General features: G+C 35.0%; 1 protein-coding gene and 3 long non-coding RNA genes across 4 annotated transcripts; all 4 read left to right on the top strand.

Annotated features, from left to right (window-relative positions):
- Positions 1-2,679: 2,679 nt before the first annotated feature.
- Positions 2,680-7,019, top strand: LOC126815263 (uncharacterized). The gene is made up of 6 exons (XR_008787693.1): positions 2,680-2,784; positions 3,273-3,338; positions 3,519-3,664; positions 5,316-5,465; positions 6,430-6,467; positions 6,933-7,019. It is a non-coding gene; the product is annotated as an uncharacterized LOC126815263 (long non-coding RNA).
- Positions 7,020-10,457: 3,438 nt separating this feature from the next.
- LOC126815271 (uncharacterized) lies at positions 10,458-16,184 on the top strand. Its single transcript, XR_007677852.2, has 6 exons — positions 10,458-10,602; positions 11,372-11,438; positions 13,086-13,231; positions 15,003-15,152; positions 15,570-15,607; positions 16,030-16,184. It is a non-coding gene; the product is annotated as an uncharacterized LOC126815271 (long non-coding RNA).
- A 4,542-nt stretch (positions 16,185-20,726) lies between these two features.
- Positions 20,727-26,004, top strand: LOC126815502 (uncharacterized). The gene is made up of 6 exons (XR_007677943.2): positions 20,727-20,817; positions 22,082-22,164; positions 23,269-23,393; positions 23,942-24,094; positions 25,277-25,362; positions 25,913-26,004. It is a non-coding gene; the product is annotated as an uncharacterized LOC126815502 (long non-coding RNA).
- A 12,177-nt stretch (positions 26,005-38,181) lies between these two features.
- LOC126815268 (myeloperoxidase) lies at positions 38,182-57,813 on the top strand. Its single transcript, XM_050540833.2, has 13 exons — positions 38,182-38,292; positions 41,799-41,853; positions 45,291-45,427; positions 47,089-47,268; positions 47,370-47,448; positions 47,961-48,076; positions 48,691-48,783; positions 52,036-52,267; positions 52,982-53,175; positions 53,387-53,645; positions 54,576-54,766; positions 56,654-56,756; positions 57,073-57,813. The coding sequence occupies exons 1-13, from the start codon at positions 38,196-38,198 to the stop codon at positions 57,164-57,166; spliced, it is 1,830 nt and encodes a 609-aa protein (XP_050396790.2). The 5' UTR covers positions 38,182-38,195; the 3' UTR covers positions 57,167-57,813.
- The last annotated feature ends 4,553 nt before the right edge of the window (positions 57,814-62,366 follow it).

The following is a 62,366-nucleotide window of genomic DNA, read 5'->3' on the forward strand; positions in this document are numbered from 1 at the left end:
CATTTCATGTCCTTGGTCTTAATTTTAAAATTGTTATTCAACATAAGGCAATAAGATCAAGAGAAAAAAATCATAGCAAGACAGGTCGGAGGAGTATTTAACGTTATGGTTCAGAACTTTGCTACTGGGGTTCGTAATATGACCATGGACCGTATATAGATGGACAGGCAACGAGTCCCGTTGGTTGGTTTCTCTGCCGCTCGCGCGAGACACGACGAGATCTCAAAATCAACGGCAAATCAAGCGATGTGATTTTGACACTACGGGATTTTATACAGATTAATTTCTCGAACTCCTCCTTAGAATTTACGGTATTCTTACAATTACATGGTAATTTTTCAACCCGATAAGTATTCCTATCCGGTAGTGACGCATTTCTTCAGTTTAGAACATTGAAATTTCTAAATGCAGCAGTTGAAAATTATGAAATGATCGATTTCAATATTTTCGTAGTTTTTGTAAGCAATTTGATTTTGCTTAATAATCCAAATTCGTCCTTGTATGAAGGCTTTTAAAATTATGAAAATAAAGTAGTTTAGGTATAATACTGTCCGGAATGATGATTAATTGTGCAGAAGTAAAAATTAAAAGAGTGTTTCAGTAGGTTTGTTTTTAACGAAAAAATCGACATGGCATGTTTTTTGTCGGATTCCTAGGTAAACAAAGACGATGTGTTGATACATTTACACCCCAATCATCAGTTAGTCGTCTATCTATGTATGGGTTGCAAAAAATAGAGTAGCAAAATTAATAAAAATATTATGAATTGATTTCTGTTTCTTTGCTTTTAAACTTAATACTGGTAATTGCGCGAGTGGGGGTAATTTTATTTTAGTCACGATTGTACGGTCTATTTTTTGCCGCGGCACAGAATTCTAAAGGCTTCATGGACGTTGCCTGTCCATCAATACACAGTCCATGATATGACGATGGGTTGTCATATTCGCCTGACAACTAACAGGAAGGTTAATATACTGACCAATCCGAGTGTTGAAACGTTTGGTGGACGTTTAAAGGGGATGACTAATTCTGAATTAGGACAGCAAACTAGACAATCGTAGCCTATTATCTACATGGGTGTGGTTTTATCGCGCAAGTCATTTTCTAAAAATAAAGACCATGGATATCAAAGAGATAATGGCCCCATGGTTTGTACATCTGATAAGGCTTCTGGTAGATATGAAATGGGGTTTAACGTCCTACTGTTCTGCTCCTACTGGGCTAATGAAGACGGCCATACAGTTTGCTATGAGGGACATTTTGCCCGGGAAGACGCACTATGGCCTAGACTCTTATATCGAATTCCATCTGCCAAGGTATATTTTACGTGCACGCCAATGTATACACGGACCCTCGGGTTTTCGTTTCATCCGAACGACTAGACAGCTGGCCTTGTCAGGCCCTCCGTTCTGCACCACTGATAAGGGGAAACCACGCCGAAAAATCCCGATGATCTTTCTCGGCCTATGCAGGGATCGAACACGCGACCTCCAGGCTAGCTACCGTGACCCCTCCTTGACAATACATTCTTAGTTAAAGAACACGCCCTCTCCCATTCATCACATTCTTGGCTCTACATATTTTCGAAGCAGCTTGTGTAGTGGGCCGACTTGATTCAGGATAATTACCTTACCGTCAATTTTAACACGTGATCTTTAATGTGATCCTGAATGCAATTAAATGGACAGGCTGATAGGAGTCTCAATTGCAAACTTGTGATAGGAATTAGACCGGAGGTTTCTGCAGCTTGTTGACTATCGTAAACTATCCATTTTGATTAATGACATCTGATAACGATGTAGTCGTTCCTTTAGAGGTCTTAATTTTTATCCAAACCGTTTAAATATATCACCGTTACACCTTAATGATGGCTGAGTTCGAATTTCGTGATAATCCGACCGAAACTGTCAGACAAAATGGACGCTCCGGTACGCAAATAGTGTAAAAGTATGTAATACCAAGGTTGTGGACCCTCTAGAAGTCACAATTTCTTTTTCTGATTTTAATGAAACTTGAAATGTGTGTTTATCACTCAGCGATCTCGGCTCCTTGGTTATACATAGGCAAACCTTTCAAATTGGAAAGTCTCCAATTTTAAAAATGTATTCTTTAATAGTCATTAAATTATCAATCTTAGAAAATTAATCTTCACCATTTTCTAAAAAAAAAATTTTTTTGTTGGGGTGTGTGTGTGTGTGTGTGTGGGTGTGTGTGTGTGGGGGGGGGGGGTCCTACCATTAGATGCCGTTACAAACCGGGGATCACGTGGCTAAGTGGGTTAGACGCTGGCTCGCTAGCCTGGAGGTCAGGTGATCGATCGCTGCATTGGCCGAGAAAGTTCATCCAGATTTTCCGGCGTGGTTTCCCCTCGTGTACAAATTGGTGTGCACGTAAAAGATCCCTTGGCAGTTGGAATTCGATATAAGAGTAGGCCGTAGCGCCGCTGCCCGGGTAAATTTTCCTCATAGCACACTGTATGGCGTATTCCCGTCTTCATTAGCCCAGTTTAGGAGCAAAACAGTAGGACGTTAAACCCCATTTCATTTCATTTCCGTTACAACACAATAATGATGTCAGCAAAATTTCAAGTGAGAACTCCTTAAGACCCGTGTTAGTATGACATGTAAATATTTAAATTGTAACCTAAATCAACTTTATTTATATAAAACCAGACCGTCTCGTGCAATAGTAAAAAAAAAGTCCTATGTATATAAATGATTTGGGCGATGGCTAGAAAATAACACATATTCAATGACACTCACTGGCCTAGGACACATTGAACAGGTAAGAATTCTTATTATAAACTATCACATCGACAGTAATTTATTTTAGGAACGACTTATTGATACGTCTAAAGCTGCTAATCTAATTATTTACAGGCAGTGTTGTATATTTTGTTTAGGTTTTTTTTGTTTGTTTGTTTGTGGTTTTTTTTTTGTTTTTTTTTGGGTTTTTTATTTATAAAATACCATATACGGCGTTTAATTTGATCACGAGTGCATCGCAATTTGGGAGCCCCAGTGTTAAAAACATTCGACTAACAGTGTGATAATTAATTATTATCGACAGTTTTAGTTCATTACATTAGGTAAATATTCCAAGTGTAAGACAGGCACAGAGAAACTGTTACACAAACGTAAAAAATTGTTGTCGCTACACACGCTTCGTTTACATTGACATGGTAACACAAACTCGTCCTGGCGTCAAGTTATTCATGTCACATGTCAGAGGTCAATGTATTAATTTCTTACATAATAATTTGCATTTTTCAGTAAAATCAAGATGTTTCGATTCGTCGTTTTGTTGGTTGTCATTACTGGGGCGTCAGCTTTGAAGAAGTAAGATTATCGTGTTATTAGTATTTAGCCAACCAAGAAAGTAACAAAATAATATATGCCTTAATTGTGGTTTAAATATAATTATTACATGGAAATGTATCTTGTTTTACAGTTATTGGTATGCTCTATATGTACTTGTTTTACAGTTATTGGTATGCTCTATATGTACTTGTTTTACAGTTATTGGTATGCTCTATATGGATGTCATCCACCCAGTTCACTAAGAGCTCGAGCTGAGTTAACAGGATTTGACAATGACAGAGATTTTAATGGTGTAGTGACAAATGAAGACATCGACATAGATGTTATTGCCTATGATTATAACGGTGCGTAGATTAAAATAATTGGTAATACGGCGTCGTAAAAGTAATAACTACCATGGTATAGCAAAGGACAAACCCCCGTAAAAGATAGGCAGGATGGAGATAATAACAAGTGAAAAACCATCAGCATAAAACTAATGACTTATAAAAATGAATAAGTATCAGGTGTTCATGGTACGCACATCCATAATATGCCTCATACGTAACATACCCTTGACAGGGACAACTGTTTAGTCATTCGGATGTATACATTGGCGTGCACGTAAGAGATCCCTTTGCAGTTGGAATTCGATATAAGAGTAGGTTGTAGGACGTTAAACCCCATTTCATTTCATTTCGTAACATACCCCACAGCTATAGGGTTGTTGCCGTAGAAAATCAAAACAACCTTATAATAGCCTTCAACGCAGTGCGATATCTTTACACATGTCTTGTCTTTATTGTGATATTTAAAATATATCCCACAGGTGCATAATATGTGATCTTTTTGTTAGATTGCATGTAACGTTTAGTTTATTAGTCGTAAACCCGATCATGCAAAATACATTTCTGTAGGACAGTGCTTGATAATTAAATGAGGTAAAGGGTACGCAATCAAGTATTATTTAAATGGGTTGATGTGCTCTCTTGTTTCAATAAGTGATCGGACAAGGTGTATACGATTAATTGTCTTCCATAAAACAAATCAATCTACAAATAAATCCAATATATATATCGATTAATTTTATGTCTAAAGGTGATACGATTCGGTAACATGAATAAGTGCTTATTATTGGATCAAATCAAAAACAAAAAGAATTGTCCATTTATAAAATTCAAGTTAGTAGTTGTGATGTGTCTCCTGCTAAGAATGTTAGAAATTTAGGTATTTATTTTGACAGTAAATTTAACATGCGTAACCATATATCTTCTATCTGTAAATCAACAAATTTACAACTGTATAAAATTGGCCGGATAAGAAACTTCATTGACAATGAAATCTGTAAAATACTTGTGAACACCTTTTTTACATCTTGTTTGGACTACTGTAATTTCCTGCTATGTAATCTTCCTCCAAAGAAATTTTTTCTCCTCCAGAAAATTCAGAATAAAGCAGCACCAAGCATTTACCAGAACTAAACCTACCGATCACATTACCCCTGTTTACATGATCTACACTGGCTTCCTATATCACGCCGTATCACTTTCAAATTACTTACACTACATTACATTCAGATAATTGGCCAGATTACCTTAAATCCCGTATCTCCCTATATACTTTGTCCCGTACACTCCGATCTCAAAATAGGAACTTGCTTACACCTTTTTATCCTTCCACATCTTATGGTAAACGCTCCTTTTCCTGCGCTTCTCCTTTTCTATGGAATACCTTACCTCTCAATATTAAACTATCTGATAGCATTGACAGTTTTAAACGCAATTTAAAAACACACCTTTTTGTTGACTACTATGGCTATTAATACATGTATCCAAGTTCATTTTATTGTTTTAAGCGCTGTTTTATTTTAACCTTTATTACTTTTAGCTATTTTAATTTCTTACATGTCATATTTTATTATAATCTTTACTACCATATTTTGTTTGTTATCGTATGCCATTTTAATTCCTTTCCATTTTAATGTTTGTTAACTTTGCATTTATGCTATCTTTAAAGGGGATGCGACTCGTACATATGAATGGGAAACTGTTTTTCACTGGAGATGTCGATATGGGTGGAATGAAGATTTTGGTCAATATTTCCACAATCTCCTCGATGGGAACAAAGATGGTGTCTGGACAGCAGTGGATTTTGGAGGCTCATTTTGTACGCTATTGTATTATTTTGTTTTTTATGTACAAACAAAACCTGGACGTACCTGGTGAAGTCTCTGCGTGTAAAACCAATTATACACTTCACTGTCGTTGTTCTATTGTTGACCTTATAATTAGTTATGTGTATCGAAAACATAATATTATTACATACAGTATCATCTGAAGTACACTTAATGTTTATCCAACCTTATAAATGCCACGTGATCACGAGTCAAGCTCTACACGGTAGCATCTTCACTATATTCCGTTTATATTGGTAATCAATTTTAATAACTTGTAGATATTCATATACATTAGGATCTATTTATGCATATTTCTTTTGATACTTGTATTACTGTGACCAACACATGAATTATAACCATGATAATATTATAATGCAGACTCGACACAACAATACATCTTCTATACATATATAAACGGCCATCGAAATTTAGTCCTCGCTTTCTTCGTATACGAAGGACACATTATGCTTAAAATACCCTGTGATGTCCATGTGGTCAACTGTCCACTGAAAAGCGATTTTCTTCTTAAAACAATTCAGGTTTTTAGGATCCCAAAATTTGGTTTATTCATTGGGGAATTTGATGCAAAATGAGTTAAATGTTACAGTAATTCATTTTGATTAATTATATGTTTTATAATACCGTTTTATTTATATTTTGATGGTATATGTTGATTATTATTATTATTATTTTGTCAAGAAGCTAGAGGTTGTATACCTATACATGTACAACAGCATAAACCATTATTCAAGTAAATCATCTCGACAATCAACTAAGATGGCAGCGTTAAAATATGAGATATTTTTTGGGACTACCTATGCATTTCTAAGATTCGCAATAAGAGATTAAAAAAGAGAAAGGGGCTTTACAAGCCTGTTCCCCAATCCCATTCAGATATCCGGAATAAAATTACTGTTTAAAAAGGAGATACTTGTGTTTATTCTATTATTTCAGATATGACTGGTGAGGCTTTCAGGAAAAGACAAATTGATGTAAGTATTTATCTGTTGTTAATTAGCTAATATTGTTGCATCCTCCAAAGACATGGTTATATTGTGTGACTCTCAGTGTGGCGCCCTATGATGAAATCTGAACAAAGGACAATAAACTATCAGAAAACCAGGCTATGGTGCCATAGACACAGACATTGTGAGGACTGTGAGGAGGAATTATTTTAAAGCACTGTTTTATAAAATACAACAAATCTAAGAAGAATATAAATTTTTAGTGCATAAATTATTTTGGGGCTCGTCATTCATATATTGATCTCTTTCATTCCCGACCCGACATATTGGACTGGTGACCAGAATATTTTAACCAATGAGTGTCTACACTTCATGTTATCGCGGGGAATATAGATCGGGCTTCATTTCCATTGACTACCGACGTGATCTGGTAAACTTTACATTAACTTTTATAAAGCATTTCGATCCTATGTGGTTTTTGTTTTATTACAGCGATTCAGAAAATATTGTGAAGATAGGAACAACAAACCCCAAGATTGTTGGAAATTAAAATCCGAACCAAACCTAGACAATTTCGGAAACTTTTCACTTCCTATGATTTATAATTTGTAAAGTGAATATTTGCTTTTGAAATACCAATAAAAATGTTTTATAATTAAAGAAGTTATTTTGATTTATCAGAATTTGAGATGCGAGGGGTTAAGAAACTCTACAACTTTGAGATAAGATTCTGCTTAGCCTTTGAAAAAATTCGTCATTTAAATCAAGGCGTCTTTTCTTAAGATGAGGGGTATTTTATTTATTGAGTACACGGCGAAAATTCTTTTAATTTGGTGTTTATGTAATTGCAGTAAGTTTCAAACTCAGAACTTTTCCTTTGCTTCTGAAATAGATTTATTGTGATGACTGAATGATGAAATGATTTTGGGTTTTCATTATTTCAAAAGGGACTTAAAGATGCATCCCCACGAAAGTAATTATAAAGCAGTTATTTCCAATTTATATATGGCATATTTATGACATATTTTGATATATATGAAAAGTAGAGACACACTATCTTACTAGTTTCCCTGAAAAACACCCAAGTTGAGCCCACGTGTATCACTAACTGACAATATGTCAGTTACTCGGGTGACGTAGAGCGCACTTCGTCTGTGTTGATCGACTGGTTTGCGGTTGTGGGACTTAAATGTACCGCAGACTCTTCGATTAATCGTCGAAAAAGGGAAAGTGGCAAAGGATAATCCAATAATTTACATTAGCTTCAATATCTATGGTAAATGGCGACCAGCAAGGGCAAATACAAGCTGAAAATGGATTCTCCCTCAAGTAACGTGACAAACGTGGATTCTTAAACTAGTCTTTTACGGCTTGGGGTAACATGCTTGAGATTAAATTATCAATTAGTTTGAATATGTTTTAGTCCAAAAACATCAAACCACATAGTTTGTACGCGGTGAGAAGGTATCTTTAAAGGTAACGGGCAATACTTCCGTCCACATAATTTAGAAAAATATAAGACATTGTGAAATTTTCCCCCACCCCACGCCCGCCCCCGTTTCCTGTTCCCGATTGGATAACTTATACTTTTAATTTAAAACTTGAACGAATCTAACACTCATGCAGTAACCTCACACCCTGACTTTGAAAGTTGTTGAAAAAAGTCCGAACTTTTTGTTACTTGTACATTTTCAAACCCATATCTGGATTCAAAAACAATATTTTTATATGTTCCCTATAGATGTATTCACACCAGAATACAAATTTCATAGATTGTTAACATTACAGTGAAAAGGCTACAAATATTAGGAAATCAGCTTAGGAAGACAGCCATTGATTTTAAACTATTTCCCAAAATTACTTATAGAGTTATTAATCCTTATTTATGAAACCGTGTTAACACATTTATCATGACATGTTTCTGAAAATTTAGTAGTTTCTTAAACTTCAATTTAAGAAAAAGGAATATGCTTCTTGATTTTGAACAATTTATGACCATCCATTCAAATCTACACCCCTCCGTGAACATTACAAAACCATTTTAATACTGTAGAAGTCGCACTAATATACGCCGTAATTGCTAGTGGGTGCGTGTTTCTTACGATTGTGTATTGGTAACAGTATTGATATTATGAATAGTCATTCAATATTTCGGGTACCTTAGCAATATTCAAGGAAGGGTTAGTAATGTAATGACTATAGCTAAGTAAACATAAAAAACCTTTCATTAATTGATATTTTGCAATCCCATCATACGTTTATGTCAAATCATTAAGTAAACACTGTTTTTTTCTGGATTTCTGAGGCATTGAGTCATCTAAACTTTTTGGGGGTCAATCGAAGTAATAACCTCATTATGGCTAAATTTAGGCAAACAAGATTACATCATCCAGATAGTACCTGGATACCCAATAATGGTTATGAATGGGATAGTATCACTTTAAAGGGCGTATGGAACCTTGAAATAGACAAAAATGGTTCTAAAAGCACATATTAATGTAATATGTAAATATATGTAAAGTGATTTATATTCAATTATGTTCGGTGAAATACGTGAACAGTTCAAATTGAACGGCAGTCGTTCACGCCCTGCTTATTGCATCCTACACGTTTTTTAAATTAGTTATTTTGTCGTTTGTGAATCAGCCTTCACTAATTACTTCCACATTGTGTTGTAGGATATGTTTTATTTTTTCATTACAAAATGGCAATTTCAATCAATATTGAATTCTAATTCGGATTTTTAATTACGAATATTATGGAAAATATTGAGTTAGAGATTTAGCTCCTTTAAACTGCATATTTGACAGGAAAAATGAAAATGCAAATATGCTCTTCAAAAAAAGTAGGGGAAATTCAGAAACATTACAAAACTGCGGAAATGCACTGTTGTTTTTATTAGAGGTAACCAATGTATGTTAATAACAGGCCAGTTGCCTACACGTGAACATAAACAGTTCATATGGGCGGTTTATCTGACGGCCCCATTTCACTCGCAAAGAGATACACTGTTAACAGTGAAAATGGACGTTTTTGTTTTTTTGTCTTAATAATGAGTAATTACTCCACCAATCCTCAGACATTCAGCAATTCGTCGTGGCATGCTCCTAATCAACCGTCCAATCACGATTTGGGGCAATCTGGCCCACTTCTTTTGCAGTGACACGAACAATTCTTGCAGTGTTGTCGGTTGACGTTGACGTCGACGAACATGTCTCCCGATCAAATTAAACGTAACACACTAAAGCAAAGATACGCTGAACAGTAAATCTTATGCAAGAACCGATAGGAAAGCAAACATGGATAGGATAAACCAGCAAGCGGCAGTTTTCATCAACCCTTCCTTGAAGTGTCAAATTTGACAATGAACCCCTCCCACGTGTATAGCGCTATTACGTGTCGCATGGGCAGCTCAGTGGTTATGTTGGGGCGATAAGTTCTTCATCTGTGAACATACTCTCAAAGTATGTCAAGTGTCCATGACTATTTATCATATGGCAACCTGCATAGGTATTTGTATTTCAGTATTCCCTACTGTTTTGAAGAGTATAGTACACCCATCTACAATGTTTAGTTTATTGCAATTTAAATAAAAAAAAATATTTTCTGCTTAATGAAGATCTAATTATTTCATCGTGAATCTTCTGTTCCCTTTGAAGTCTGATTTGAGCAATCAAAATTAGCTAAAACCATTTTACTGGGGCAAAGAAATCAATAGCTCCGAGTGTAGGTCAAGTCAGTTGAAGAGAATACTCTAAATGACGTTGTTAGATTCTACTGGGGTTTAGCAGAAGAATCCCTTTAATACAATATGCCTGAGTAATTAATACAATAATTGTGACTGTTTCCAAAACTTACAATCAAATAATTGAACCATTTGGTTAGTTATTTAAAGAAATTAATTCGACCTCGGATAATGGATGACGTGCAATGATTCAGCAGATTTCTTTACAACTGGTTCAAGCGGGAATTTGTTTTACTTGAGTCAATGTTTATATTATAATGCAGTGACCTAACTGTATCTTGGGGGTTTATAAAAGCTATTCATGTATTGTAATATTTATACCAATGATTCAGGCAATCGCTAGAAGATATAATATAATCAAGGTTATATATCATTTATATACACAGAACTTCAACTGGTATAGATCTCCGGAAAAAGGTACAACTATTGCTTTAAAATATTGAAACATTATAGAAAACTATATCTGAGAAATAAATATTATTATGTCGTATGAATTGTGACATTTAATATAAGGATATACTTGAGTCATACATAATGATGTAAATTGTTTGGGAACAACATCTTACATGGATTATGTTATTTTATATTGTGTACTTAAAAGTAAATAATATCTAATGTTACAAAGGTATTATTTAAATAAAAATTTTGTTGTTTGTCTGCGATATCAGTGTCATTGGAAGCGGGCGTTAAACACCACGACTAACAACAACAAACATTTATTAAAGGCTCGTTAGTGCTACAATTTCGATTTTACTGAAGTTACTTTGCAGTTTACATCGGGAGATGTTGATTTTACAGATAGCCCACAAAGAGATCATATTTAAATACAGACATTTTAAGACGACTTATATTCATAAATATTACAGCCTATATTAGTCTCAAGCAATTGGTTGAATCTAGGGTTATTTTCAGTTTGGTGTTATGCAAAAGTAATTACATGGATTGCCAGATAACTACACAGCCTCCACTCGAGACTGATGCATTTACTGCCTGTTATCCACTGACCTGATGCCACAAACAAGTACAAACTGTCCCCCAAATTAGTCAACGAGAATGGCGGTTGTCGGACGTGAAGCAGGTTATGAGTACTCTCTTTTACTCTTTATGAAACTCACGACATCATTTCATATTTAGTGATCGTTTGTATATTTTATGATGTACCAGATATTTATTGTTTCTTTTTTAGTATAATAAAGTATGTTCCGTTTGGGGTTTTTGTTAGCCGTCATCACTGGAGCTGTTGCCCTCAATGAGTAAGGGTTTTTTGTTTTGTTTTTTTTTAAAAACAACAACTTTAGTTCATAAAAGAAACCAAAAAGTTAGTAGAATAATATTGTTTTTTAACGTTTTGGTTCAAACATCACAAAGTATCCCTTGATGAAGCGTAACTAGTCTTAACACACCTTGTTTATTACATGGACAGTTTTATTCAGCTATAACGCAAAGTACCCCACGAAATTTTAGCTAAAGATAAAATCCAAGTTTTAGTAGATACATGTACTTCAATTTTGATTGGCTAAGCACTAAAATCAATCTAATATTATCCAATCAAATTACTAAAATTTGGATTTTATCTTAGTTAAAATTACGGGAAACAGGCCCCAGGATTCTGTTTACCTTAAAACCAGAGTATAAATCAAAATGATTTACATTAATGTTGCTAAAATATTAAATTCGACTTCCGTAATCAGTGACTTTTAAGTGTCAGTAATGTCATAATGTAAACTTAAATAGGAGATTGTTGGCATAAATATTGGGATTAGTTATTTAATGAATAATATATATTTGCAGTAGTTTTGGCTTAGGGTGGGCTGTACGCGCTATGTATACGTGTTTGACCGTTATTTGAATGCTCTATGTATATGTATTTGTTTTACAGTTATTTTATGCTATATTGTGTATAATATTGTCTCCGTGGAAACAAATTTCACTTAGTTTTTGGTGTACAGTTTTGATTCCGGAGCATATCTCATAAACCATTCAAGATATCTCCATGAAACTTTGTACCAACATCAATCTGTGATAGTAGTTGTGCCTTTTGCTAATTAGAAATTTCTTGGATTTGATCATTTTTGTGTTTCCATAGAAACAATTTTAATTTAGTTTTTGGTGTATAATTTTGTTTCCGGAGCATATCTCATAAACCGTTCATAAAACTTTGCAAACACATCATTTAATTACAGTAGTTGTGCCTTTTGCTATTTAGGGATGTCTGGGATTTATATTTTTTGTGTTTCCATGGAAACAAATTTGAGTTAGTTTGTGGTGTACAATTTTGTTTCCGGAACATATCTCATAAACCATTCAAGATATCTTCATGAAACTTTGTACAAACATCAACCTGTGATAGTAGTTTGTGCCTTTTCATAATTAGAGATTTCTCGGATTTGATCATTTTTGTGTTTCCATGGAAACAAATTTCTGTGAATGATGTTTGAATTTTTTTACACAATCATTTGATTTAGTTTTTGGTATATAATTATTATTCTCGAGGATATCCCAGAAACTGTTCAAGATACCTTTATAACACTTTCACATTCATCTACCTATTATTTTAATTTCTGATGACCGTCCTTCCGTCCCCATTTCATTTCCGGGGCATATTTCATTGTCCATTCAAGACATCGTTCTGAAACTTTGTACAAACATCAAACTATTATAGTATTTTATTTTCTGATTTATAAGCTTAATGTTTAACACAGAGTAGCAGATTGAGGTAGGCAAAGGTTGTTGTGAAAACCTTACAGGGAGTAGCGACCGTGCCTTGCCCAGCTACTGAGTATGAATCTTTTGAATAGTCCCATTGATATTCCAAGAAGTCGTTTTTCATCATGCCTTCCAAACAAGTGCAAGGGCGCGGGATGGTGATTACTAGTCATCGTGTTGTACTTGTTTTACAGTTATTGGTATGCTCTATATGGATGCCATCCACCCAGTTCACTCAGAGCTCGAGCAGAATTAATAGCTTTTGACAACGACAAAAACTTTGATGGAAAAGTAACAAGTAAAGATTTGGATATAAATCTCGTTAACTATGATAAAGACGGTAAGTAGATTGAAAGAAAAAAAAGGTTTACCATATATGCGTAAGAAGTTACCTAATTGAAATAAGTTAACATTATTCGCATTACTAGGGTTATGTCGTGAATTCTGACCCACGTGTTATGAATGGTGTCACATGTATCATTATATACATGTCCAGTTGAGTGTAACAGAAGAATTAGCTAACCCTTTTATTGAGCAATGACTTGCACTCTTCAATAAAGGTTTAAACTAGACGATGACGCATAAATTTGAATGACGTGTATCTCTGAATATAGCTGGTGTAAAATGTGTACCTGAGAGAGCCAAGAAGGGCTGAACCCCTTACATCAAGGTACAACAAATATCCTGATCTTAAAGAGACAAGTTAGCTGTCAATGTCAACCTTATCCTCTCCCCACCCCTAGGCACAAAAAACATTATTAAAGTGAAATATACCACGGCACGTAAAAGGACCATTGACATTTGGTATTTGAAATTAGAGAAAGTCGCCTGACGTAGCGAACTTTTCCTTGTACCACATTGTATAGCATATGCATGTATTCATTTTAGTGGTGGGTGCAGAAAAGTGTGCGTTAATTTCACAATAATTTAAAATTCAGGTTATTAGTATGTTATATGTCGATATAATATGGCGACCATGATCAAGAATGGGTCCACGAAAGCGAACATGGCATAGGGTAACCCATATTTAACCGTCCATGCACTCGAATTGGAATGATCCAGTATCCATAGAAATACGGATAATAATCGTCTCATAACCGTGGACGTATCGTTGTGTTTCACACGTTTAAAGATGCATTGGCGTTTTGGTGATCTTTAACAGTTGGGAAAACGAATTCGATCATCGTGAGATTAGATAAACACCATTTAGCGTTTATTTTATTAGTCGAGCATGTATTGCGTGGTTATTCGATAATTAGAAGAGTTTAAAGGTGCTAAGGTTTTGAATTGATCTAACTTATCACGCCAATGGGTTATGGTTGCAAAAATAAGTAAATCCCGCTGTTAATGTTTTTTGTATAGGTAATATAACTCATAACATGAATGAGTTATGGTTACAGTTAGTATGAGTTAACCTTGTAGTAATGCTATATTTAAAGGCGATACGACTTGATTAAGTAGAATGGGTTATGGTTAGAGTTGTTGATGCTGGTTAATCTTGTAATAATGTTATCGTTAAAGGTGATACGATTGGTTAAACATACATTATGCAAGAGCAAAATCTGATTATTGCAAGTCTTAATTTAGGCTTCAGATGTTATAGAAATTATAAATTAGATCTTTATTTAAACAACAAGCCCAAAATCAACTCTGTAGACCCACGGATGGCTCGGCTACAGCTCGGATTTAAATAGGATTTCACTTATCAATTAATTCAAATATGGCGCATCCTGATGAGAATACGTCAGTTAGATCGAGGCTAAATGATAGAGTGTACTTAGCGAGGCCGATGTAGAGCGTTTCCGCATGCCATTGAAAACTTTACTTGATAATCGAGATATGTAGGTGGAGTGAACGTCTGTCAATCAAACGATCAGCCACGGTGAAGGCACATTTCACGACCATTTCTAGTCAAATATTACAACGATGATAACTATGTTCTGAATAAAGTAATTTGACTGAAATTTTCAAAATATTCTTCTTTCATCATCTACCTTTGAACTGTTATAGCAAGAATGGCCAATTCTCTGTAAGAATCTCCCACAATGTATCTTTAAGGTTAGATATAGTAATTAATGTTGGCTAACCGTATAATGATGTTATCTTTAAAGGAGATACGACTCGAACATATATGTGGGAAACTGTTTTTCACTGGAGATGTCGATACGGCTTTCATGAAGATTTTGTTCGATATTTCTACCAACTTCTGGATGTCAACAAAGATGGCGTCTGGACAGACGTGGATTATGCAAGTCCATTTTGTAAGTTATTGTAAACGCAAAGTTACATTACAAAAACCTGTAACTGTATGAAACACTTTTCGCCGTCTTGCTGATTCTCCTGCATATTAAACAGTTGAAGATGGGTAGGTGTTATGTGAGACAGTGAGAGGATACCTGACAATTCAAAAAAAAGAAATAATTGAATGTCACTAGATAAGAGAAAACGAGAAAAAAAAGAAAAGGCCCGTACATTCCCTTATTTTTTCATTCTCAATTAAACCGGTTGTTAACCATAATATCCGTTCCTTTCCACAGTTGTATGTGAAAACCTCACAGTGTTGAGGTTCTCTGTTAATATTATTTAAAATCAAACCAGAAAATAGTATTTGTTGGGAACATTTCAAAATAAGATTCACAATGAGAGATACGTGTACATCATTTCTTTTGTAATTTCAGTTATGACTGGAGAGAAGTTTAGGAAAAGACAAATTGATGTAAGTATTTTAACTGTTGTCGTCTTATTTAGGCAAAAGATTTTCCAAATACAGGTGTGTGGGGCCGGGGGATTGAACACTTTTAGTCAAAATTTGATATTCTTGGTTTAACCGTTTGGCGATTGACCAGATGATATTGAAAATGGCCGCGTGGAATTCGTTGCAAGTTCAACAAACGCGGGACTTTAATTTTATTAATATAAACGTTTACATATATTTTTATGAGGTTTTCCGTGCTGCTGTTTAAGGTGGTATAATTAACCAATTTTAAAGCTTACATATATTTACGTATAGTTTTCGGCGCGGTTGTTTAAAACACCATTTCCCTCTTCATTTAGGTTATAATATATATAAAGGTTTACACGCATATATATATTTATAAATGTTTTCTATACTGTTCTTAAACTATATATTTATTGCAGCTATTCAGACGATACTGCGAAGAAAGGAACAATAAACCAACAGATTGTTGGAAATTAAAAGTTGAACCAAACCTGGACAGTTTCGGTAATTTTTCCCTTCCAATGGATTATTATTTTTAAAGTAAATGTTTGCTTTTGAAATAACAATAAAGATATTTTATGAGTAAAGGAGGTTGTTATTTTAATTTGTCAAGGCTTGGGACGGGGGGGGGGGGGGGTAACATCTAAGTCTATAACTTAAAGATAAGTCCCGCCTACGCTTTGAAAATTCGGTCACTTGACCCAAGGCGTCTTTTGTAGACGAGGCGGTTTGTTTTCTATATGGGCATAGTTAATGTTGTGTTTACGTACGTGTATTAAGTTTCCAAATCAACATTAACATGTATGAATACCTCTTAATGCTTACATGCCTTTCCATGTTTGCTTATTTTAAATTTATGATGGAAGTTTCTATTACATGTGTCTGTATTTAGATCATGACTATGCACATTAGTATTCTATTTTGAAATGAATTATATAAAGTGTTTTCGATATAGTTTACACGAGAAAAAAATGCATGATTTGTCATAAATATCTAAGTTAAAACAGCCAATGTGGTACTCATTGCATTTAATATGGCAACTGAAATTTAAAATTAAAGACATGTTATATACTTTAATTTTTTTATAAATTCATTAAATTTCGAAATTGCCTAAATCATGAATCAGCTTAAGTGGTTAGCGCGTGCGCGCTGTATCTTAAGCTATGTCATTTAGTCAACTGGTGTTGTTTCGATTTATTGAAATAAAATTGAACCATAGGTTAGTCTCGAAATGACCTAGTTTGTGTGGAGTGGACGTTAAACCATCTCTCTCTCTCTCCCTCTCTCCCTCTCTCTCTCTCTCTCGTTATTCAGGTGTCAGGTCCTAATTCCTTCGTGGCTCGATTATTGCAACAATTACCTTCTGGTGCAACTCAAAACTGCAAGGACATAGATCACCTAGATCGAGAAACATGGCTCCCATATCTAAACGATCTCCATTGGGTTACTGTTCCTTACGTAAGTGAATGCGATGGTCTTAAATAGCTTACATTTAGTAAAAAAAAGTCTGGAATCGAAGTCTCTTAATCACTCGTTGGCTGCTGTTTAAACGCAGACCTCACTGTCTGTTTTAACATGCTAACCTACGTCAATGCACATCCTGATCATCAAAAAAAATAATATAACTGAGAGCAAAAAACATTTGTGTGGAGTTTTGGCTCATTTGAAATGTGCATTTATTAATATATGTACATTACAAAGTCTTATTTGGAGTGTGTTTAATAAAATGTAATATATCAGAGCTTAATTTAGGGGTATGGCTCATCAATAATTGTGACTTTTACCCTTAAGGCTCACAACAAACATTGAGAGAACAGAATAGTTAAAAAAAAATACATAAAATGTGTTCATAGTGTCTAATTAAAGGGAAACCTTCAACTATTAACATAATATAACACAAAAAAACAACATTATTTCAGAAACTGTCAAGCTTTGAAATATTTCGTGTGTGCTATTTTAGCTCCTTGCAGTTTCTGGGCCTTTGTAAATATAAACCCAGACATTACGTTTTAAGGGCAAGGGAAAGTGACACCATCTTGTTTGCAAACTAGTCTCGACACCATCAAGGCTGAACATATTATTTTCCAACACAGAATAGTGACCCTTGGATACAAAAGTCCAAAATAAACTATATTACTCACAATACACTATTTCACTGTCAATACCCCTTTAACTCGCACACCCGCGTGTTATCAATTTCAATTTCATCACATTCTTGCCCAATCGCCGCTACACCTACAGACAAAACGATAAAAGTTGGGGGGAGCTATCATCTCTCTATTGATACTCTGGCCTATGTAGCACAGTAATCGAGTCTTAAATTTCGAGTTGTTTTCCTGTTTCCATGTAGTGTTGGGGTCCGCAATTTTTTTTTCAATCTTAAAAATGACCCTTCATATCTTTAGACGAGCTATGCGAATAATCGTTAAACTGACTGCGTTTACAATATATCGATATATTTACACCACCATATACACAATTATGCCTTATTCCGTTTAGTAATAAAACACTTCACCGTTTTAAAAACGTAAACAATGTAAACGATTTGTACCTTCGTCTCCGAACGTCTAACATACTTGAACTTACGCTAATCTCAATAGGCAAAGTGTTAATTTAATTACAAATTTTTATTCTTTTAATTTAAACAACTGCGGAATTTATTAATTCATATAATTCATATCTGAACACAAATGAGGTGCCATTTACGTGATTTGGTAATATTACAAAATAAGTTATTCATGAACTTATTGTCGTAATCAGCACTTCCGATAAGCGGTAAATTGACACAGCCAGGTAAATAAAGATAGCAGAATTATCGATAAATCAGGTGTTAAATCGTAATATTATAGACTATTGGCCTCATTTGTAAGAAATGGGACATTTTTTAATACCAACATTATTCATATGGAGCGTTTCATAAATCGGTCAAAACAGAACTGTCAAAATCAAAGCTATCATGGCTATCTTTGCCAAGTGTTAGTAAATGTTTACATAAAAGCTCGTTTCTAAATTTTGGATGGATTATTATTCATTTTCGAATAATAAGCATATTGAAGGTTTGGTATAGAATTTGTTACCTAAATACAATTTTTGTATGGCAAATTCTTTTCTATGGAGTACCATTTGTAACACATCACATATTCCAATCGAACATCAGCTGGACCATTCCACATTCAACTGTGGACTTAGCTTGCTCATTGAAAGTGAACAGTTTCTGAAACGGTCGAGGGTTTTTCAATCTTTAATTTACAGTAATCTGATGGATGGGGCGATTTCCTTTCATAAATATATTTAAAGAACGGAATTTTGTATGCTCAGTTCCATAATTGTTCTCTGGAATAATTGCTGACCAAAAAATAAATCAAATATGTTTTCACAGAAACATAAAGAATTTTGAACTGGGAATTTTAGATTGCTAACTACACAATTACTATGATAGCTTCTTGATATGCATGCAAGGTTTGGTTAACAGATACTTAGATATGCTCGGGAACCATAAGTATGCCCCGGAAACAAAATCGGGTTGGACATACTGACGTATTGCCGGACTGACGCAGCCAAAATGTCAGTATATACTTCCCTCAAATAGAATAACAAGCCAGTTCCAGCGCCAGCTATAAGTGTTTGGAAAAACCTGGTAATGGGCCGTTTTAATCCGATTGAGTCCAAACCGAGAAATTATCTACCGATTATATTTCGATTTGTTTTTCGACATAAAAATCAATTTAGCGCGGAGTAAGCACCACGACATAAAGGTCAGTGGCGACCGAGAGCAGTGAATATAAGCTATATAAATAATCCTCCAATAAGATTGATGTAAAAGTACAACCCATAGCTGTTTGATGTCGGCTAGTACGGCTAAACCCAGAATCCCGACTGCTCCGCTGTGCATGAATATTGTCAAGAAGAGGACACGCCGACCATGTGAAGCCATTCAGATACGAAGACTCAAACCAACGATGAACAGAGATCAAGGATTATTCCTTCACAGTGCGGATGACAATCTTATTCTATAATTATTTGCAGCTAGATTAAGCAAAGTATATTCTATCATAATTAATATTGTATCGGACCGTAACTTCGAGTACGAAAAATCACGTTTTTAGCTTTACAGGTCACAATTTTTATCCGATTTTATTGAAACAAAATGCCCATTTATAACCCAAAGATCTCGATTACGTTCGATATTCGCGCATATCGGGCTGTAATTTCTTGATTATGGCCCCTGATTGTACGAAAAATCGCCTTCTTAGCTTGTGGACCCTCTAGAGGTCACATATGATTTTAAAAACCGTTCACATATTTCACCATTACACCACAATGACGGTTGAGTTCGAAATTATTGAAAAACGGACCGAAACTGCCCTACAAAATGACCGTTCCACGTACGTAAATAGTGTAAAAGTATTTAACGCTAAGGTGGTGGACCCTCTAGAGGTTAGAATTTTTATCATGAATTCGTCCACTCTAAATGGCTTTACGTGTTATGAATTATTTCACAAGTTTTATTATTCATGCCCAGATGAGTGTAACAGGAAAACTGTTTAACCCTTACAAAACCTTTAACAAAATAATGACTTACACTCTTCAATAGCGATTTAAACTAGTCGATGACACATAATGACATGCTTCTCCAAAATAGATGGTTAAAAAGTCTAGTCATTCGTGTCAAGGTGAACAGAAACCCCACCCAACAAAATACACAGACCAAAAAAGAGACAGCTTCAGATTCATAATTCATAATAGTCAAGGACAACACCACCCATCCAGGTCATTCCGATCTTAACACCGTCGGGGTTTTTTCCTCCAGTCCGCCTCCTACACCGCACCTCTAAAGACCACAGTGGACAAAGAAATTATTCCAACAAAATATACCTCGGTTAGGAACATCATTTAGTTGTTCGGGCGGTACGAAACAACGTGGTTTCATGTATACAAGAGAAATCAGAAACGCCGCTGTCAGGGCAAGATTTCTCTTATATCACAAAGCATAGTGTATGTCCGTCTTCATTAACCTGGTTGGTGGAGATTATGCTGAGTAATATCTTGTATTCAGTTGTATATAATAGAAAAGTAAGACTGATGACTAACCGTGGTTTAGGTCAATATTAGCATATTGTTTGAATATACATTACGCTACACGGCACATCTATTCATTCAAACAAAATCTACACCAAATAAGAACTATTCGCTGTATTTTATAAAAGGTAAGATAATTCAACTTGGAAGATTAATTTGATTTAAGAGTTTAATTACGAAGCGTTTTATTTAATTAATAAATGTGCATTTGGCGGAAGATGTACCTTCTATGTTCTTTAATAGTCATTTTTATTTCATTTGTAAACTTAGTTTTTATTTTTCATTAGAAAAAATGAAATAAGGTTTTTCTTACTGAAATTCTGAGATATTATCATTTTACGTACATGTAAAAATAGACGGTTTATAAGCAAGATAAAGTCCTCGACTTCGGTTACGCTGGGGGAAAAAGACTTTAGAAAAAAACCTCGAAAGAAAAACCTCATCGGCCTCGGTTTTTCCTTTCTCTGGTTATTTTCCTCAGTCTTTCTTCCCCCAGCAATAACCCCAGTCTCGTGCTTTATCCTGCACATAAAAGACGAGGTGATATTTTAATCTGAAGTCGGGACCAGCAGTGAGTACGGCACTGCCTCGCTAACCTGGAGATCCGGATTTGATACCGATAATGTCCGCGAAAGTACCTCAGAATTTCCGATGTGGCTTCCCCTTGTCGGAGGGCCTGGCAAGAAACTCTGTCTAGCCGTTCCGATCGGACGAGATAACCGAGGTTTCGTGTAGCCTATTCTTCATTAACCCGGTTGGAGCCGAAAAGTAGGACTAATAAACCTCATTACAAGCATTCATTTTTAATCTGTAAGTTACAAAATCTTTAAATCTTTCAAATGCATTTAGTTGCTGGATTTATAAGTATTTATCATTTATATAGCTTCCCTGTGGCATTCGATTTAATTAATTTCTGCGTAATCTAATGATATAGATGGTGAAGAAGTAAAAACTTAGAGTCTATGATACATGTAGTAAGTGCAGGGGGACTGCACCACATATAATTTACATAATTATACGGACAAGATACAACACGCAGAAATCACAAACAAACGAACAATTCAAAATAAGTGAATGGATCCGGGGGCTGGCCGTAAGGTTTTATAGGACTGATAGATTGGACTATATGCCTTTGTAACAGATTTTAACTTCTACAATGGAGCTTCTACTTCAGAAATCAAAGTTAAACTAGTCTTTCATCTTCTAAAACGCATATGCCTGGAATGCCATTTGAAGAGTTCATATACGGCCTAGCTAATTCAGACCAAACGAAGTATTTGGTTTTCTGAATAGAGTAAGCAACCGTGTACTAAACTCGTTGTTATATCTAGTTTAGATCACAAAACTATTTGTATTCACATATAAATAGATGATACATTATTTCAATTACAGCAGATCATTACGATGAATAGAGTAATATCTTTGGTTGTATGTCTGGTGATGATGACGTCACTTGGTAATGGGTCAAATTGCAAGTAAGTCTTTTTTAAAACTTGGAAATAGCCTTGATAAGTTTTTATGAAAAGATGTTAAAAATTATGCCTGGACGTGTTCGTCTGAATTTCATTTATTTTTGTTCAGTTGATAGAAATGAAATGAAATGGTGTTTAACGCACTACTGTTCTGATCCTATACTGGGCTAATGAAGACGGGCATAAGCCATACAGTGTGCTATGAGGGAAATTTTGCCTCGGCAGCGGCACTATGGCCAACTCTTATATCGAATTCCAATTCCCGATGGATCTTTAGTGAACGCCAATGTATACGCGGGACCTCGGTTTTTTGGTACCACCCGAACGACTAGACAACTGGCATTGTCAGGCCCACCGCCCTGCAAGGGGAAATCACGTCGGAAAACCCCGATGAACTTTCTAAGCCAATGCAGTGATCGAACACGCGACCTCCAGACTAGCAAATCAGCGTCTTACCCACATAGCCACCGTGGCTCCCAATTGATAGACATAATACAAGATACAAAGCCTCCCATGGATTAAAGGGTGTATTGAAATAGACAAAGAGGTTACAAAGCACATATTAATGTACTATGATGAATGTATGTAAAGTGATTTATATTCACTTTTTGTAATAAAAAAAAAAATATTGAGATTTCTAATCAATTATGTTCGGTGAAATACGTGAACAGTTCAAATTGAACGGCAGTCGTTTACGCCTGCTTAGTGCATTCTACACGATTTTTAAATTATTATTTTGTCGTTTGTGAATCATCCTTTACTAATTACTTCCACATTCTGTGTTTTTATTTGTTCATTACAAAATGGCACCCGAAACCATAGGGTACACGACTCGTGTACTAATTAAAATTGTTAATTGTTTCTAAAATATTGGATATTATAACACTATTGTTTCACGGCAAGATAAGAACATCAATATTGATTGAAATTGATCAATATAGAATTCTAATTCGTGTTTTTAATTTCGAATATTATGGAAAATATTAACTTTGTTCATTTAACTGTTTATCTTCCAATAAAATCCTCGTGTGTAGAACTATGTCCTATAGATTATTTTCGTTTCATTTATAAAACAGTGTGCTTTGCATCTATCAATTACATTGACAGTTCGAGGGCGTTTCATGGAAGCTATCTGGATGTGAATGCTGTTTTATCTGCTGTTGATGTAAATAACGATGGTAAAATAACCCTGACTGAAGACAGAAACAGTGTCCTGCTCGGCGATTCATCCAGTAAGGCCCAGGTTTTTTTTCTTAATCAAGAATTACATTGGTTTGTCTTTTTTGTATTTATGCTTATTATGTGACCCAAAGTTTCTAATTAACGGTGAAATGTTCCCTTGACTATGCGCTTAAAGATATGTTTTATATTGGTCAAAGGGTTTGACGGGCACCTTCATGATCCTCGAGGATTTTCAAAGACTAAAGGGTTTCCTCCGACTGTAAAAGACGCCTCTGTGCATGCAAATTAATGAAATAAATATTTACCATATTATGTTACTCACTGTCTCTCTCTCTCTCTCTCTCTCTCTCTCTCGTCTAGTTACGTTTCGATGTGATCAACACGGTTGCTACGAATGACCTCAATATATGATAAGACCTGATAGGATCACCACGATTACTACACTATTACAACCACGATTTCAAATGTAGCACGAATCGTGATAGTGGGAACCTAGCATAAGAGAATTAAAACAAACGTTTATTTTTTTCTTCTTTAAACTGTTGGTTCAGATGGTTTTAATTCTTGGATGCGCTATATTTTGGTTTCCAATTTTTAGAGGATGGTAAAACATCGAGAGCAGAATTTGTCAACAGATTGGTCCATGTTTTCTGTTATCCAAAGATGTTGGCCAGTTATGGTTTCGATATGCTGGACAGGAATAACGATCGCTTCCTCACAGGCGACGATGTAATAGCATCACGATTTGGTGGTAAGACCCCAACCACACGTTTTTTGCAACCCTCCTCATGGAGCCTACGAAAACAGATAAATGCATTCAGCAGGTTTCAGTTTCATTCCCGTCGAATTTACACATTCAGACGACTTGCAATGTAAAGAAGTCTTATCGTAATGCAAATTGTTTCAGAAATGATTTTAATCAATCGACCCCAACCAAAGTTCACATCTTAAGAATCAAACGAAATCTTAAAGGTATACAATATTTCATAAAAAAAAGGCCAAACCCATTTGATTTCTCGTTCGTCGGACTTGTCGTGCATAATTTTGCTTATTGTAATTTGCTTATTTTCTGTAAAATTTTGGGTGTTGTGTGTTCGCACCCTTTATGTCGCGTTCGTGGCGACCTTTTTTTAAATAATACTGCCATTTTTAATATCGGCGAATGGGAATACGAAACGAAAATATACGGACAACGAGCAAATGTTTGGGCGTCTATTATGGCAACTAAATTTAATAAGCAAATCCAGTTTATAGTAAACTTTGGCGCAGTTTTGCTGAATAAATCAGTGTTGGCTTCAGGAATAACCAACAAACTAGTTGTATGTTGGTTTCGATACCAAGTACCCGCATTACAATAATTCTCCCTTTATTGTTTTAAGAATTAAAGGTTCTGATATCGTTTTTTGGTTTTGCTTGTTATTCTATCAAATGACAAAGGAGTCACTTCCATTGTGTTTGATTTACTAAAAGTTTAAATTTGAATTTGTATGATGTATTTCTTAGTTGGGTATATGATTCAACAGATGGCATAATATTAATGTTTGGTTTGAAAGCATAGTTCAGTGCGTACAAGACTGTCCGATGTTTTTCAAAATTTAATTATTTGTTGTGGCTCGTTTGCTTCTTTTTATTAGCTGAAATTCCGAAGAACTAAAACTCGATGTGGTATGCCCTAAACATTCTAAAATGCCCTATCTACAGAAAACCTGTCAAGTAAGGAAAACGTATATAAACGAAAAATATTATATCGCCGTAATGTTATTATCACCGGGCCCCTCTTTCGGAGGCTAAATTTACACGGACAAAGTTTCTATTATGAAAATATATTTTGTTAACGAAAACAGGCCATATCAAGCCTTGTGATTTATCAAATACTATTTATTATAACCTTTAATAATCGGACGATCAACGAGTACGATATTTATATTTACAGCATCTGGGGAGCTCGATCGTTCAGTTTTGGCAGTGGGTTTACGACGTCTGGATACTCGTGCAAGAGAATTAGACAGAAAATATAAGGTAAGATAACTTTGTCAGTGGTGTAGGACGGAGGGCCTGGAAAGGAACAGTGTCTAGTCGTTCGGCTGGGACAGAAAAACAAAGCCACGTGTACAGGGTCGGGTGCCCTAAAAAGAACCCCTGACAGTTGAAATGCGACGAAGAGTAGGTAGATCGACGCTGCCTAGGCAAACTTTCCTTCATAGCACAGTACATGATGTATGCCAGTCTTTATTATCCTGGACGGTGCAGATAAGTGGAACGTCAACTCCCATTTCATTTCCTACAAAAGGAAGCAGGTATAGTACTATCGACCATACAGGGCAATGAGATATATTACCATCCACAATGAAAGGTATTCAAATTCAAAGCCCATAAATGCAAAATGACAAACCGGTGCTAAAATACGTCGCACTTCCCAGAAAACGGTTCAAAGTAACTTCAGTGGATTCAGCTGTTCCAGAAAATGGAAGTATTACCCCTTGTAAATTTAAGTTTGCGCAATTTGTTTAGTTTAGCTCTATAATTACATTGTTTTAAATTGAAAAAAAAAACCTGTTTTGCCTTTCAGACATTATTTGCGATGGTGCAACAAAGATATGACGGACCAGGCAGTTGGTGATTATCCGGTCAATGTTTATTTAATTGATTTAACAGATAAATAAATCAAGTTCTAAAAACGGCCTATTCACATTTTCAATTGAGAGTATACAGTCGTCACACTTGTCCGTGGATCCATTCATCTGCTGCACAGTTTTGTCATTTTTGAAACCCAGATAGTCAAAAGGCGGAAGACTGTCGAAATTCGTCAAATTGCTACCCCTTTCACCGATAACTTTGAAAATTCTACACGTCAAAGTGTTTCAGATTTAATGTTTTTAATACGTGCTGGATAGTAAGCATAGTCCTTTAAGGAGAAACCGTATCGGAATTCAGAGACGTACAACTAGTTTACACAGCGTTATTGTCCCCATGTCGTCAAAAACTTGTAAATACGGGACAGTTTAAATTTCTGGAATTCTGTGGCTGGTAAAAAAAAATACGCGACAGTTTAAATTTGTGGAATTCTGTGGCTGGTAAAAAAAAGGGTAAAAGGGCCAATAAACGGGGTTTTAAAAATCCAATAAGATCCGATTCCTAGAATGTGTTCAAATCAAGAAAATAGTTTATTTGCTTTGAATAAGGAGAGTTATTCCCCTTGTTCCTTAAGTAAGGTTTGATGGTCGAGAGCGAAGACATTAAGTAATATATTGATAATGCACAAGGCCTTAGCCGAGTGTTGTTTTACGCAATTTCTTTAGCTCGAGACCATTAAACAACTTAAAATATAGACAATATCCCGTACGTGCTTTTCAATAAAATACGTCACGCGAGTCCAATATTTCATCTAGTACATGTATAGATAATGTACGATTGGCAAGTTGCCCGTACATTATTGGAAATAATGGTATGCCAACATCAAAGGGTGGCGTCACATCTGTATTTTAATTGTTTCTAAAGAAGGGGGTGCTCGATTGTCAGTCCGGAACGTCCCGAATTGACAGTATTCCAATCAACTGATACGGAATTCGGCCATGTCACAGTTCTGCCAGTCCAGACAGCTGATGTGGTATGAGTGATGATTGAGTATTTTAAGTAACAAATATGTTTCAGCTGTCATAATTGGTTGGGATATTTTTTTCATGCAGTCGGCACATGCGTTGTACTCCGAAATTTTCCTTTTCACTCTATTAACACTATTTTTGGAATTGAAAGAATTTAACTCCGGAACGTTCAATCGAGTACCTCCATAATCCGAAGCAACACAGCTACTTTCCCGATGATCATTTCTCTATCAAACCTAAACAGGACAAGTGGTTATGGTAGCTCAACCAACGAAATACTGTTTGACACAATGTAGAAAAGTAGGACGTTAAACCCCATTCCAATTCATTTCAAATCATTCCATATCAACTGGACCAATGGTGGGAACATGGACCCCCTCCAATGTTATAGTATATTGCCTTAAACTAAGAAATCCGAAATTTTACCTCTCTAGGTTGGAAACTCGCTGAGATATGGCCATTTAAAATCAGGGTACTGAAAAGGATCATAAATTCAGAATTTTTTTTCAGGTTTTCGGATGCTTTAAACTCACATTTCTAATAGGAGTAGAACTCTCTAACTTTGTAATCTACGACAACTTTTGATGTAGATTATAAATTTAGCATCACACTCATTGTCCAATGCATACTGTTCGCGCCACCAGGTGGCAAAATGTGGAACAAATGAAATTAACTATTCACTTTTTTTTTAAGGATTTCCACAGCCTCTGGAAAAGTCACTATTGTATACACGAACTCCAAAATTGGCATAGTTAATGTCAGTTGATCTTATATCATATCGATGGAATAAATACGTTTCCAAATATTCAGTCTCGGTATTCAATGCACGCTGAAAACGTACAAAATATACCCATTTTCACCTTCAATCTTGGCCATGTGGGACAGAGGTTAAAATTCTGAATAAGTTTGATAATAAAACTTGAATTACCCTACTATAACATACATTAAAGTCCATCTTATGTATTTGATGGCTTTTATTTTTTTAATGGCTGTTTTAAAAATTGTTGACTTTTCACGTTGATTTTAAAATAAGTTCTAAATGACCTATACTCTTCAAACCTGTCTATTTAGGGTGACTTTTTTGCGTAATTACAAATATGTACATTGTATTGTTCTAATTTTATTTTGCGTCCAGAATGAGAACAAAATGGTTAATACGCTTCAAGAATTGGAATAATGGGTTTTGATGAGATTAAAATTATTTCTGAAAGACTTAGGTCCCTCAAATTTGTCATTTTAGACCAATTCTTAGCATAGAATAAGAATAAGGACTCTTTGGGGATCCAGGAAGTATCGTTTCAATTTAGTTTTGCTTTAAAACAGCTGAAAACTCCTTTTGTTTGCTTAGAAAGTTGAAGTACTTATATAGTTTTACTATCACTAGACGCCTCAAAACTACAGGCCGCAATTCTTAACGCTTCGTCTTGAAACTATGTATACTAATTTTTTCTTCTACCCTAAGGATGTTCGCTATTGTATTTGGTGCGTGCCTGACCCCAGTGATTGTCTTGAAGTTGTGCATACTTATTCCTTATACCCCAAGAATGGTTGCTATTGTTTTTTGTGCATGACCAACGCCCAGGGACAGAGCTACGCTTAATTTTTCTTTGTGTGTCTGTGTGTTTTGATCATCTTGAAAACTTTTCATACTTATTCCTTATACCTTTAGGATGACCGCTATTGTTTTTTGTGCATGCCCGACCCCCCACCCCGGGGGAGCACAGCAACGCCCTTTTTTTATGTTTATCGCCTAGGGGCCGCAATTCTGAATGGATCATCCTGGAACGTGACAGGGGTCGGTCATGCACCAAAAACTCAGAATTGCAGTCTGTGGACGATAACACAAAAACCTGGTGTTGCTGTGCTCCTGGGGGTCGAGCATGCACCAAAAATAATAACAGTCATCCTTTGGATATAAGGAATATATATGAATAGTTTTCAAGACGATCCATTAAGAATTGCGGCCTGTAGGCAAAACACACAGACACACAAAGAAAAAATGGGTGTGGCTCTGGCCTGGGTTGGGCATGCACCACAAACAATAGGAAACATCCTTAGGGTGTAAGGAATACGTATGCAAAGTTTCAAGACCGTGCGTTAGGAATTGCGGTCTGTAGTTTTCAGTTGTTCAGTGATCGTGTAACAACATTACTGTACTACAACTTTCTAAGCAGACAACACAAGTTTTCCCCTGTTTTTGAAAGCAAAATTAAATTAAAACGATACTCCCTGTAACCAAAATGTGTCTGTATTCTTATTCTACATTATAAGTTGCTCTAAAATGATAAATGCCTAAGTCTTTCAGAAGTAGGGGGGATGGCTGAATGGTTAGCGTGCGCGCGCTGTATCATAAAGCCTGTCATTGAGTCGACTGGCGTGGTTTCGAATCCCCGGTTGTACGTGACAAGGAGTAGGGTCGCCTGTCCAACCTCGTGGGTTTTCTCCGGGTCCTCCGGTTTCCTCCCACTGCTAAAGACCCCTACGCGCAAGCGAAATATGTAAATAAAATTAAAAAACATATGTTAGTCCCGAAATGACCTAGTTTGTGTCGAGTGGACGTTAAACCCCATTTCTCTCTCTCTTTCAGAAGTAATTTTAATCTGATTGTCAAAGTCCAATATTCCAATTTGTAAAGTGGAATAACCATTTTTTCTCATTTGGGAGGTCAAATATAAATTCGAACAATACAATGTAGATCAAAATGATTACATATTTACTCTATATAGACACATTTGAGGGGTATAGGTCATTTAGACGTAATTTTAAAATCAAAGTGAAAAGTCAACAATTTTTATAACAGCCATTAAAACCTCATCACCGCATCAGAATTCAAGTGTCAATTAAAAATATAAACCATCAAATACACAAGATGGACTTTAATGTATGTTATAGTAGGGTAATTGAAGTCTCATTATCAAACTTTTTCAGAATTTTGACCTCTGTCCCACATGGCCAAAATTGAAGGTGAAAATGTGTATATTTTGTACGTTTTCAGTGTGCATTGAATAACAAGACTGAATATTTGGAAAAGTATATATTCCATCGACTTAGAATCTTTTGTAAATTGATAAAACACAAACTGACATTAACTATGCCAATTTTGGAGTTCGTGTATACAATAATGACTTTGCCAGAGGCTGTGGAAATCCTGAAAATAAAAGTGAATTATTTATTTGTTCCACATTTTGCCACCTGGTGGTACGAACTGTGTGAATCGCACATTGCGTGTGATGCTAATTCATAATCTACAACAAAAGTTGTCTTAGATTACAAAGTTAAAGAGTTCTACTCCTATTAGAAATGTGAGTTTAAAGCGCCTGAAAACCTGAAAAAAAAATTCTGAATTTATGATCCGTTTCAGTACCCTAATTTCAAATGGCCATATCTCAGCGAATGTTCGGTCTAGAGACGTATAATTTTGGATTTGTTAGCTTAAGTCCATGTACTATAACATATATTTTTTATAATTTTTTGGAGGGGGTCATGTTCCCAACTTTCCGAAATTTGGTGCACTTGACATGGAATGACCCAACACCTTAATTCCACAACGATTTAGTATCAAACTATTATCTGCTTTCAACTTGAATATGTGAACGGGGCATGCGCTTGCATGCTAACTAGTCAGCTAAGTGCCAGCTTGCAAGTCTCCGTTACCAATGCTGCTATGGATTGTGATCGAAAATTGTATTATGCATAAGATATTTCAACAAAGTAAATATAATCAACAAAGTCTACTACAAATTACAACATAGGCCTTCAAGTTGAATAAGCTTTAGAGAAATTGTATGATTCGTGTTTTCATAAAGAAAAAATTAAAGTAATCATAAATTTTATAATAACAGTAATATGAAAAAAGGGGTAATTTATTGCACATTAACATTCCAATTTAACATGTATATTTTTCTTTGGTATTATTAAGAGCCTAACGAGTACATGCACTCATAAAGAATTAATAGATGAAGATTTCGGGTGAAGCTCTTCTAAGTGTTACAATTGTTAATGTGGGAAGTAATTTAAAACTAAATCATTTGCCAGAATAAAGCCGACTATCCAAAGTGGAACTCTTGCTTATCAAGATTTAAGGGTAAGCCGAAAATCCGCGACATTATAATAGATAACATTAATCACAAGACCGCTTTAAACCGATATATTTAACTGTACTGAAATGATTATCTTTATATTACCCGTTTTAAAACTCCAATTTTGTAGCCCCTGTGTGGCGTGGCGAGTTTGCCTCCGGTTTGGGATTTATCCCGGGCACTTGTATACATCCAAAAACTGTTTACATAACAAAAAACTATATCTACTTTTGTCGGTATTGGATAGGCTCTGATTTACTAATTAGTTCATTAAAGTGTTCGATCTATATATTTATGATAGATAATTAACTAATAATACAACATGACAGTTGTGATAATGAATGAAGATAAGTCTCTCTGATGTGTTCGGTAGGCCTATATAAAATAAAAGAAACTAGTCAGAAAAAACTCTTATAGATTCTTGGCTCAAATATACATGCAAATTGCTCATGGATTCTTGATACGTTACGATGTTTGTACATGTACTGTAAATCCAGGTAACCGTATAAGTTATACACTTATTTGACCGTAAGACAATCTAAGGCAAATTGCACACGGCGTCGATAACGATGTTAACTTTCTCCTGTGCATACTTGGGTCAAATTCAACACGCCACACCGTATTAGACTCTGTCAAATCTAATTGGATTAAAATATGTTACATCTATGTTTTAAAAACAGGATCCAGTTTTAACATATGTTGAAGTATTGGTGACATAACTTTCGTCAAACCAATCAAAAATATTTAGCTCATATTGCAAATCGATTTGATACCCACAGGGGTGAAAATGTAACGTTCGTATAGTATGACAATTTTTGTGAGTGAGTCATTTAGATAATCGTCATGATTTCGGTTTTTGTATTGTGTGTCTTTAGTCCATTCCGGTGTCTGGGACATCGGATCTTCGGTAGATTTACATCGACTGTGGTTCGAAGCTACTTTTATTGTCTTGTCCCCCAACCTTAAGACACCTTTTCCAGTCGTCACGAGACATCGTCACTAATGCATAAATAGTCGTTCTTCATTCGTTTACGTTTGCTTCCAAATAGCGTGATATCGCAGACAAGGCGTCCTTGTTCGTATTCATCTTTATATCCAACAGATCAAAAAACAATGCTATCCGTTGTTATAGTATTGCCGTAGTAGTGATGTAATTTGAGCACAAACCATGTCTCCCAAACACATTTCATTCAATCCATTTTGTAAAACTAACTGATTCACATACAACTGCATTTTCCTTTTTAATTGTGAATATTGACGAATACCGAAAAGCAAGTAGCTCGTTTTTCGATATTTATTAATATTTATATGTGAATTTCAAGTTAGCACAATCTTGGAATGGTTATATATAGAGAATATCTTAGAAACCCATTTTATTAAATCAATTTTGAAAAATAACCGAATAAATCATGTTTTAAGATGCCGGTGTTGATGCAAGAACGCACAAAATAAATATTCCTCCTTTCGATAAATACGTAATATAATTGTGTGTTTAAGACGTTAATCCTCATTTCATTTCATGTTCATTTTTAATTTTTTTTTTAAAATGATATTAGAAAATAGTATTAAACAGAACAGAACAACAATGCAGAAATGAAGAATTGGAGTTAATTTAGTGTATTCATATCTGACATATCAGTGTGAAATCTCGAATATTATCGAAATAACTTTTTATTAGTTGTATGATTAATCCCTTGCAGCTAAACTCGAACTTGTTTTTGAAGCGAGTAATTATTCCAGGTTATTGCTAAGCCTGCAGCCTAATGTATTTACGCCTAAACTATTATACTATTATTGTCTGATTTTATCATGGACGTTATAAAAAAAACACGCCAACAGTGAGGATGGTTTCCCACATCTCAATCCAAAATAAATAGACGATACTCTTTAATTACGTGTGTCAAATTTAAAGGGGAATTTTCAGATTACTTTACCTGTAACTCTGGTTTATTACAAGGGGAGTCTCTCTCACCACTTTTGTTCTCATTCTATGTCATCGATTTGTAGACTAAACTACTTGGCTGTAATAGGGAACCTATAAGTATTGGTGACATAAATTTGTGTCTACTAATGTATGCAGGCGATACCGTAATTTACAGAATATGTGGAATGGTATAGATGAATACTGTTCGGACAATTGTCTCGATTTAAATATCAAATGTAAATAAAACGAAAATCGTCGTTTTTAGAAACGGTGGTAAGATCATGTGTAATGAATTGTGGTATTATAGAAATATTTTAGTTAAAGTAGTCAGTATAGCTTTAATTACCTTGGTATAGTTTTCAACTACAACGGTAAATTATCTGTTACCCGAAAAACTATAGCCCTACAGGGACAGAAAGCTTGCTTTAGTTTAATGCAAATCGTCAAAGACAACAATTTTAATATACTAACTAGTTTAGCATTATTTGACACATACGCGATCCCCGTTCTAAATTATACATCAGAAGCCGATAGTATAGAAAAGGTCAATTGGTCATTTTGTAAGAAAATATTGGGTGTCAGAACATCAACAAGCAACGTATTAGTAGCCTTTGAAGGTGTGTTCCCACTTAGCCGGCAGACTGTTAATCCTTTGATTGATCTTAAAACTATAGTCTGTTTAAAAGTAGTCACCCAAGAACTGTTCACTAGTGTTCAGCGTTAATAAGCTCTTAATCCCTCTTAATAAAATTTATTAACCAACTAATTAATGACATTTTGAACACAGTTCATGCCGGCGTTATAATTTCAAACATGAATTCAATTCACTATATTAATATAAATAGATGGTCGATCTGTGTCGAAATTATATTTATTACGTCCAGGTTAATATTCGCTTTATCTCCAATAATCGAGGTGGCCGATATTTAATACACAATGGTTACAAGTTCAGTACAAAGTCAAGCAGACCAAATACCGTCTATTGGAAATGTTCAACAAAAACTTGTCCAGCTACTGTAAACAACAAGAATGATGTTCTTACCACTGATGGATCCGAACACAATCATCAACCAGATAATGTAAAGATTAAAGTTGATACGTTGTTGTCATCCATGATGGATTTGGTAAAAACTGACCACAGACCAATGCCAAGTATTTATCAAGAACAAATAACTAGTAAGTAACTTGTGCCATTTAATCTTGAACCTTATTTCCAAACTGAAAATAAAATGTTTTGATATTATTTCTATTGAGTAAGTTCTATATGTCTATTTGTTTATATTGTTTCAGGTCTACGAACTGAGGAAGTTACTGAAGTTATACATTCCGCCTTATACCGCTCACGATCAAAAATGTTACCAACATTACCTAAAGAACGCCAGGACATAGAACTTACAGAATCATACCAAACAGCTAATGGTGACCGGTTCCTGCTTTTTTCAGACATAAATATGTATATATTTGCAACAGATGAAAATCTACGATTTCTCGCTGGCAGTGATTCGTATTTTTGTGTGCCCACGGCTTTTTTACCAGATATATACAATTCATTCAATGATAGATGGAAAAATGTATCCACTCGTGTATGCTTTGCTAGCAAATAAGCGACAGGGCCCCGTACTACCAACCACGTAGAAGGTTGGCATTCTAAGTTGAATAAAATGACAACATGCCATCCTAATATTTACAAGTTCATTAACTTAATAAACCAAGAACAATCCTATGTCGAAATCACCATTTCACAGATATTATTTGGGGGCACCAAAAGGCCCCGAGTTAAGAAATATCGACAACTTGATACAAGAATTGAACATTTGAAAACACAGTTATTAAATGGCTCTTTAAGTGTAAATCGGCATGGAACAAATATTTCCAATTTAGTGAGGCTGTAAAATGATTGTTATGTTGTAAGGCATTTATTTATAAATTATATAATGCTATTTAATAAAAGTTAAATGTGTAAATTGTAATGCATTTTTATATGTGTAAATCATTTAATGTTATTTAATAAAAGTTAAATTTGTTAAAATCAATACAGTTTTAGTCTTAAAAAAGATATGGACTATAGTTTATAACACCATTGTTCTAGGATTAACTCTGGATTAGCGGCAAAATTTGACATCAAAGCCTGCCGGCTAAGTGGGAACACCCCCCTTTGAACTTGGTAGATATCCTCTTAGTATACAGAGGAATATGTTAATAATTAAGTACTGGTTAAAAGTAATAACAGTGTTCTAAGTAATTGTTGCTATATGTATAAAGCTCTAGAGAGCGGTAAATGCTACCACCCTTGGATAAGTTATGCAAAAATCTCTATTATTTAGTAATGGATTTGGAACTGTGTGGCAACGGGCATTTCTTTTAGAGTTTGTTCAGCGAATAAAAGGTTGTCAGCTACAATCATATAATAGTATAACTAGATCTTCTTCAAAATGTCAGTTATATAATATAATTACTTGAATTACAGGGTTACCTACAAAGAAATATAGTACATAAAGATCTCATATGCAAGTTCAGGATACCAGCACATAATCTAATGGTTGAAACTGGTAGATACTATAATATTGATAGGGCTGTAAGATTTTGTACTTTTTTTGACATGCACGATGTAGAGGATGAGCTCCATTTCATTCTAGTATGTCTTGTCTATGCGGAATATCGGAATAAGTATATAAAATAACACTACAGAAACAAACCATCAGTATATAAATTTATCGCTCTTACTTAGCTCAACAAATAGTAAAAATCTTGGTGTATATTTATATTTGGCTACGAAGAAACGATACACCCTAGTATCAAGTGTACAACAACCTTTATAATAACTTATTTGCAAAGTGCATTAATTCAATTTAATAAGCAAATTGTTTGTATATTAGTTATTGTTGACTGACATTCTAATATATATACGCATGCACGATATTTATTGCCCTGGGTTAAACTGTATCCGCCATCTAATTATATGCCATCCGCCATCTAATTATATGTATACTATGTAATGTAATACCTATATGCATACGCATTTGGAATAAACAATTACAATTGCTTGCACTTTTATTGTTTTATAAATCACCTCGCAATCCAATTGTCTCTGAATAACCTGGTAAGTATCGACCTTTGTCAAGGTATTGGCCTAATGAGACTATACGCAGATTCAAACAAGTGCATGGTCAAATGATTATCACGTTGGTCTTTTCACCATTTAGTTTCGAGATACTTTGTGTCATTCATGATTTGCTATCTTGGATATAACATCACATATTGGAAGTCACGCTGCGTATTATCTACATGTCGGTGATAGAGGTGTACATCAGTGTCATTGTGGGTGATGATATGCTTCCCCAACCTAAAAGCAATAACACACAATCACCCCATCCAAAATGTTACCGGAGACAACCTAATACAATATGGTGGCTGACAGTATCAAACACGGCCGATAGTTCGAGAAGATCGTCATTGTCAGCTATCATATTATTTCGACGTTTCAGCTCCACGTGACTGACGATATTCTGTCTGGAATGTATGGTGTAGATCATTATCGTACAGACTTTACAATAGTCCCTTCTTAATGGTATGGGAAATTTGAAACAGCGCGGTTGTTTTTTATCAAGCGAAGGCTCCTTTATCGATGCAATTTTAGTTATCGCATGAGAAGGGTATCAGCAAAACTTCAACAAATTATTTATAGGAAACGAATCCATCGAGCACCAGATTGGTTTAGATTATATCCAGAGTTTTCGCACCTCGGCATCTGAGAATGTTTCGCAATAATCCAATTTTCTACACGAGAAATATTTACCCAGACCATCTCCCTTCCAAGTTATTATAGTACCGACGCCACTTCTAATCTTGAAAAAAAATACTAGTGAGAAATTTTCTCAATTCATAAGCTTGACTAGCATTCTCTTTATTTGTGAAAGAACGGCATCTGACGAATCCCCAGTAAATAGATAAAGTGGTGTATACGATGCTTCAGATTTTGATAATATCTCGTTGATGTAATACGTTTGTCTGACATTTCGAAGAAGATTATTCTCGTCCTTACGGTCACTCATATAATTGTCGATAAACTTCTAAATATCCCAAATTTCTTCATTACTTCCTGCTGATTGTGTACATGCCCCTTGCACCACAAAGTATGTCATGATAACAGAAAGATTGGGCTTCTCACTTTGGCGCTTAACACGTTGTAATGATTGTGACCCTATTTTGAACAGGGAAATATTGTGTTGTTTTAAACAATAACTACACAAAGTCAATGTTTATTTAAATATAGCAACAACATTGGAAGAATCTGATTCCTGATTATTTTCTTGCAAATCTATAATGCCAACAAAACATATATCTACCTAGGGTATGAACCTCCATGTGTTGTCTTTTCTCTTCCACTTGTTGATTCGTCGCATTAATACAATATATGCCAATCCAAATTGTCGTAAAATGAAATGAAATGGGGTTTTAACGTATTTTACGTAGACATTTTATTGCTTTAAATCTTCCTAGTGCAAAAACGGTAAATTTCACCTTTTGACCCCCAGGGTCACTAAGACTAAATGTGAATTTAGCAGGTTTACATTTTTATTTAAAGTGTGATTACTTTCGATCATTTTCAGCTTCTTTTCATAATGCAAGAATGACTGCGCATTCACTTTCAGTGCAAATGAACCCATTTGACCTTCGACCCCGAATATCTCTAAATTGCCCCAACGGCTGACTGATTACCACTCGGCATCGTATATTACGCAAAATTTTACTCTAGAAAAGTTGGGTCTGGTTTTGTGCCCATTTGATGGACACTCCCCCCCCCCCCCCCCGAGCCCCAAGTCTATTACATAATACATTTTTAAACAGACACTACCTTGTGATGGGAATTCAAAACAATTAAATGTTTTCCTACAGAATAAAAACTGATCAACATGCTTGACAAGCAGACGAAGGTTACCTCGCAAAAATAAACGATAATAATGCCGTTATCATTCCCTCGGCAGGGAACTGTCATATCTCGTGGAAATGTGCAGTATCTGTCGAATTCCTTCAATAACGCAACCAAACGCAAATAAATCTTGGTTCTTTTCTCTTTTTTTTGTATACTATAGTTTTAATCTTTTTATGTAAACTCATATCTTGATCAAAAGACTTTTATTGGTAATTATGTATATTTATTACTGATATATGAGATAACATCATGGTATATATTAACTGCCTAAACGTCATTTGTGCCCGTCTTCTAATCAGCCTCAACGAGATCTCATGACAGGCAATATGGCCAAACTTAAAGTAGCAGTTGTTTTTATATTTACTTTCATTCATTTTTTAATTTTAACTCAAGCAATGGATTATGAGGAAGGTAAGGACATTATTATATATGAGAAATGTTAGATATTTGACGCATAGTTCAGTTGGTTACTTATCATAGGTGGACTGAGAAAGTGTCTGTGAGTACGTTAGGCTCGTAGTTTTACGATGGCTTTACGTCGTTTTTGATAATTAGTAAGATTGGCATATGTTAAATCTGTGCATAAGAAAGAAACGGGATATAGTACAGTGGTTCCCAACCTTTTGTTGGCGCTGCGACCCCACTTCCGAAACCAGTGTCTTATCGCGACCCCTGGAAGAACCAATCGGATACAGATTGTGTGGGAATCCCATAAAACTAGTTTCACTTTCCAGATCAAAATGTTGTAATGAGAGACTGAGGAAATTGTGGACATGAAAGGGCAATGGCGATTGCCAATGTGACCAGAGGTGCTGTATAGATCAGAGATTTATATGTTTTCATGAAAACAAGGCATTTTTTCAAAAGTTTCAGAGTAGTCCGTCACGATCCCACTATCAGAGGTTTGGAACCCAGGATATATGCTATAGAAAGCACCATTTACGGTCTGTATTTGACAAGATTTCCCACGCCGGGGGCGGGCGCTTTTAATTCCAGTGTCGGGTGGGGACAAACACAGTGTCTGCCCATGGGTCATCTCCAAAATATGGTAGAAGCCCAGTGGAAATGAAATAGCAGGCACTATATAGTTAAACTTATTACACAAAAACTGACATAACGGATTAAGCACGAGACGATAGTGTTACCGTAGTTACTACTGAGTCGTGTTATTTAATCCCCACTTTATATATCGTCGGTGAAGTGTCAAAAGGATGTATCTCGGGAAATTAGTCTAATACTGGGTATCACGTGTCCAAATGTTGTATCTTGATTTGTGGAAATTTTGAAATGCAAAAGGTTCTATTTCTTAATCTTTAAAAATTCTTAGATATACCCTGTTAACACTTCACCGACGATATATACATATAAAGTAGCGATTAAATAAATATATAAATCCAGAAATATTAGCACAACCGTAAAGCTGCCTAACTTTTTTTCACCGTCAACGATGAAAAGATAAAAGGTATGCCGATACAAACTAATTTCAACACTGGTTTTATAACATTTTTACATTTTAAAGTATTTTTCGTCCGTCTTGGGACTATTCATAAATAATGTCATTGTATAAAGATGGATAGTATAGCATATTCATACATATTTACATAGTAACTTTGTGGTTTTAATTGGCTATAGTTAGCATTGTTTATGGTTACATAGTATATCGTTAACTAATAGAAAACATGTACACACGTGTATTAATCTGTTGTATATGGGTACAAGTTAGGAACAATGAGTTGTAGATAATCCTGGGATAGATTTTAAAAAAAAACAATGAAGTTAACGGCCAATTGTTACTTATTGACTATTAAGTCGAGGGACATATTTTTTTTTTTTTTTTGAAAAAAAGGATTTCTATAAATTCCCTTTTCGTGATGTCATCAGCTTTCATTTTATAAAAAGGGGAAATTTGGAATTTTACAATGAAGTTAATGGCCAATTGTTACTTATTGACTATTAAGTCGAGGGACATATTTTTATTTTTTTTTTTTTTTAAAAAAAGGGTTTCTATTAATTCCCTTTTCGTGATGTCATCAGCTTTCATTTTATAAAAAGGGAAAATTTTGAATTTTACTTGTAGGTGTTGTGCACATCATGTCTATTTACTAATAACTGCCCATTTTCAATATTACAATCCCATTGATAGTTGCGTACTCTATCCCGCAGATGTGTGCCCGTCTACCCGATGTAGAAATTTTGACAACCATTGCAAGTCAAGACATATATGAGTTTTTTTGTGTCACAATTCATATTGTCGTTCTCACTAAAAGTAAAGTAATGAAAATTATATTTGTTATTTGGCGTAATATGGTCACAACATTTACATCGAAGATCCGGGCATTTAGATACATAAAAACCGGTCCTTGTGATAGATGAATTAAATTTTGCTTTGGTTAGGAGGCGTTGAAGATTAGGTGGCTGTCTTTGTGATTTAATGAATTGAACATTATCAAATTTCGTTTCTGAGGTTGTCGTTTGATGCCAGGAGTGTCCTGGTCTCCTGCATTGCTTTAAAAAAGTTGGAAGTTGGGATGTTGGGGTTATGAGTAGCGACAAAGGTAATGATATATATCCGAACTGTCTTTTGCTTTAGTAGCCCTCAATGTTTGGATATCAATTGCCAACGCCTTATAATTATGTACCCCAACTTCTATTACCTCGAGGGGGGTAATGCTGTTCCAATAAATTCTTTTTAGCTCACATGGTGCATATTTTTTCTTGATAACGAAAAGAGTACATTATTTTTGGTATGGCGTGGGTGACATGATCTATAAGAAAGATAGTTTTGGGTATCTGTTTCTTTAGAATACATATCCGTTATAAGGAGTACTCCCCTTCGTTTCACTAGAACATCCAAGAATCCTGATCGTTCGTTTCATTTGTAAATTTGATATTTAGATCTAAATCATTCATTATTTGTTGCAAATCTGCAACATTGCCATTTCATTTATTCCAAATACAGAATACAGTAGAATCTGTATTAAACAGACGCTCAAGGGATGGTTCATGACCGACCGCTTAACTGGAGTGACCTCTTAATAAAATCTCAGTGTTTGTTAGTGCTGACATCAAGTAAATTTTACGCTTGAATGGTTTGGGAGCAAACATCAGTAAATTTGGAAGTCGCTGAAACTTGCTTGGGACGAAAATCCTTTGGTCAAAAATCTGTGATTGAAGCCTAAACACCTACTGCATGGTGCTCTCGTGGACGCGCTCTTAAGTAAGATATCAATACCATTCGATGGTCTATTAGTAGAGCAGCACTGACCGGCTATTATTGGACTGAATGGGAGATCGTCTGGCTGGAAAACACTGATGGGTTCGGCATTTTGGTGTTTATTAGACTCCTTGATCATCTTGGATTTATGGATTTTTGGAAGACCATAAAACAGACTTGTTTTATACTCGAATTTTCGGAGATAATCCTGTTCGTTGTCCGCCAGTTCGTTTTTGTAATTTTAAATTAAGCCGTTTATTAATCCCGTTGTTCTTTTATCATGGTTTGAATCTATGGTTGTATACACCCGTCTGTCTTTAAGTATTTTAAGGACGTTTCTCTCAAGATATTCCACGTCCATGATAACAAAGACAACCCCTTTTTCGCTTTCTTTAATAACGATCGTATCGTTAGATTTATAGCACACTTTCCTCCATAGACACATTTGATTTTGCGTTGCTGTTTATAGGGAGTGGCAGCTTAGTAAAAAAAGTCGATGAAATTGTCCAGCGCCACGTCCTTGTCCCGTACGTTTCTTCCTCAAATAACGCGACACAGTAGTAACTACGGTAACAATATATATAATTAATGTTATAATAAATGCCTGAAGAGCAACTTGGATTGTGAAAACGTTAGCACAAATAATGTAGTCTCATTTCGCCGACATAAATTTTACTTATATTAAATAAACTTTTTGTTTTAGTTTCAAACAACAGGACAAAACGACATGCCGTGATAGGTGTTAGGAACAGCGAACTGTAAGATATATATTTTCTTTTATTTTCTGTATTGATATATGATACGTATATAATTAGAATATTGTAATCATTATGTGTGAATCACCCAACTTCTGTTTGCAGGAAATTAGTCAATTAAATCAGACAAATTTGTACGACAAGTAACAATGACAAAAGCACATACGTTGTAATCGATTAAAACAACATTTTTATTGGAGATTTGGGAACAGATTATTTCCCCGTCAATCCCTCGCCTTTCAGTTTCTACATGTACATATTTACCGCCTTATACATCATAACTAAAGAAATGTAAAGAAATAGGGTTTAACGTTCTACTACATATATTCCGCACTAATGAAGAAGGGCATACGACGTGTAGTATGTCACGAGGGAAATTTGGTCGGGACAGTTGCGTTCCTATTAGAATCCAAACTTGGGTGTATACCAACATGTACACTATACCTCGGTTGTTTGTCAGTGAAACACCTAGAGTCTGTTCCTTGTGAGGAGGAAAATCCTCAAGCACCGGGAGGGAACCCGGGTCCTTCTGGTTAGTGAGCCAGTGTCATACCAACGGAGTCATCGTAGCTACCCTTTGACCATCCTCGGTTACCCAGTGTACTCATTCCGTTCTACTCCACTATACCCTTGGTTGATCCATAGGGTTTCCACGATTTCAAATTATCTGCCCTGGCCTAGAATGTAGCTACAGTCTACGAACCAATCGTTTCGCCTTCGGTTTTTATAAGGGTAGATAACCATATTCATATTGTATTATCAAAATCTGTAGTATGTGTTGTTGATTTCAGATATGTATAACATCTATATGTTTGACTTTTGTTATTATTATTACTATTCGTTCTTTGTCTGAAACATGTCATTCTGTTATGTTTATTATTATTGAACTTGTCTACATCACGTGGACATTAAATTCCGGGAACGAACGAACGATTCTAAATAAAACTAATGACCCTACACTATTATATGAACGTCTGGTCTTCATTAACATAATATATAATTGATTGTTAATAATTACGCATTTAGAATAGGCCAACTCCTAACATTGTCCGATGAGAGTTACTTCCCTTGGCCAACTTCCTTTTCAAATAACAATTTATGGGATTGGTCGAAAAAAATAGCACATTCATCAAGGGCGGATAACTTGAAAACGTGTCTTCTCCCATAGATTAACCCAGGGTACAGTGGAGTAGAACGGAATGAGTACACTGGGTAACCGAGGATGCCCTTTGACTAAAGAATGACAATGTTTAAAATTCAATAGAGAAAAATAAAAAAAACCTAATATGATATGTAGTTACGGTGGCTGATTTAGGACACGCAACAAAAAATAATACTAAATATAGCGTTCGAGATACTAAGTCTAGTGCTCGAGATAATTAAGTCCAGTGCTCGAGATAATTAAGTCCAGTGCTCGAGATAATACAATCGAACACGTCTCATCCGATGTTTTAAGAGTTATAATTTCGTGCAGTATTTAATGATAAACTTACAGAATAAAGATATTCAATTGCTCAGGTCTGATCCAAGGTTATTTATTTCATATGTAGGAACTGATCATTGCCTTATTTTCCCTGGCGCAAGTGGCGCAATTATGACTCCTAGAGGGTCCACAGCCTTTACACTATTTGCGTAAAAGGAGACGCCCTTTGCAAACAGTTTTGGTCCAATTTTCACGACATTGGGACTCAATCGTAACGGTGATAATTTTAAACGTGTTTTGAAATTTGGTAAATATTGTGACCTCTAGAGGGTCCACAAGCCAAAAACGTGATGTTTTGTACAATCAGGGGCCATAAAGGAAGTTACGATCCCATGCATAATTATCAAAAGAAACCACGATCTTTGGATTATAAACGTGCATTTCGAGTTTCATCAAAATCTGATAAAATTCTGACTTCTAGAGTGTCCACAACTTTGGTATTACATACTTTTACACTATTTGTGTACAAGGAGCGGCCATTATGAATGGCAGTTTCGGTCAGATTTTTAAGAAATTTGAACTCAACCTTCATTGATATGCAACGGTGATATATTTAAACGGTTTTTATAATTTAATACAAATTGTATTCGGGCCCACAAGGTAAGTTACGTTGCGATATGCGCGATTATCGAAAAGAACCAAGATCTTTGTGATATGAAGTTTCATCAAAATCGGATAAACATTGTGACCTCTAGAGGGTCCACAATCTTGATATACCATATATTTACAATATTTGCGAACGAAGCCATTTTGTCCGGTAGTTTTGGTCCAATTTTCATGAAATTCAAACTCCACCATCATTAGGGTGTAACGGTGATATATCCACACGGTTTTGTTTTAAATCGGATAAGAATTATGACCTTTAGGGGGGGGGGGGCACAGGCTAAAAACGCGATTTTTCGTACAATCAAGGGCCATGATTCACGAATTTACGATCCGATATGCGCAAATATCGCACCTTTGGATTATGAACATGTAAATAAAGTTTCATCAAAATTGGATCAAACTTCTGTCCTCTAGAGGGTTCAAAACCTTCATATTTACACTATTTGCGTACGAAATTCGGACTCAACCGACATAACGGCGTAACGGACATATATTGGAACGTTTTTTTTTCAATCGAATAATAATTGTGATCTCTAGAGAGACTACAAGCCAAAAACGCGATTTTTCGTAAATCAAGGTCCGTTGTTCAGGAAGTTACGAACCGTTATGTGCGAATATAGAAAGGAACCAAGATCTTTGGGTTATAAACATGCATTTCAAGTTTCATCAAAATCAGATGAAAACTGTGATCGCTAGAGTACTCACAAGGTAAAAAGGGTTTTTGCGTACAATCAGGGGCCGTAATTCGTGAAGTTATGGCCAACCGAGATCTTTAGGAGATAGACCTATATTTTAAGTTTCGTCAAAAATGGATAAAAATTATGATCTGTAGTATGTCCCCACACAAATTGTAAACGGACGGACGGACGGAAGGAGCGACGGCATAATACGTCCACGTGAAAATGTGGGCGTATAAAAATGATTGTTAAGAAACAGATTTGGGAACAATATTGATTAATTTAGCACATTTTCTTCCTAAAAAAAATAAAATATTTTATGCACATGTTTGCGGTATTGTTGATATTATTCAAGTAATCCAATAATAGATAGACGTGTTGAAACCTTCCAAATAATAAATTTGACCTTATTAACCAGGAAGTTCCATGCTTGATTCAGTTGCTGGGTGGCAATATTCCTTAAAAAATAGTAGGTTTAGAAACAAATTAATCCTAGTGCAAATGGTGAAAGAAATCGACTAACGATTTGAGTTCAGTACTGAAGTTTAGTATTGTCCACTGTTGGACGATTTTGCCAAATTCGTCGACCCAGCTTTGTATTTTGAGTAATCGTGAATTTAAGATTAATGTCTAGAAATGTTGGAAATTATAAAAGATAGGTGTATTTTGTTTAGTCAAAATCTACCAATATCCTGTCCAAGCCTACAGAGGTACAGACTACCAGATGGTAACTGCAACAACCCTACATCACCTTCCTGGGGATCAGCCGGATCAGCTTTAAGAAGAATAGTTGATAATTATTATGACGATGGTAAGTAATATAATTATTAATACAATACCGGAATAAAAAATGAATCACATAGTTCAGCGGACTCCTTTCCTCTTAAGCCCCATTAACACGTAAACAAGACCTCCCTACTTACTACGCGCTAAAATTATATAGAGCGTGGTGGGGTCGAGGCGATATATTATACAGAAAATACCCTCAAGCGGTAAGGCAACTACGCTCTCAAAACGCACAAATTTTCATTCTGTTCTCAATACCTGTACACTACAACCCTCTTCCACCTGCTCGCGGCTGTGACTTGGTCTTTTAGCATCAGCTGATTCATTGCTTTGACCCGTGCGGAATATGATATGAACTGCCTGCAATTCGCATTTTGCTCTTTGTTCTCTTGTCGGTTGGATTTTGTGATTTCCGATATAATTTCATACCGATAATACCCCCATCAGACCAGAGTGGCGTCCTTACTGCGCTGCTACGTCAACGGAAAATGGTCTCAGAGCGCGTCAAGGTCGTCATTAGCATGGTAAATGCGTGTTATGGAAACACCAGATATCGTGCTGTGGTCGCCAATGATCGCCGAGCCACTGCGTTTGTTTTGAGTATGTTCAAAACAAACGCCAAGGTTCTGCGTTCTGACTTGGAAAGCTATGAAAAGGCGACTTTTTTCAAGTTTGTAATTTTCTGGGACATCTTCTCACGCTGTGTTCACGTTTGCCGGCGACCTTGGGCATTTTCTGTTCTCCGTACGGTCGCAGCAGCGCAGTAAGGACACCGCCCCGGTCTGACGGGGGCTTAAATGACTGATGCTTGCAATAATTAATCTGCACAATTGGCCTGATGCGATTGGAGACTGACTGGAAAGAGACGAAAGATTATGCAAAGTCAGTGATTGAAACTGACATTGATAGCTTTTCTAATCGCAAGAATCGTAAATGCCGTTTCTTTTGCATCTGTATCCTGCAATGATGCCCGAATGCACTAGGTTGTTTTGCGGTATATTCTATACAATCCTCTGTATTTGGCCTAGAAAACAAGTTCTTTATCTGGTCACATGATGTATGACTTCTCAACAACAATCCCTCGTCACAGCCAAATTACTATTTTGTATACATAGACCGAGTCAGAATGGTGTGTATCTGTACAATAATTATTAAAGATACATTATGGGAGATAAGATAAAGAGATGGCAGTTCTCGCTATAATAGTTAAAAACTAGATAGTGTAAAGGTAATTTGCTGAAAATTTCAGTCAAATTGATCCACTATGATCCACTTATGGTCTGGATAAGTTAATTAATGTCTAATTGATAATTTAGATGACATTTCAGGCCTAAAGAAAGACTTGTAATAAGCAGATTTTGCTCTTGCATAATGCATGTTTAATTAGGTGTGATGATGAATAATACACCATGAAATTACTCAATTTAAACATTTTAGTTCTTAGCGAATTTCACTGATTGTTGATCAGGCGCTATGTGGTAAAATTGTGTGGTTTCATTTTATTGGGCGCTGCCATATTTTTTTGGCAAAAATGGTGTAGCCGGTTGAGAGGTTGACGACCTAACGGATATATTGTGTGAGAGACTTAAATATCACCTTGCATATTGCTTTATGTTGCATTTGTGATAAAACCATGGAGCTAGACCCAAGCTCTAAAGTTACATTACATAACTGTTTTTGGCTCAGGTGTAAAACGACCTAGAATTCGAGGTGCCGATGACAAGCCGTTACCAAGTGCACGTGAAGTCAGTAATAAAGTTGTAGAGCTGGAAGTCAAAGAATCAGCAGACACGATCTATACCAACTTATTCCAAGTTTATGGACAATTCCTGGATCATGATATTGATTTTACTCCAACCGTCAAGGGTAAGAAATTTTTAGTAATGCTTTTCAGACATGAGGAATGATTTATACCCATCTAACTACAGATCAGAATCTATAATATATATCTATATTTTAATTTTTAGATACTAATGGTGATAAATTCAAGTGTTGTACAGATAAGTTAAATATGGAAGGTGGTCAACATCCCGATGTCGATGACGGGTATGTATAAACCAATGATTCAAAATCATTCTTATCTTTTTTGAACGGAATGGAGAGTAAAGTCAGAATAAAACAATAATTTAGTAAGCATACAGTTAATTTTTCACCGCCTTTCGAAGTAAGAACTATTAAAACGTACCTGTCTGGCTGTCACCCTTTTGTATCACCCCTATGAGACTTAGGTGGTTTTATATCCTCCGAGAAAAGTTTGGAAAATCGGGGTTGAATGGTAATTTGTGGCACATATCTGAACACGAATATAATATTCAATTCCATCAGTTGCATCAACAAACAAGAAGCACAGAACAATTATGCTGTCAGGTATAGACCTGGGTTCCTAGCACCCCTCGCCCTCTCAGCCCCACCCCACTCACTAATACACCCACACACCCACACGCTCAGGGTGCTCAAACTGGGTGTTGATGTACTTTTCATTCATCCCTTTACATTTATCTACCAAACAGAGATGAGATGAATTACTTCTAGCATGTAATATTGATTTAAAATTTCAGTGAGCCATGTTTTCCAATAGTGATTCCTTTTAACGACCCGTTCTTTAAACCGAGGAGATGTTTAAATTTTGTCAGATCAGTGGAAGTTGAAGATCACAGATTAAAATGGCAATCGCGTAAGTAGCCCCGCCTTCTCTATCCTGGCAAAAACCAAGGCCATTCTATACTTTAAAAAGTCGTGGGGAGGTCCTCGGGCCGAAATAAATTGTACACTGTAAAAATATGAGCTAAGAGGTTTGAATATAGCGTGTGCCTTCTCAGTGTAATGTTTACGACTGTGTTTTTAATTCCAGCTGCACGTGAGCAGATGAACGTCCTAACATCGTTTGTTGATGGTAGTCATATTTATGGTAATGACAAAGATCGACTTCGTGATCTACGATCATTTAGAAATGGTAAATATTTTTGTACACCTTTCTTGCACACAATGCGGGATAAAATATCAAGAACGGTCTAGTGAATCATTTTGACTCAAAAGACGTTATAGGTAGTAACGCATTCGTGAAATATAAGTTTTCTTGCTTCTCGATGAAATAAAATATGTTATTCACTCTAAAACGACAAATATCCTCTACTTAATTTGGCTGTGCTGTTATACATCTGCAAAATGAACATTTTTTTATGTATCAGATTTTTATTTATTTTGCTATATTAGAAGTTTATTTATTTGTTATATTAGATATTTAAATATTTATTTATTTTGCTACATCAGATATTTATTTATTTGTAGGACTTTTAAAAGTCAGTAATTATGATATGTTACCAGAAGACAAGACGATCCAATGTCAAAAACGTGATAAGGATGATTACTGTTTTAAAGCTGGTGAGATTTTTAGATTGTATCTTACCGCTTTCTGGTTTGATGCTATGGATGTTTATGGCAAAGAGTATGATCGTCTGTTTGACCTCCCACTTCTAAAGGCCCTTTGGTTTTCCTCCAATAGAAACTCGATTTCTTATTAGTTTATTCATAATAACAGACAGGTTTATGGGTAACATTCATTAGGTTTATTAACCGCAACGTTTCAGTGGTGATACTCTCACCGTTATCAAGCAATGATACAATCAAACGTTGTTGGTGTTGTTTATTACCGATTTAACGTCCAATATATTAAGTGTGATATTATGAACAGGTTAATTTAAAGGAGCTAAATCGCTAATATTTGGCACCTAGAAATTGGCACAAATGGGTTGCAACTCATATAATAATGTAATATGAATGCATTTAAATTTCAAATCAGTTATTCCAGTCTACACCGATAGTATTTATTGCACAATGCTCTCGAGATAAGAATATGGGTCACCGTTCGACATGACTTGTGAAATAATTATGTCTAGCCTCGTTCTTCGAGTCCCTTGTTACAAATGGTGCTGAAACGCATTATGGTACTTGATTCGTGTACCAGTGTTAAAATGTTGGGGTTTTTTGTCTTAAATATTGGATATCAGAAACCCATCTTTTCCCGTTAAGGCCACAACATGAACGTTGGTTTAAATTGACAAATAATTCGTGTTTTCAATGTCGACGACTGTGGATGATATTGAGTTAGAGACTTAGCTACTTTAATTAAATTATTTACACTTAAATGGTTGAAAATTGGTAAAACACAAAATAAAAAAAGTCTTTGTATACCAAAAAGTCACATTAAAGGCACACCTTTAAAAATCACTGTCGTGAGAAGAGATGACAGGTCATCTTCTCCCTTTGTCATAATAAAAACAAGTCAAAGCATGAGGTTCAGCTGACTGGTGTTTGGCGTTATCAGTGCGGATAGAAAAATCCCGTGGAGAAAAAGAATCCACTTGCTTTATGTGGAAAAACGAAGTTATCGCAGTAAATACCACATATCAGGACCCGTGGATTATTTACATATTATAAACTGTTCGTCCAATAAGTTCCATATAGTTAAAAGTTAGTTATAATTCGGTTCGCAACAGCAGCGTTTAAAATTTATAGTTTGCAATCTATTAGGGTTTTTCTTCCGTGTGACTCTTCTCAGCTAAACGTTACCTGAACAGAAAAAGAAGAGCCAGCAGCAACACAGAACAGAACAGAACAATTAAAACAAATTAAAACATTTTATAGAAACAATTTATAGCATTAAGTTTTTGAACACAAATTGAATTATATTAATTGATATGCATTGCCATTGTTAATAATGGTTGTGTAGGTCCCTATACCTTTTGTCATATTCCGAAGGGTGGGTTGGAGGGGTATATTTTGGAGGGTATAGTGAAGAGTGGCATCTTCCATTAAACTTCCAATTTATTGCACGCAATAACGACATGATTTGCGGTTCAATGTGGCCGCATTCGCACTTCACTGGCTTATATTTATAGTCGGTAATTAAATCTTTAATTCTCAGTCTTGTGATTAACCCACAAATTTTGCGCGATGGGCGATTGACCTCCGGCATTGAAACCAGATTTGAATCTAAATTTATTTGCTCTGGCCACCTTAGTTTTCCATTCTGATTTAATTTTAGTTTTAACAATGCGATTAAATTCGTGAACGCTATATTTTAAGTCTTCGGTCTCGCAGAGGCTGTGTCCTTCTTGCAATAGACTTTCCCTTTTTGTGCTAAATGAAGCTTTTGTTACTATCTTTATTGCCTGATATTGTAAACCGTCTAGTTTAGAAAGAGCTGTTTTATTTGAACTCGAAAAAACAACACAGCCATAGTCACATATGGATCTTAATATGGACCTATATATCATTAGCAGGGTGTTTTTATTTGCTCCCCAGGATATGCCCGTCATGCATCACATTACATTCATAACATTCTGTCCTCTTTTAACAATATTTTCAATATGTGGTATAAATGTCATTTTGCGATCAAATGTAACGCTAGAAGCTTTGTCTGATCTTTGAATTCCATTCGTATATTGTTCAATTCTAGTTTCATAGACGTAGCGCTACTTCCCTATGATTCCTACAGAAGAGCATGCCTGCTGTTTTACTTTCAGATATTGGAAATCCCCAGTCATTGAACCATTTCGACAATTTGTCTAACGCTTTTAGCATTCGCGTGCTAACCATACCGTACTTATTCGCTGCATGCCAGGGCAGCCTTCGGGTGCCCTTGTATGGTCACGACTATAGTACACTACACCCGAACGCAAGCTAGTTCGACCACAGTCGTCAAAATGAACACCATTCTCTTCAGTGAACTGCTATAAAACATTTTACTTGACGAAAACGCAAGTTTGCTTTTTGAAAACTTTGAAATGGACACAGTAATATGTTTATTTTAGTAATAAGATCATAGACCTAAAGGACAATTTAACAAACAGTTTAAAGAGGTAGGCGACAGCAAGTGTAGATAAATTTTACAATTTATGATAACAGTATACCAATTCATTTCTTACATTTCCCATTTTCGATGTGTAATGCGACATCAATATAAAGTATCTGGAATGTACCGACATCGTATATTGCTCAAGTTTAATATGAACAGAAAGTGATAAAGGGTTTCAATATCTGATTTACACAGAGGACAAGCCGGGTCAATATTAGACTTCCTTCTACATAGAATTGGGTAAAGTGGTAACAAAGTTAACCTGAGTCGAGTGATGTTTCGTTTAAAATGTACATCACGACTATAATTTATTATTATTATTATTATTATTACAGCATATTTATAGTGCGCCCTTTCATATAACATGTCTAGGGGCACTTTACAAAGTGACAATATAATCATAAATAAACAACAAGATTGGACATGTTAACGATTGTATACAGAGTCAGTTAAAGGCCTGATTAAATAAATGTGTTTTAAGTTGTTTTTTAAAAGAATATATAGATGTACAACATCTTAAAGTAAATTGTAGATTATTCCATAAAACTGGTGCTTGATAACTAAAAGAGTGCTGACCATAAGATTTGAGAGAGAGATCCGTTTCCCAATTCCAGTCTAAATATTTACTGAATAAAATTAAAAATGACCAGCTTTATTTCATTGAGAGACGATTTTACTTCCCTTGAGCGGCCAACATACTTTTATTGAAAGGCCCCCATATCTCTAGAGACTACAATACCGGCCTTGAAAGAAATTGTCTGATATTTCAATTGCAGGTGACCCTAGATCTAACGAACATCCAGGCTTGTCAGCTTTCCACGTCATATTTTTAAGAATGCACAATCGAATTGCGTTGCAACTATATAATCTATATAATTTAAACCACTGGAATAAAGACGAAAGGTTGTTTCAAGAAACTAGAAAAATCGTAGAAGCCATATTACAACACATCAGCTATAATGAATGGTTACCATTGGTTGTTGGACCAAAGGCTACACGTAAATACAGGTGCTTACTCTTACAATATTTTTTTAAAGATTTAACGATTACATCTTTCATATAATTTATAACGTTTTTTATAATTTATAATGGTTTTTATAATTTATAATGGATTTTATAATTTATAATGGTTTTCTAAATATTTATTATTTTAATTTTTTTTTATTATTATTATTTTAATATTTTTTTTTATTATTTTAATATTCTTTTTTTATTATTTTAATATTCTTTTTTTATTATTTTCATATTTTTTTAATAAAAACAAATACTATTTTAATAATTGAAATTAAAAAATATTTTTTCTAATCTGTATTTTTTTATTATTATTATTATTCTAATATTTTTTTTATCATACTTTTATCATTATAACAATTTTGATCATTTGAACAGTTTTAACTATTTCAGAAAGTATTGCAGTTTTGGACTTTTTTCCATGTTCTTAAATGTATTGTTTACTGAAATAAAACAGGATAAGGTGTAATATTAGTTGTATTGGTATTAAAACAAAAGCTTTTGTCTACTAGATGGGATCTTAATGATCATCGCCCAATGCCCCCCCCCACCATCCACACATGACTTCACATACATGTTCCAATTGCTCATAATATATGGACACAAGTCCCATCTGGTAACATGTATGCTTTAGACCATACGGTCTGTCAGTACGTCAAAAGCGTCACAAAGTCTAGGGTCGCCTGTCTAACCTCTTGTTTTTGTTTTCAGGTTAAAATCAGATATTCGTACTGAATATAAATACGACTCCAAAGTAGATCCGAATATAATAAACGCCTTTTCTACAGCTGCATTTAGATATGGACATTCTACTATACCAAATGAATGGACGTATAAAGGAGAACCGGGGAAGATACCGCTAGTTCAAATGTTCCATAGTCCATTTTATATTTATAAGGATGGAGGTTAGTATTGGTGCGTAATCATAAGGCCAAGATTTCTAGCGTCACCACATTATGGAACAAGTAAATTTTAAGAAACGCCCCTGTGCACTGCACACGGTTTTGACACGCCCTGTTGTTAGCCCAGCTTAAACATAAGCAGTTTCGAGTAGTTTCCACATAGCTTTCCCATGGAAATTTGACTGACTTTTTTCTACAAATTAACTATTTCCAGGAAGGGGTTTAGATGGTATAATTGAAGGTATGTTAATAGATTCGAGCCAAGCTACCGACCATATTTTTAGTGATGGTGTAAGGAATAAATTATTTGAAACACTGAAGGTTCCTGGTATGGACTTAGCTGCTATCAATATACAACGTGGTCGGGATCACGGTCTGGCACCGTACAATGAATACAGAAAATATTGTGGTCTGGACCCTATAGTATTTGACAAAAGCACGCCACAAGTTAAAGCTCTTGCTTCAGTTTATAGGTGGGTGGTATATATGTATTCATTTATGAAGGCCGTTCATCAATTTTTATCATCATCCAACCAGCATCTCATTCGACAAATCACGAAATGTTATATCTCACACTAGAATAGGTTTAACAAATCCCAATGATGTAATCTGGATATCAATAAGAACAGACCGGTCATGTGGGAGTAGTAAGGTCATCATGTACTGTAGACAAGAAGATATTATATTCGTTAAGAATTTCCCATCTAAAACTATAAAGTGACTTCTATCTTACATATAGGTTTTCCTATTGTGTTACTGGTACTTGTATATAGCAGTGTTGCACATTTCCACAGTGTTACTGACACTAAGTCTTGTATACAGCAGTATTACACCTTTCCACTGGCACTTGTATTTAGGAGTATTATACATTTCCACTGCCTGGCATTTGTATACAGCTGTATTAAACATTTCCTCCGTGTAAACTGATACTTGTATACAACAATATTACCGCCCGAGCCAATAATATTACCAACTAGAAGGGGATAACAATAACGAAATAAATCGGACTATAAGTAGGTAAACGACAACCAGTTTTTACCTTTTGCTAAATTTATGACTTCCTACGCATCACACCATAAGATATCCATATTCTGGGAGGTAGGCATTCATGTTCATATATGATGGAACTCAAATATTTATCTCCTTATAAGCCGATATATTTCGTTATTATTATACCCTTCTAGGCGGTAATCATATTGGTACGTATAAACGCTTTAATAATGCATCACTAGTATTGTAGTTTACCACAATTAAAGCGGCGTAAGTTTAAAGATGGTATATGGTATAGCGCCATCCAGCTTCTTTTTTATACTCAGACTGTCTGTTTTTTAAAAAAATACGTTGCTGTGCTTTCCTATGTTGTTAAAAACAGATTCATGTTTTTGAAAATATCTTATTTTCAGCAATGCGGATGATGTGGACTTATATATTGGCGGAGTAACAGAACATCCGGTGACAGGCGGTCATGTTGGACCAACTTTCGCCTGTATTATTGCAGAACAATTCCGTAATATAAAATATGGTGATCGTTTCTGGTTTGAGAATATTAAACACCGATATCCATACAGTTTCAGTTCTGAAACTTTCACTGTCGGTAAGATTAAACTTTTTGTCACATAAATGTTGATTGATGTATATTAAAATCTAATTGCGCATTTTATATTTTCTTTCATTTTAATTTCTCACCTATTATTAATTATAGAAAAGGAAATAACAACTTAATTTGAACATTATCGTTATATTATAACTTGTATTATCCATTCACTGGAGACCATTCTAAAGAAACACAATCTTTGTTAAGCCTTAATGCTGGATTATAAAGTTAGTTATAATAACTGTCAACAAAACAAATACGTCACCTATTGGTTGTTACCACGTGTTTGTTTTGAAAAGGCTAAGCACGCACAGTCTTTTGCATGACACAAACCGTAATACCGAATTTTGATATAATAGCCCGGATGCGCTATTCAAATCAATAGAAATCACTTGCATTGCAAAATACAATATTTTGAATGATAAGTCTCTAATAGGAATATTAAATTCCGTCCAGTATTTAAAACGTTATGTGTTACTAAAATTACATCGATATAATCCAATAAGCCCGTCGCCATTTTGTTATCAACGAAAATTTAAATCCGATTGAATCCGCGCTGGGGCTTTATCTAGCGTTGGTATTATAATTTTTGTTTTAATTAACCCTTAAATAATCAATCTCGGAGTAAGCAGCAAGGAATTTTATTTTTTAGCGACACATGCGAATGGCAAACCATGATAAAACCGAAATCCTTTCTGTTGGTAAACCATCCCACTACTCTTATCCTGGAGATATAAACATAAACATCAAAACGGGCGTTATTAAATTACTAGGCATATGGTTTGGCAAAAATAAAATGGAAAAAAATGGCTACCGATTGTCCAAATAATCAAATCAACCATCCAGACATGGGTGGGAAAATCACTCGCTATCATATAAAGAAAAAATATGTATCTTAAACACCTACATACTCAGCAAACTATGGTTTGTTGCTAGGATAGTTCCTCCATCAAATTCAATTACTAAAAACATAAATAAAATAATCTACAATTTCATCTGGGAAAATAAAAGTGAAACATTTAATCGAAACACCTTGAACCTAGACCATAAAAATGGTGGCCTTAAGTTACTAAACATTCGTCTAAAAATCCAGGCAATGCAACAACAACTCATAGTAAATGCTATCAAGGACAACAAAAGTCCCTGGGTAGGCCTATACATATACTGGCTAGGATTTACTACAAGGGATACTCTGAAAGATATGCATCCAATAACTATACCCACCCAGAAAAAATCCCCCAATCATATATAGATATAAAAGAAACTTACAATAGCCTCAAATCATCCATCAAATATACATGCAATACAAACTTAAAGACATATACCGGTCTCTAATTGACATATTACACACATAACCAAAAATAAATAAACAATTACCTTATATTGACTTCTCAAAATTCTGGACAAACCTCTAAAAATGTCCCTCCTTATCTGTTAAAGAAAAGGGTTTCATGTACACAAACATTAATAATGCCTAAAGATATTATGTTATACGGAAATATATATTATATAAACAGCTATAAATGCCACTATTGCAACCGAACAACTGAATCTTACCATCACTTATCACTGAATTGCCCCATTTGAATAGTATTATTATAAACTTAGCCCAATTATCGAATACCCAAGCGCTGGCATATTTAGACTGATATAACTCTTTATACGATACCTACATTGACAGTTAAAATGTGTACATCTGACGAATCGATTAGTAGATCTGTTTCAAATTTTACATACCATTAAATGTGAAAATGTATATGAGTATGGTCAATTCATATCAAATCGTAACGTATTTTTGTTCGAGTCGGCAAAAATACTCCAAAGGTTTAACATACATTATCTGCCACAGACCAATATACATCACTATTTTTAATGTTTCATTTACAGGCCAGGTGAATGCAATCAGACGAATGAGTATGGCAAGAATTTTATGTGATACAACTCATATTCGTTATGTTCCCAAGAACGCTTTTTTACACCCAGAAAACGGGTAAGATAAGTACATTCTAATAAGATATATAAAACACCGACCTAAGCCATATTATGTTGATTTAATTTAAAAATAGAGATGCGAGGCTTAGCTTCGAACAACCAGTGCGGTGGTTACATTAATGCACACATCTCGTCAAACATTCAAAGGCTAATATTTTCGCTCGCAATATAGTAATTTGGATGAAATTTAAAATTATTAATTTTGCATTATTTATTTTCGAACTATTATAGCAAGAATGGCCAACTCTTTATCTAAATCTTACATAATGTATATCTTTAAGTATTTATTCTCTTTATGTTTATGTATTTTTCAGTGGATCAGCGAGAAAGGTTTCGTGTAGAGATTATTACAGTATTCCACCATTAGACATAAGACAGTGGTACCAGCCGTCGCCAATGTTCGGTTAAAATTATCACAGCTAGCAATAAATATCGTTTTAAAATACCACATAATATTGATTTTTGAAAAGTTTTCAAATATTAGTTTCATTATTATTCTTCTTATTATTATTGTTACAACATATTTATAATGCACCCTTTCATATATAACTTGTTCGGGGACACTTGCAAAGTGGCAATAAAAAAACAAGGAAAAAAACAACACGATGTTACCGATAACTGTTAATACTAAAACACACAATCTCCTAACAGTTTGACTGTGTAATGAAAACACAGTTTTACTTGGTTATAGTTTCTGTTCTTTTCTAAATAATTTCAAGCATTATTAATTTGGACTTAAATGGCTTACCTATTGACGTTTATTTGGAGTCCACTGATGTAAACAAAATGGCTTATAATTATCATATTTTTTAAAAGTGACACTTGAATGTTAATACCTTTAATCAAATTTAATTTTAAAAGACTTTGAATGTTATGAAATATAATCTTGTTTTTATTACTTTCTGGGAATGTAGTTTATTTATTGGAATATTGCTGTTTTATTCGAAATTTATATACTTCTAAGTATTATGTTAACAATAATACTGATATGAAACTGCTTGGAAAAGTTCGTTGATTTTGATGTACAATTTTGAAGTATAAATTTGAATTTTAAAATGCTGTTGGTTTATGTTAGTATACACTGCACATTGGTTAAGAAAAATTTTTCTTTGTTTACTGTTACAAATGATTGCTTTGTCATAACCTCTTGATTGATAAAAAAAAAATACATATATTTTCATTGTTCTGAAATGTTGCGTTTCAGTGATTGTCATTTTGATGATTAAACATTGTTGATTGTACTTTATCTTTTGTTCTTGTTAAACTGAATGTGTGTTTAATTAAACTGGAAAAATATTGACCTTTGAACTTTACATCTGCTCATCTCTAAGTAAATTCGCTATAGTTTTCTTGTGGGTTATTACAGCTTTGAAATTGAGCTTCACCGCATGCTGGCCATTGCGGTTACCGTATACGAATCACGATCGTCTTCGAAAATAAAGTCGAGACCATCATCCCTCGTAGGTGAAAGTAGTGGTGGTGTTCATACACAAGATATGTATGCTTAACCTGTCTACAGCGCCATAAACAACTTATTATGCTTTTGAAAAGTTCACATAGCTACAAAAATATATATATCATTTATGTATTTTACATATATTCCTGGACTTTGCAAATTACATCTGTACCCAAAAAGAAATCCATAGTTGCACAATCATGTTTGCGCTGTATCTATGCTACAATGTAATACAGTACTTCAAAATATCCACTTCTACCTTGTCGCTTATACCAAATACAGATCATGGTTTGTGAATTTCACAGAACTAATTAACGGTACAATCTGGATTGCCCAGCAACTGCGTTTATTAGCAAAATCTTTCAAAGATGGATCAAATTTGGCACTTAATACTACTCGCCGACTACTACGCTGAAAAAGCCCTTTAACAATTCGAAAATCCAATATAGCCGAATTTCATTGAAGGAATATCAATTTCATGAGGCTTAAATGAGACCAAATTGTTCTATTTAATAGATACAATTTCAACCCCGTAGAAATCGATTTGAGAAATGAATTAGAAGTTACTAAACTGTCAAACTATACATATTCAACCCTGATTCTAATAGCTCAACCGTAGGCCTCATATGTGATCAATCAATAGTATGCAATCCTGGGTCCACTTCTTTTTCTGATCTATATCGATGATATTGTGAATGATACCGCATCAAATGTTTAACTCTTAGCTTGTGTTATTTCCCGCTATCTGAAATGTATAACTGAACCCAATGAGCAAGTTTCTAAACAGTGATCTGGAACAAAATTAAAACATGGTTGGTATCTTTTAGCCAACTAAAGATCGAAGCACTAGTAGTTAAAACAAAACAAAATCATATTTTACTTACTTCTATTAATGATGCCTCTGATCACAAGCATTTAGACTTAACCTTTCAACGAAATTGCAAATAGAACAATCATATCAATAGTTATATTGCAAACACCAGCAAATATGTCAAATGTTAAAAATCTCCTAAATGCAGATAAAACGCAAATCCTTAAAATCATTCACATAGCAGAAAAAGGAAACTGGGAAACTAGGATTTGAAGTACATACATAGATATATTTATAAAGGACAAAAATGATGTTCCCAAAGTGTAAGAAAGACATGTAGTAAAACTGAATTAAGTCTAAATAAACAACGAGAACTTTTTGATGAACCATTTTAAACTTTCAACCAGATTTCTCAGACTTCTTTACTATTAAGATCTGGAATGGACTCCAGCAGACTTGTTGCCTATGACTTTAAAAGTCTTTCTGTGCTCAACCACCTCTTCTTACAAGGTTTACAAAATATGTATGCGGTGAGGACTCCAATAAACTTGTTATTGCATCAACTAAGAAGTCCAGTATATTAGATCCATTGCCTACAAGTCTTCTGAAACAAGTCTTTCTCAAATTATCACAGATATAATTAATTCCAGACAAAAACATCGAAAACTTGAGAAGTGTATTAAAAAACAACTTAATGCTCATGGTTCCGATGACCATTTATTACAGAATTTTTAGAGTGCATGGATTGTTTCACACTGCCGAGATTACCTTTGTACGTGTATACAATGATATACACGTATATCTTTTTCCAATGATGAATGTGTGGTCCTAATCATGTTCAACCTGTCAGGCGCATTCAACAGTGATGTATTTGGAATTACTAGATCATATGTATCTATTCGAAAATAGGGTGTTATTGTAAACACCATTAGGGGCCATTATTCGAAAATACGGCATACGATTTCATTTCTACGCAGATGAAACTCATCTATATATCCTAACTAAACCTATTAATGATTGGCTTAAATGAAATGAAAATGATAACTTGAATTAAAATCTGGATGTCGAATAATTTCCTTAAACTGAATGTCGATAAAACTAGATACCTACCCTGTTTAAAACATCCCCGCAATAAATTTAATACCAACTCCTCCATCGCATATGTTCTGTAGTTCAAAATCACCAGTTTTTCCTATGAATATTGGTGCAATATTTGACTCAAATATTGGACGACCATGTTAAATATTTTTTTGTAAACTGGGACATTTTAACCTAAGTAACGTAAATAAAATTCGCAACTATTTATCCACTGTTGCTACTTGATCTCTTATACAGGTGTTTGTTATATCCCCTATAGAAAATTTTAATTGATTGCTGGTTGGTTCATAACAGAAACGTATTCAATAGATACAAAATTCACTTCTAATTATAAGACCATATCAACCCTATCCTTTTTGTAATTTACTCTGACTCCAGTTTCTTTAAGGATAGAATTAAGAATGTACTTTTAAATAATTAAATATTCTTGTTCCAACATATCTGTCTGAATAACAACATTTGTATAAATCCACACGCTGTTTAAGATCACAAATAATGGATTTATTATTGTTCAGCCAAGGTCAGGCTGTCTTCTTTTTAGTCCAGTCAAGGTAAGAGTTTACCTAGAGTAAATTGGCCACGTTGTGTTCATGGGATCATCATCTACAACATATCAACAGTTATCCTTTTTTTCGGGGCTGGGAAAGGGTCTAATTACGTTTTGTTGTCGTAAGTGTTTTTTTTTATTTTTTATATATGTGGGGTGGGGGTGGGGTGGGTAATTCAGTCAGAGTTTGCAACCAAAACTGTACATGGTGCAACATTCTGGCAACGTAGATGTGGTTGGCCCCTGTGGAACTATCAAATAAATTGGGTCATTTTTTACAAACAGGAAGTGTTTTACGGATGGGACAAAAAATAGTATATTTAGATGGCCATAACAATATAGTAAACAATCTACTGCCTACTCTTCCAAACACTTCAATTTCACCTATCAGCGAGAATTGTCAGCAGTTGACCAATTGTCGATACAAGTCAGAATACCATGTGATGAGCGATGCAAATGCTATTGATTTGGTCTTTCACGTACAAATTTATATGTATATTATATCATGCTAGTACATTATATGTTCTATAAAAGTGAAAATAAGATGATCATTACTTCTGTATGGGTACATCAATTATAAGGAATTATCCTGTGTCTTTCATTATAGTTTCACGTTGTATTAAGAAGGCACAAGGAGGTCCTGTAGTTCAAAACATTCTCAATCGACCCTGTACATCAAATTATCTGATACAAAGTAATCGAGCCAGTACATCAAATTATTTGATACAAAATGTGTAACGCAAGCTAAAAATGGCGATCATCTTGGAAAATATCGGCAATTTTGAAAAGTTTAGTGACTAACGGGATTTTCTTAATACATGGCCCTAAAGATTCTCCCAGTTATCGACTCGACTAAAATATATATATCATGATAAAAGATATTATAAACAATAATATTTTTGTTACGTAATTGCGTGAAAAGACAAACCCACAATATTAATCCTTGTCATGTTACAAATGAAATGAAAATGAAATGAAATGAGGTTTAACGTCCTACTGTTCTGCTCCTAAACTGGGCTAATGAAGACGGGCATACGCCATACAGTGTGCTATGAGGGAAATTTTGCCCGGGCAGCGGCACTATCGCCTACTCTTATATCGAATTCCAACTGCCAAGGGATCTTTTACGTGCATTCCAATGTATACACGGGACTCGGTTTTTCGTGTCATCCGAAGGACTAGACAGCTGTCCTTGTCAGGCCCTCCGTCCTGCATCACTGACAAGGGGGAACCACGCCGGAAAATCTGGATGAACTTTCTCTGCCAATGCAGGGATGGAACACCCGACCTCCAGGCTAGCGAGCCAGCGTCTTACCCACTTAGCCACGTGATCCCCTATGTTACAAATGAAAATGAGTATCGTACTATACAATACAATAGTACTCATTACAGTAATTCCTTCTTGCCTTCCGTAATCAGATACTAGAACAACTTATCAGATCACATTAAGGCCTCGTCGACACTTCAAAGTTTCAAAAGTAAATTAGGGGGGTTGGATGGCTGAATGATTAGCGTGCGCGCGCTGTATCATAAAGTCTGTCATTGAGTCGACTGGCGTGGTTTCGAATCCCGGTTGTACGTGACAAGGAGTAGGGTCGCCTGTCTAACCTCGTGGGTTTTCTCCGGGTCCTCCGGTTTCCTCCCACTGCTAAAGACCCCTACGCGCAAGCGAATTATTGAAATAAAATTAAACCAT

This window comes from Patella vulgata, chromosome 3 (assembly GCF_932274485.2).
Source record: "Patella vulgata chromosome 3, xgPatVulg1.2, whole genome shotgun sequence".
Classification (NCBI taxonomy): Eukaryota; Metazoa; Mollusca; class Gastropoda; family Patellidae; genus Patella; species Patella vulgata.

What these genes read in the sequence shown, in the direction of transcription:
- LOC126815268 (XM_050540833.2), top strand. Translation starts at nt 38,196, where the DNA reads ATGACAGGCAATATGGCCAAACTTAAAGTAGCAGTTGTTTTTATATTT. An exon ending in CAGATTAAAATGGCAATCGC is followed by an intron (nt 48,077 to 48,690) that starts GTAAGTAGCCCC and finishes ATTTATTTGTAG; the next exon opens with GACTTTTAAAAGTCAGTAAT. An exon ending in TTATATTTATAAGGATGGAG is followed by an intron (nt 53,176 to 53,386) that starts GTTAGTATTGGT and finishes AACTATTTCCAG; the next exon opens with GAAGGGGTTTAGATGGTATA.